General features: G+C 43.6%; 1 protein-coding gene across 3 annotated transcripts; it reads left to right on the top strand.

Annotated features, from left to right (window-relative positions):
- Positions 1 to 14,577: 14,577 nt before the first annotated feature.
- On the top strand, positions 14,578 to 65,044 carry LOC147117074 (ras-related protein Rab-18). Of its 3 annotated transcripts, none has more exons than XM_085987695.1 (8): positions 14,578 to 14,783; positions 20,245 to 20,300; positions 20,551 to 20,623; positions 31,024 to 31,085; positions 53,713 to 53,785; positions 54,663 to 54,781; positions 61,037 to 61,103; positions 61,699 to 65,044. In XM_085987695.1, the coding sequence occupies exons 2-8, from the start codon at positions 20,265 to 20,267 to the stop codon at positions 61,872 to 61,874; spliced, it is 606 nt and encodes a 201-aa protein (XP_085843821.1). In that variant the 5' UTR covers positions 14,578 to 14,783; positions 20,245 to 20,264; the 3' UTR covers positions 61,875 to 65,044. The 3 variants fall into 3 exon arrangements, with proteins under 3 accessions (XP_085843821.1, XP_085843820.1, XP_085843819.1); XM_085987694.1 differs by lacking the exon at positions 20,551 to 20,623 and having other exon boundaries at positions 14,583 to 14,783; positions 61,699 to 61,877; positions 62,493 to 65,044; XM_085987693.1 differs by lacking the exon at positions 20,551 to 20,623 and having other exon boundaries at positions 14,583 to 14,783.
- The last annotated feature ends 7,045 nt before the right edge of the window (positions 65,045 to 72,089 follow it).

Raw genomic sequence — 72,089 nt, 5'->3', positions numbered from 1 at the left:
CATCGTTGCAGAGTCAGATACTTTGAGCACTGCTCAGGAGCAGCTGGTGGCTTCACCACAAACAAGCAGGGACTTTACTGTTAGACGTTCACAAAGGCCTTGCAAGCCACCAGAGAGATTGATACTGACCTGTTAGATTCATCAAGTATGGAACATGGTGAATGGAGACTTCTTATGTGACCCTCAGGAATGGTTGTTTGTTAAGAAATTCATACTGAAATCTTATGGGGGGAGGGATATAGTAATCTGGGATGTTATGATTAAGGTTATCCACCAGGTGGTGCTGTAGCCAATGCTGCTACTAAGGTCAGAGGTTTGCTTCCTGTTAAGGTCAGAGGTTTGCTTCCTGTGTAGGTCAGCACAAGGTGGAATGCCAGAATGCTGATGCAGGCTGTCTGTAAACGTGTTTCCCAGTTGTTAATAAAGTACTCATGTTAATTCTAACATCTAGCCTCTTTGAGTTCCTTGTTCCACTTTCTGGATTTACCACACTCACCCTCATCCTAGTCCAATTATGTCAACTAACAACACACAAGGGTAGGCACTTGGGTGTTTTAGCCAATGTTCATGTGAAGTTTCTGTTAATGTGCTGTCAAACATTGAAATCTTTATTTTCAACACTTTGCGTTCTTGGACAGATTTCTGTGCAGCTTTAGAAGTGGCTTAGTGAGTTGCAGTGAATGGTGAGACATAACAGTACCTCCCGCAGTGGTGATGAGTGTGAAAGGAATGGCTTGGCCATTGTAGGGATGCTTTATGGTGTTGGTGTGGGGTGGTGCCAACCTGGCGCATTATGTGGCAGCCAGGGTGTACAGCATCAAGTGAAGTAAATCACACAGTAATTACACCCTCCCAGTAATGGTGCTGCAGGACTCAAGAGGGAGTTTTGGAGCATTGGGGACTGCTGGGATCTGGCAATATTAAGGGGAGTAGGATTACAACACATTTTTGAGGGAGGGGGCACAACAGAGAATAGGACCCAACTGCTTTTGGCCCCTTTCAAACCATTACTTTCTACATGTTCCAGCATGTCAAGTACCACCACTTCACATTAAAGACTTTAAGCATAGATTTTCTGATTGTTAAACCTAATTAGCTGAAAATCATGGACTGCGGTGTGCAATTTCCTGAAATTAGTGAATTTTTTGATTCACACAGTCTAAAATAAAAATGCACTCGCTGTAAACAATCTCTGTTTCCTTCTCTAACTATCAACAATGAGCCCACAATAACAACTGTTAATGTTTCCACTGCTCTGTGATAACAGTTGTTCAAGTTCCCACATGCTGGCTCTGTTTTTCAGTGGGGAATTTATAACAAAAAAAGCACCATTGTAATATATTTCTGCAAATTCATTAATTGCTGGAAATAAAAGCTTCAGGAATTCATTCTCCAGTTTCTCTCAAAGGGGGTTATTTTAACCTAACGAGAGTAACAGGGAGAATTCAATCAATCACAGAAATCACAGAAACCCCACAGTGCAGGTAGAGGCCATTTTCGGCCCATCGAGCCTGCACCGACACATATCCCACCCGATCCCCGTAACCCCTACACCAACACATATCCCACCCTATCCCCGTAACCCCACGTATTTAATCCCCCCTAACACTAAGGGTCAATTTATCATAGCCAATCAACCTAACCCGCACATCTTTGGACTGTGGGAGGAAACCGGAGCGCCCGGAGAAAACCCACGCAAACACGGGGAGAATGTGCAAACTCCACACAGACAGTCACCCAAGGCCGGATTCGAACCCGGGTCCCTGGCGCTGTGAGGCAACAGTGCTAACCACTATGCCACCGTGCTGCAATTGATGAAGGGAATGCAATGGATGTTGTCTACATGGATTTTAGGAAGGTGTTTGATAAAGTACCACATAGAAGGCTGGTTAACAAAATTGAGGCTCATGGAGTAGGTGGGCCAGTGGCAGCTTGGATAAGGAATTGGCTTAAGGATAGAAAACAGCGAGTTGTAGTAAATGGCTGTTTTTCAGACTGGAGGATGGTAGACAGTGGTGTTCCCAAAGGATCAGTGCTGGGGCCACTGCTTTTTTTGATATATATAAATGACCTGGATATTGGAATAGAGTAGAATTTCTAAATTTGCCGATGACACCAAACTTGGGGGTGTGGCAAACTGTGAGGATGATACCAATCAACTGCAGCAGGACATAGAAAAGCTAGAAGAATAGGCAGACAAGTGGCAGATGGAATTTAATACAGAGAAGTGTGAGGTGATGCATTTTGGCAGAAGGAAAAGGGAGAGGCCATACACACTTAATAGCACAGTTTTAAAGAGTGTGCAGGGACTGAGGGACCTGGGAGTTAATGTGCATAGGTCTGTGAAGGTGGCAGGACACATTAGAGTCATAGAGTTTTACAGCACAGAAAGAGGCCCTTCGGCCCATCGTGTCTGTGCCGTCCATCAATCCCTGTCCAGTCTAATCCCATTTTCCAGCATTTGGTCCATAGCCTTGTATGCAATGGCATTTCAAGTGCTCATCCAAATGCTTCTTGAATGTTGTGAGGGTTCCTGCCTCTACCACCCTTTCAGGCAGTGAGTTCCAGATTCCAACCACCCTCTGGGTGAAAAAGTTCCTCCTCAAATCCCCTCTAAATCTCCTGCCCCTTACCCTGAATCTATGCCCCCTTGTTATTGACCCCCCTACTAAGGGGAAAAGTTCCGCTTTATCTACCCTATCTATGCCCCTCATCATTTTGTACACCTCAATCAGGTCCCCCCTCAGCCTTCTTTGCTCCAAGGAAAACAACCCCAGCCTGTTTAGCCTTTCTTCATAGCTGAGGCGCTCCATCCCAGGTAACATCCTGGTGAATCTTCTCTGCACCCTCTCCAAAGCAATCACATCCTTCCTATAGTGAGGCGACCAGAACTGCACACAGTACTCCAGCTGTGGCCTCACCAGCGTTTTGTACAGCTCCATCATAACCTCCCTGCTCTTATATTCTATGCCTCGGCTAATGAAGGCAAGTATCCCATATGCCTTTTTAACCACCTTATCTACCTGTTCCGCTGCCTTCAGGGATCTATGTACATGTACACCAAGGTCCCTCTGACCCTCTGTACTTCCTAGGGTCCTACCACTCATTGTGTATTCCCTTGCCTTATTTGTTCGTCCAAAATGCATCACCTCGCACTTTTCAGGGTTAAATTCCATTTGCCACTTTTCCGCCCATCTGACCAACCCGTTTATATCGTCCTGTAGCCTGAGGCTTTCCTCCTCGCAATTTACCACCCCACCAATTTTCGTGTTATCTGCGAACTTACTGATCATACCTTTTACCTTCTCATCCAAATCATTTATGTAGATCACAAACAGCAAGGGACCCAGCACCGATCCCTGAGGTACCCCACTGGACACAGGCTTCCAGTCACAAAAGCAACCTTCGACCATCACCCTCTGCCTCCTGCCACTCAGCCAGTTTAGGATCCAATGCGCCAAGGCACCCTGGATCCCATGGGCTCTTACCTTCTTGACCAGTCTCCTATGCGGGACTTTGTCAAAAGCTTTACTGAAGTCCATGTAAACCACATCCACAGCATTTCCCTCATCCACACACCTAGTCACCCCCTCGAAAAATTCAATCAGATTGGTCAGACATGATTTACCCTTGACAAAGCCATGCTGACTATCCCCGATTAATCCTTGCCTCTCCAAGTGGTGACTAATTTTGTCCCTCAGAATTTTTTCCAATAATTTCCCTACCACAGATGTTAGGCTCACTGGCCTGTAATTCCCTGGCTTATCCCTGCTACCCTTCTTGAATAATGGTACTACGTTAGCTGTTCTCCAGTCCTCTGGTACATCCCCTGTGGCCAGAGAGGTTCTGAAAATTTGTGTCAGAGCCCCTGCAATCTCCTCCTTTGCCTCACACAACAGCCTGGGATACATCTCGTCCGGGCCTGGGGATTTATCCACTTTTTGGCCTGCTAAAACCGCTAGTACCTCCTCCCTCTCGATGCTAATATGTTCAAATATGTCACAGTCCCCTTGCCCGATTTCTATGCCTACATCGTCTTTTTCCATAGTGAACACAGATGCAAAAAATTCATTTAAAACCCCGCCTACATCATCTGGCTCTACACACAGATTGCCACTTTGGTCCCTAATGGGCCCTACCCTTTCCCTGGTTATCCTCTTGCCCTTAATATACTTATAAAACATCTTAGGATTTTCCTTTATTTTGCTCGCCAGTGTTATTTCATGGCCCCTCCTCGCCCTCCTAATTTCTCTTTTAATATGCCCCTGCACTTTTTATACTCCTCTAGGGCTTCCTCCGTCTTTAGTCTTTTGTAATTGCCAACAGCCCCCCTTTTTTTCCTAATGCATTTTTGTATATCCCTTGTCATCCAAGGTTCCCTTTGCTTGTTGGTCCCACCCTTGACCTTTACAGGAACATGTTGGCGTTGTACTCTCTCTATTTCCCTTCTGAAAGTCTCCCACTGTTTTGATGTGGATTTTCCTATAAGTAGCTGCTCCCAGTCCACTTTGGCCAGATCCTGCCTTATCATATTAAAATCGGCCTTCCCCCAATTTAGAACCCTTATTTCCGGGCCGTCTTTGTCTTTTTCCATGACCACCTTAAATCTCACCGAATTATGGTCACTGTCGCCAAAATGCTCTCCTACTGACAATTCGACCATTTGCCCGGCTACATTCCCTAGAATTAGGTCCAGTACCGCCCCCTCTCTTGTAGGACTTTCTACATGTTGGCTCAAAAAGCTCTCCTGGATGCACTTTAAGAATTCTGCACCCTCTAAGCCTTTCACACTCTGACTATCCCAATTTATATTGGGGAAGTTGAAATCCCCCACTATTATTACCCTATTATTTTCGCACTTCTCTGAGATTTGCCTACATATCTGTTCCTCTATCTCCCCCTGACTGTTTGGGGGCCTATAGTACACTCCCAGCAAAGTGCTTGCCCCCTTTTTGTTTTTAAGTTCTACCCATATGGCCTCATTAGAGGAACCCGCTAATATATCGTCCCTCCTTACAGCAGTAATTGACTCCTTAATTAATATTGCAACACCCCCTCCCCTTTTACACCCCCCTCTGTCTCGCCTGAAGATTCTATACCCCGGAATATTGAGCTGCCAGTCCTGACCCTCCCTCAACCATGTCTCCGTGATAGCAACAATATCGTACTCCCATGTGTTCAACAACAACTTCAGTTCATCCACCTTATTTGCAAGACTCCTTGCATTAAAATAAATGCCTTCCAGCCCTGCCATATTCCCTTTTGCCTTCACATATTTGCTCTGCCTTCCCAGCTGACTTGTTTTTTCCTCCGTATTTGGCTGTAAATCACCCCCTACTATAGCTCCACTCTGTATCCCATCCCCCTGCCAAGTTAGTTTAAACCCCCCCCCAGCAGTGCTAGCAAACCTCCCCGCAAGGATATTGGTTCCCCTCTGGTTCAGGTGTAAACCGTCCGACTTGTACAAGTCCCACCTTTCCCAGAAGCAGACCCAGTGATCCAGGAAACTAAAGCCCTCCCTCCTGCACCATCCCTTTAGCCACGCATTCATCTGTTCTATCTTCCTATTCCTATACTCACTAGCACGTGGCACCGGGAGTAATCCAGAGATTACAACCTTTGAGGTCCTGCTCCTTAATCTTCCACCTAGCTCCCTAAATTCTTGCTGCAGGACCTCATCCCTCTTTTTACCTATGTCGTTGGTACCAATGTGGACCACGACCTCTGGCTGTTCACCCTCCCCCTCCAGAATGCCCTGCAGCCGCTCAGTGACATCCTTGACCCTGGCACCAGGGAGGCAACAAACCATCCTGGATTCACGTCTACGGCCACAAAAACGCCTATCTGTTCCCCTTACTATAGAATCCCCTACCACTATTGCTCTCCCACTCTTTTTCCTCCCTTCCTGGGCAGCAGGAGCACCCCCAGTGCCAGGAAGTTGGCTGCTGCTGCCTTTCCCTGGTGAGTCATCCCCCTCAACAGTTTCCAAATCGGTATACCTGTTTGAGAGGGGAATGGTCACAGGGGTCTCCTGCACTACCTGCCTGCTTCTATTGCTCCGCCTGGTGGTCACCCATTTCCTATCTTCCTGTGCAGCCCTTACCTGCGGTGTGACCAACTCACTAAACGTGTTATCCACGACCCTCTCAGCATCGTGAATGCTCAACAACCCATCCACCCGCAGCTCCAGCGCCTCAATGCGGTCTGCTAGTAGCTGCAGATGGATGCATCTCCGGCACACGTGGTCATCAGGGGCACCGGCAGTGTCCCTGAATTCCCACATAGAGCAAGAGGAGCATATCACGGGGCTGGGCTCTCCTGGCATTACCTTCCCTTTAAATAATTTAAATTAATTTACTATCACCAATTAAAGATATCTCTAAGGCACTTGTATAGTCTACCAACAGTCCCTGCTATACCAGAAAAGACCCTAGTAACTATAAACTACAGAGTTAAAGTTTAAAAAAGAGAAATACTCACCAACCAATCACTTACCTGCTCCCTGGTGATGTCACACTCTGATTACTTTTTACCTCTCTCCTCGCTGCTGAGTTGGTATGCCTCGCTGGTCGCCGGTTTTTATACCGGGCTCCTCACCTCCCTGCTCCGTGCTCCGACTGGTCTCGGGCCTCGCTGGTCGCCGGTTTTTATACCGGGCTCCTCACCTCCCTGCTCCGTGCTCCGACTGGTCTCGGGCCTCGCTGGTCGCCGGTTTTTATACCGGGCTCCTCACCTCCCTGCTCCGTGCTCCGACTGGTCTCGGGCCTCGCTGGTCGCCGGTTTTTATACCGGGCTCCTCACCTCCCTGCTCCGTGCTCCGACTGGTCTCGGGCCTCGCAGGTCGCCGGTTTTTATACCGGGCTCCTCACCTCCCTGCTCCATGCTCCGACTGGTCTCGGGCCTCGCTGGTCACCGGTTTTTATACCAGGCTCCTCACCTCCCTGCTCCGTGCTCCGACTGGTCTCGGGCCTCGCTGGTCGCCGGTTTTTATACCGGGCTCCTCACCTCCCTGCTCCGTGAGAGAGTGGTTAACAAAGCATATGGGATCTTGGGCTTCATAAATAGAGATATTGAGTACAAAAGTAGAGAAGTTATGCTGAACCTTTATAACGCGCTGGTTAGGCCACAACTGGAGTATTGTGTTCAGTTCTGGTCACCACACTTTAGGAAGGATGTGAAAGCCCTTGAGAGGGTACAGAGGAGATTTACCAGAATGGTTCCGGGGATGGGGAATCTTAGCTACAAGGACAGATTGGAGAATCTGGATTTGCTTTCATTAGAGCAAAGGAAGTTGAGGGGTGATTTGATAGAGGTGTACAAGATTATGATGGGTTTGAATAGGCTAGACGGGGAAAGGCTGTTCCCACTAGTTGATGGTACAAGGGCTAGGGGACACAGATTTAAGGTTTTGGGCAAGAGATACAGAGGGGATGTGAGGAAAAACTTTTTTACGCAGCAAGTGGTGAGGGCCTGGAACTCGCTGCCGACGGAAGTGGTGGAGACGGAGACACTCAATGTCTTCAAGGGGAGACTGGATAGGCACTTGAGAGAAATAAACTTGCAGGGCTACGGGGATAGAGCGGGGGAATGGGACTGACTGGATTGCTCCACAGAGAGCCGGCACAGACTCGATGGGCCGAATGGCCTCCTTCAGTGCCGTAATCACTCTATGACTCTATGACTAACCTGCTGGGTGGAAAATGAGTGGGTTCGGATCGGACATCGGTTTTATACTGGCCACCTAAAACTGGCCACCTAAAACATGCACCTAAAATGCATCAACGCCAGATTCATCAGCCGCACTCACAAGACAGTCCAGAATGTCACCCGAGCACAACGCAACGCCATCCACGCTCTCAAGACCAACCGCAACATCGTCATCAAACCAGCAGACAAAGGAGGTGCCATCGTCATACAGAACAGAACGGACTATTGCAAAGAAGTATACCGACAACTGGACAACCAGGAACACTACAGACAGTTACCCGCAGATCCGACCAAAGAACACACCCGCCAACTCAACAGACTGATCAAAACCTTCGATCCAGACCTTCAAAGCATCCTACATGCTCTCATCCCACGTACTCCCCGCGTGGGAGACTTCTACTGCCTCCCAAAGATACACAAAGCCAACACACCTGGACGTCCTATCGCATCAGGCAGCGGAACCCTGTGTGAGAACCTCTCTGGATATGTCGAGGGCATCCTGAAACCCATCGTACAGGGAACCCCCAGCTTCTGTCGCGACACTACAGACTTCTTACAGAAGCTCAGCACCCACGGACCAGTTGAACCAGGAACACTCCTCGCCACGATGGACGTCTCGGCACTCTACACCAGTATCCCCCACGATGACGGCATCGCTGCGACAGCCTCAGTACTCAACACCAACAACAGCCAATCTCCAGACGCCATCCTACAACTCATCCGCTTCATCCTTGACCACAATGTCTTCACCTTCGACAACCAGTTCTTTACCCAAACACACGGAACAGCCATGGGGACCAAATTCGCACCCCAATACGCAAACATCTTCATGCACAAGTTCGAGCAAGACTTCTTCGCTGCACAGGATCTCCAACCAATGCTATACACCAGATACATCGACGACATTTTCTTCCTATGGACCCACGGTGAAGAATCACTGAAAAGACTACACGATAACATCAACAAGTTCCATCCCACCATCAAACTCACCATGGACTACTCCTCAGAATCGGTCTCATTCCTGGACACACGAATCTCCATCAAAGACGGACACCTCAGCACTTCACTCTACCGCAAGCCCACGGACAACCTCACGATGCTTCACTTCTCCAGCTTCCACCCTAACCACGTTAAAGAAGCCATCCCCTATGGACAAGCCCTGCGAATACACAGGATCTGCTCAGACGAGGAGGAACGCGATGGACACCTACAGACACTGAAAGACGCCCTTGTAAGAATGGGATATGATGCTCGACTCGTCGATCGACAGTTCCGACGGGCCACAGCGAAAAATCGCATAGACCTCCTCAGAAGACAAACACGGGACACAACCAACAGAGTACCCTTCGTCGTCCAGTACTTCCCCGGAGCGGAGAAACTACGCCATGTTCTTCGCAGCCTTCAACATGTCATCGAAGATGACGAACACCTCGCTAAGGCCATCCCCACGCCTCCACTACTCGCTTTCAAACAGCCGCCTAACCTCAAACAGACCATCGTTCGCAGCAAATTACCCAGCTTTCAGGAGAACAGCGACCACGACACCACACAACCCTGCCACAGCAACCTCTGCAAGACATGCCAGATCATCAACACAGATACCATCATCACACGTGAGGACACCATCCACCAGGTACATGGTACATACTCATGTGACTCGGCCAACGTTGTCTACCTCATACGTTGCAGGAAAGGATGCCCCGGAGCATGGTACATCGGCGAGACCATGCAGACACTGCGACAACGGATGAACGGACACCGCGCAACAATCACCAGGCAGGAGTGTTCCCTCCCAGTCGGGGAACACTTCAGCAGTCAAGGACATTCAGCCTCCGATCTTCGGGTAAGCATTCTCCAAGGTGGCCTTCGAGACACACGACAACGCAAAATCGTCGAGCAGAAACTGATAGCCAAGTTCCGCACTCATGAGGACGGCCTCAACCGAGATCTTGGGTTCATGTCACGCTACATGTAAGCCCACCTGATGCAGGGTCATCCAGACTCGAGTCGACATTGGCTTGTTCTCTCTACACAGATGCGGCCGGACCTGCTGTGATTTCCAGCCAAAAAAAATGTTTTTTGTCTGTTTTTTTGTTTTTCACACAGACCCCAGCATCTGCAATATTTGACCCCTTGTGACCCCACCTCATTGTTCTTTGATGTAATGTTTCCCTGACTGACCTGTTTGGACACCATTCACACCTTTGACTGCTGTGATTATCTCTCTGCCGAGGTGTGATAAATGGCAGTTGGAAAGGTTACCTGTAAACATCTGACATGATTCTCTGACTATATAAGCTGTGTCTTTATGCATTTCTCCACTTCACCTGAAGAAGGAGCAGCGCTCCGAAAGCTTGTGATTTCAAATAAAGCTGTTGGACTATAACCTGGTGTTGTGTGACTACTTACATTTGTCCACCCCAGTCCAACTCCGGCATCTCCACACCACACCTAAAACAGGCATTAGACCTTTTACATATGTAAATAAGGGGTGTGAAACAGGTATCCGATCTGAACATGCCCTATTTCCGCTGGATGGATTCGGTTAAAATAGTGGTTAAAGTCCTTTGGAAATACCAAAGTACCTGTCAAATCTACATAGGGTCAGTCAACACATCCTTCTACCCTTCAACTCTTGTTGATACATATGTTGCATGTTGTTAAATTCTACAAACTACATTGAATTACATAGAATGTACAGCATAGAAAAGGACACTTGACCCAAATGGTCCATGCCGGTGTTTATTCTCCACACGAGCCTCCTCCCACATCTCTTCATCTAACCCTATCAGCATAACCTTATATTCCTTTCTCACTCCAGTGTTTATTTAGCTTCCCTTTAAATTCACCTATGTTATTCACCTCAACTACTTGTGGTTGCAATTTCCACATTCCAGTAGCAATGTATTGAAAACTGTCTCTCTGAACTGTTGTGAGGTAAAAAAAAGCCCGAAGTCCAGGCTTTTGGGAGAGGCTGAGGCCTTCAAGTAAAAAAAAATTAACAAAGGCCTTAACTGAGACACAAAAGACAATTCAGTTGACCAATTTAATCATGCCATTGTAAAATATGTAATTTTTCAAAAGCTTTAGTTGTTTAAATCCAGGTATGGGAACAGGTTGATATCTAAAGTAACATTTTCATACGCCCTGTCTCTTTTTTGGCCAAGAATATTCTTTTATTCAGGAAACATGGAGTGAGGGGAGTATAAGATCTGAGCCTGGTTCCAAATGATTCGAGGTTGACCTGTATTGGGGACAGTGATTTAACTTTATTGAACATAAGCAGGACTTAATACATTACAGCATTCGAGCAGCAGTTTACAGAGAATAATTGAGACTTTTATTACCCAGTTATCTTCTGGGTAGAAGCGCAACTGTGAGCGGGCTGCACCCTGTGTCTCTTGTCTCTCTCTATCTCCCGGGTGTCTCCTTGATTTGTCCTGCAATCTTCTAATCCTGAAATCTTCTACAATTTGTGGCTGTTAAGACCCCCTTCTTATACCCTTACTCTCATTCGAAACTTATGGCGTCCTCCTGAAGCAATCACTGGCTGACATCCAAACCCAAAATCCAATCATAAAGATTGTACGTTCGTAGCACCCTGGCCTACGCAGGTTTTTAGTCTTATGACACTCTTACATCATCTATTTTTGACCATCAAGACTCATATCTGGGGTAGTTATGGCAATACAAAAGGAATATGTCTCCATTGAGTTACGGCCCTTGCCGTTGGCCTTTGTTTTTATAACTCACAGCGAATGTTATAACATTCCAAAATAGTGGCAACTGCACCTAAACTTGGTTTCCAGGTGAGCTGTACTCTCTCTCATCCTTGCTGTTGGCTAATATCCAACTTTCACCCACAGCCTCATGATTTGACTCTAGCCATCCTCTTTCTCACCCCAGGTTGCCTGGTTACAGCTTACTCACAGACTTTAAATTATAAGCAAAAGGGTTCCATGTCATATATGTCAAATCCATTACTGATGATTATAATATAGTAAAGCAAGTCTTCTTAAACATAGAAACATAGAAAGGAGCAGGAGTAGGCCATGTAGGAATTAACAGTGGGGTTGGGGTTATTGTCTCTGGCCAGTCAGAAGCCAGAAGCTGCTCCAGGGACCCCCGTGCAGTTTTGAAGCGCTCCCCTATTCCTGGTTCTGACCGCCGGACTTATTCGGTAGCGATGTAGACAGAAAACGTGACTCGTGGTTTGGGTGCAAAACAGACCAGTATTTATTGAAACAAAAAGAAACAACTTAAAAATAAACAATACAACACTCCTATGCTCGATACAGCACTTTTACTCAACGCAGTACACTTAGTGTCCACTAGAGCGCTCTTTGCTCAGTGCAACACTCCTTTATTTAAATACAGCACTTTTAAATATAGAAACACCTTGCTCACTACAGCACCTTTGCTTAGTGGCTTTTACTTAAAAACAGCACTTTAATACAGAACCCTTGGTGTCCACTGAAGCACTTCTCTGCTTAGTGCAACACCCTTTTAAATAGCACTTTTAATATATAAACACCTTGCTCACTACAGCACCTTTGCTTAGTGGCTTTTACTTAAAAACAGCACTTTTAAATATAGAACCCTTAGTGTCCACTGAAGCACTTCTCTGCTTAGTGCAACACCCTTTTTAATAGCATTTTCAATATAGAAATACCTTGCTCACTACAGCACCTTTGCTTAGTGGCTTTTACTTAAAAACAGCACTTTAATTCAGCTACTCTCAGTATTCACTGAAGCACTTCTCTGCTTAGTGCAACACCCTTTTTAATAGCACTTTTTAATATAGAAACACCTTGCTCACTACAGCACCTTTGCTTAGTGGCTTTTACTTAAAAACAGCACTTTAGTACAGCTACTCTCAGTGTTCACTACAGCCTTATCTGCTAGTGCAACACTGTTACACAAATAGGGGAGGAGAGAACGGACACAACGAGGGAAAATCAACTAAAATCACAGTTCTAACAAAATTCCCACTTAATTCCCACCCCATACTTATTCTAAGTTGCCTTGTAATGGGCCAGAAAAATATATGCTCACCAATGAAGAACGCCTGCTCTGTGCCCTGCGATCTTTGATCATCACTGCCCCGAAGTAAAAACACCCCAGTATTTTAAAAGTAAACTGCTGGTGTTCCACTCCTTTAGACAGGCTCCCACGTTGTAGAGAGCACGGAGGCGAGGCCACAGAGAGATGGCTTCTGAGAAGCTATCTTTTATACCCCATTTGGGGCCGAAACCTTCCCGCCCAAATCCAGATGAATCTGGGCTAAACAAAAGTGATCCAAACTGTCCCCATTGTCTTGTAATGGGTTTGGATGAATCACCCATTCGTTTAAACTGTTTTTTTTTCAGTTTAAATGTGTCCTCATTGTCTGTGATGGGCTTTTGAATAAAGCTGCAGTTTAAATGTGTCCTCATTGTCTGTGATGGGCTTTTGAATAAAGCTGCCGTGGTTTGAAAAAAACATGTCTATTTCCTTGATTGCTTGAGTAAAAAAAAGTCATTGTCCTTGTGGTCAGACTGAAACCGCAGTAATTCTTTGTGTAGCAGTTTCTGTAAACAAATCGATTGTCTCTGCAGGGAGGGGAACTCCCCTTTGATTGGCAGATTAACTGCTCCATTGAACCTTTCTCACAGACACAGCAGGCTGCCTTTTCAAGTCCTTTTGTCTTCTGCCATGCGGTCTGACGGCCATTTTGATCCCTGGATTTTTAAAGGTATATTACCCAGGTATTCTTTTAATCAAAATTAATCTTCAGAACTGTAGGAAATCTAAAATTATTGCAAAATCCCTACAGCCATTCGGCCCCTCGAGCCTGCTCCGCCATTCAATGAGATCATGGCTGATCATCCAAACTCAGTACCCTGTCCCTGCCTTCTCCCCATATCCCTTGATCCCTTTAGCCTTAAGAAATATATCTAACTCCTTCTGGAATATATTTAATGAATTGGCCTCAACTGCCTTCTGTGGTAGAGAATTCCACAGGTTCACCACTCTCTGGGTGAAGAAATTCCTCCTCCTCTTTGTCCTAAATGGCTTACCCCTTACCTTTAGACTATGACCCCTGGTTCTGGACTCCCCCGCCATCAGGAACATCCTTCCTGCATCTAGTCTGTCTAGTCCTGTTAGAATTTTATAAGTTTCAATGAGATCCCCTCTCATTCTTCTAAACTAAAGCAAGTATAAGCCCAATCGACCCAATCTCTCTCTGTACGTCATTCCTGCCATCCCAGGTCTGGTGAATCTTCGCTGCACTCCCTCCATGGCAAGAATATCCTTCCTCAGATAAGGCAACCAAAACTGCACACAATACTGTGGTGTGGAGATGCCGGAGTTGGACTGGGGTGGACAAATGTAAGAAATCACACAACACCAGGTTATAGTCCAACAGCTTTATTTGAAATCACAAGCTTTCGGAGCGCTGCTCCTTCTTCACCTGAAGAAGGAGCAGCGCTCCGAAAGCTTGTGATTTCAAATAAAGCTGTTGGACTATAACCTGGTGTTGTGTGATTTCTTACATTTGCACACAATACTCAAAGTGTAGTCTCACCAAGGCCCTGTACAGCTGCAGCAAGACATCCTTGCTTCTGCACTCGAACCCTCAAAAACCAACGAATCCATGATAATGTTACAGGATGAAACCTACAAATTGATGGATGGGTCTTGAAGTGTATATTAGAGCGGCGGGTGAGAACTATATGATTGATACAGATTCTAACCAATCACCGTTGAATACCACCCTCTGACGTCACGCAGAGGGGCGGAGAGCCCATATGATTGACACAGATTCTAACCAATCACCATTCAGCACTTCCCATGTGATGTCATGCAGAGGGGCGGGGCTTTTCTTCCGCCTGTTGGGAAGGAGGAATGAGAAAGAGTCGTAAATTGTGAGGTTTTGTTTGTCAGACGGAGGTGTTGTAAAACAAGCGGCGGGGTCAAGTTGGAGCCGGGTTTCGCGACGCGCTAGTGTGAGCGGCGGAGAGAGCGATGGACGAGGACATCCTGACCACCCTCAAGATCTTAATCATCGGCGAGAGCAGCGTCGGCAAGTCCAGGTGAGGCAGTCCAGGGGCTGGCCGAGCTTCTGGTTCTCGGGAGCAGGTCGTGGACCCGATTCCCGGTGGCTGTGCCCGAGGCCGCGGCCTGTCTGACGCAGCAGAGCAGCGTCCGATCCCCGGGCCGTTCTGGTGTGAAAATGTCACCGCTTTAGATGGGCCTTGAAAATAATAATAATAATAAGACCGCATTTAGTGACAACGATAATGTTTCTGCAGAGGTGACACTGCAGATATCCGCTGAGACTGCGCAGAATGCTGACAGTCCCCATGTATCCAAACCTTACACTTCACTGGACTTCGAACCACCCCATCCTAAACCCCAACCCCCCGATCCTAAACCCCAACCCTAATAATCCCCATCCTAAACCCCAACCCCAATAACCCCCATCCTAAACCCCAACCCCAACCCCAATAACCCCCATCCTAAACCCCAACCCCAATAACCCCCATCCTAAACCCCAACCCCAATAACCCCCATCCTAAACCCCAACCCCAATAACCCCCATCCTAAACCCCAACCCCAATAACCCCCATTCTAAACCCCAACCCCAATAACCCCCATTCTAAACCCCAACCCCAATAACCCCCATTCTAAACCCCAACCCCAATAACCCCCATCCTAAACCCCAATCCCAATAACCCCCACCCCAATAACCCCCATCCTAAACCCCAACAACCCCCATCCTAAACCCCAACCCCAATAACCCCCATCCTAAACCCCAACCCCAATAACCCCCATCCTAAACCCCAACCCCAATAACCCCCATCCTAAACCCCAACCCCAATAACCCCCATCCTAAACCCCAACCCCAATAACCCCCATCCTAAACCCCAACCCCAATAACCCCCATCCTAAACCCCAACCCCAATAACCCCCATCCTAAACCCCAATCCCAATAACCCCCATCCTAACCCCTAGCCCTAATAACCCCAACCCTAATAACCCCCCCAACCCCAATAACCCTAACCCCTAATTCTAATCACCCCATCCTAACCCTAACTCCTAATCTTAACCTACCCCAACCCTGAATTCTAATAACACTAACCCTTAACCATAACACAGTGCTGACAGTTCTCATATATCGAAACCCCTACACTTAACCCTAAACTCCATTTCTAACCACCCCACCCTAAACCCCAACCTTAGTAACCCTAACTCCTAATCTAACCACCCCTTCCCTAAATCCTAATAACACTAACCCCTAACACACTGCTGACAACCCCCATTCTCCAAATCCCTACACTCAACTCTAACCCCCAACCCTAATTACACTAAACCCAGCCTAGCCCTAAGCCCCCCCACCTAACCCCGAACTACAACACCACCAACTTGCACGTACTAAAATGTCCTAAGATGCTTCACAGGAGGGTTAGCCAATAGAATTTGATACCAAGCCACATAATGAGATATTGGGACACTGGAGCAGAGAAGGCGAAGAGTGAATTTAACAGAGGGGCTTTTAACCATGATGGGTTTTGATACAATGAATAGGGAGGGGAGACAGTGACGAGAGATCATCCATTTAAAATTGTCACTAACAGAATGTAGCCCCAGTACAGATCCCTGGGGGACACCTCAAAAAATTCAACTAGGTTAGTTAGACACAACATGCATTTATATAGCGCCTTTAACGTTGTAAAACATCCCAAAGCGCTTCACTGGAACATTATCAAACAAAATTTGAAACCGAGCCACAAAAGGAGATATTAGGGCAGGTGATCAAAAGCTTGGTCAAAGAGGTAGGTTTTAAGGAGCATCTTAAAGGAGGAGAGAGAGGTAGAGGAGGCGGTGAGGTTTAGGGAGGGAATTGCAGATCTTAGAACCTTGGCAGCTGTGCCTTCAGCTGCCTATGGTGGAGCGATGAAAATCGGCGATGCGCAGGAGGTCAGAATTGGAGGAGTGCAGAGATCTCAGAGGGTTGTATGGCTGGAGGAGGTGACAGAGATAGGGAGGGGCAAGGCCATGGAGGGATTTGAAAACAAGGATGAGAATTTTAAAATTGAGGCATTGCCGGACTGGGAGCCAATGCAGATCAGCGAGCACAGGGATGATGGTGAACGGGACTTGGTGCAAATTAGGATGAGCTCAAGTTTATGGAGGGTGGAAGATCAGAGACCGGCCAGGAGAGCATTGGAATAGTCTGGAGGTAACAAAGGCACTAATAACTTTAACCCCTAATCCTAAACCCCCACCCACCCTTACTGTGTCGGGTGCAGTACTCACTGTAAAACAAAAAATAAACACAGCTCCAGGTATGTAAATCCATTTAAGGTCAGGGTGATTGAATACGAATCTTGGTCTTAACTCCCTGATTTCAACAGTTAATGGGAGAGGGTGGTACAGTTACCCACTGACGTTACATGACAGGTTGCAGTTTGCCAGTGATACGGCATTGGGTGAGGAGTTGTTACTAACCAATGACACTGCATGGTGAGGGGGAGTTTCGGTCACTCTGACACTACACCTGGGGAAGAAGTCTGATTACCCTAGTGACATTGCACTGGGGGAGGAGATTTTTAAAAATTCAATCTTAAGATATGGGCGCTGCTGGCAAGGCCAGCATTTATTGCCCATCCCTCATTGCCCTTGAGAAGATGGTGGTGAGCTGCCGTCTTGAACTGCTGCAGTTCGTGTGGTGAAGGTATTCCCATAGTGCTGTTAGGGAGGAAGTGCCAGGATTTTGACCCAGCGGCGCTGAAGGAATAGCGATATATGTCCTAGTCAGGATGGTGTGTCGCTTGGAGATGGAATTTGGTTGATGGGTGTTCCCATGCGCCTGCTGCCCTTGTCCTTCTCGGTGGTAGAGGTCATGGGTTTGGGAGTTGTGATTACCCAGTTACACTGCACTGGGCCGGGAATACTGGTTACCCAGTGACATTACACTGGGGGGAATACTGGTTACCCAGTGACATTACACTGGGGGGAATACTGGTTACCCAGTGACATTGCACTGGGCCGGGAATACTGGTTACCCAGTGACATTACACTGGGCCGGGAATACTGGTTACCCAGTGACATTACACTGGGGGGAATACTGGTTACCCAGTGACATTGCACTGGGGGGAATTTCGGTTACCCAGTGACACTGCACTGGGGGCGGGGGGGGGGTGGGTGAAGTTACGATTACCCAGTGAGACTACACTGCAGAGGGTGGGGTTACCCAGTGATCGGGGAGTAAAGTTTATTGTCTTATTTGGACTGTCCATGTAAACTGCATGGTCTTTTCCAGTCCTTTTTATTCCTGTATTGTGCCTGTGGTGGGAGCACCATGCTTCAAATGTTGACAGTACAATACCAATGTAAAAGCAGCTATAGAGATGCGATGAAGAATTTGGAAGTGAGATTTTTTTTTTGTTTATCCTTTGCCTTTTCAGGTCATTAACTTGTAGTTTAATGGCAAACATTTCCACATCAGCTTTAACCCCACTGATAACCTACAGCCACAGACCATACCACCAATAATTATTTTTTTAAATTTTTGGATGGAGTATGTAAGATCTAATTAGTTCTACAGAGTACAAATAAGAACAGACCTAGTATGTCAATTCTAGGAATCTATTCTCTTTTTGGCTATCAATTGGGATGATTAAATCATCAATCAGAATCACTTAAACCATAAGTGCTCCCTTTTTATAGGGGCACAAACAATAAGTTTCAAATTATAATAAATGGAATCTGTTGTCCTGTGTTGATTACATACTTTTCTGTGTTGAACTGTCCATTATGCAGCCACAATTCACTCTAGTAGGTCAGTAACTTAAGTCTGGAGATACCGCCTCTCTTGCGCAAAAAATAAGTTACTGTGTGCCAAATCTATTTTGAGTTGTTGAACAAGTGTTCTATTGCAAAACATAATTTTGTACATCCCTGTGTTTGGTCTGGTACTGCTTGTTGCTTACACTGGCTGACTCGAAGAATTTGCCAATTACCATTTTGAATTTCATGTAAAATATTAAATCTATTGCTATTTTTAGAGTTGCAGTGACTTGAACAAAGTAACATAGTTGAAGAGGAAAATAAAAGAATACACAAACTAAAAACTGCACTTTGAAAACTGCTTAAAGATCCCATTAATAATCCACAGTGCTAGGGTTGCAAAACTAGGGTCAAGAGAGGTGGTGGTGATGTAGAGCTGGGTGTTTTTTTTAATAGATGTTTTTGTTCCACATATTAAGAGGTTTTATGGAAATAAACCACACGGACCACTTTGAAAATGGTTTAGGAGGGTAAATAATTTGCATGGGTCTGTATGAAAGTGAGACCAAATAATACCCTCCAAAAGTGTCTTAGAGTCTGAAATCTGAAATCTGAAATCTAAAATATTAGTAATTAACCATTGTAAGGACTAACTCCCCTGCTCTTCTTTGAAATAGTGCCATGAGATTTTTTACATCCACCTGACAGAGCAGAGCTAGGTTTAACGTCTCATTTGAAAGATGACACCTCCGACAGTGCAGCGCTCCCTCAGCACTGCACTGGAGTGTCAGCCTCGATTTTTATGCTCAAGTCTCTGGAGTGGGACTTGAACCCACAACCTTCTGACTCAGGCGAGATTGCTACCCACTGAGCCACAGCTGAGAGGGTTCAGCGGAGGGCAACTGGACTACTACCAGGGATTAAGCATGTATGGTATGAGGAGAGACTAAGGAAGTTGGGTATGTTTACACTGAAGAGGGTTCAGGGGTGACCGCAGTCAAGATTTCAATGGTCTATTATGTAGATAAAGTGAATCCTAACGTAACTACAGATTCTGTAATTTGTGGGGTGGTGCAAGACATGGAGTCCAGCACAGGAGAGAGAAGGTAGAAACATCAAATGAAATAGCATCTTTACAAGTTGATCAAATTTGCACTGACCAACATTTTATCTGCAGAATCTTGGAGGTTGAAATCCTGCTGTTTGAAAGGACCTTTGTATCAAATTCATCTGTCCATTATTTTAATGAGGCTTTAGCCTGTTTAATTTAAATAGCTGGGTTAATTACTTTATGTATGCATGTATTAAAAACTTAAATGTTTTAAGTTATAGAATCATAGAAATTTACGGCATAGAAAAGGTGCATGTTCAGAACTCGCAGTATAGGTTAGGCCACCATTCAGGAGGTGGTAGTTTGTAACGCATTGTCAACCCTTTTTTTCAGTACTGCTTATTAATCTAGATGTGCCATCCACACATCATTGTCAGAGAGGAAATAGCTTGTTGAGTACCATGATGTGCTGCTTTATTAAACTATCATGAAAAAAATCTTCCTATTAAGCTATAGTAATTGTATTAGTGAAATTACACATTTTACTGACCAGTTTTGCTCATGAGCTTGCTAATCAATGGTTGACCTTTAATTATTTGCGTATCTTAAACTGGGAAAGTGTTAACTTTTGATAGGTGCTCTTTTGTATCCTTAGTAAAATCTCGGAGCTTTATTTGCCCTGTGACTGACATTTATTTTAATATTTTCAGTTTGCTACTGCGGTTTACAGATGATACCTTTGACCCAGAGCTTGCTGCAACAATCGGTAAGTTTGTCCAGCAGTAGATTTGCAATATTATACTGTCTTGTGAACAACATTATCAAATCACTGTGCACAAAGAATGTATTTGAGCTCGCAGAGAAAGCTGATACTGTTTAATGAATTTGCCTACATCATAAAAGTTTTTAGCAAAACTTGAATGTAACCATCTTATAATTAAGATGGATGCTGCTGGGAATATAATTTTATTGTGTAATTATTTCTCCTTTCTTACTGTTTCTTTGCACTGATCTAGCTGGAGTCAGCATTGGAGAAATGGATCACTTCTCCACTTTTGGCACCCAGTTGTCAGTATTGTGCACTCCCAGGTCAGTTGTTAAATAGGTTGAATAAAGTTCCAACTATTCCCTAGGCTGAATAAATGCCCCCTATTTCATGCATTTCCCGAACCAGCTATCCTTAGAACGCCACTGGCGTCAATGGAAAATGTTATTCAATTTATGGTTAGTTTTGTCATGTGGACAAATGCCCACTGAAAACTGGGTTGAGATCTGTCAAACTTATCATAGAATCATTCAGCGCAGAAGGAGGCCATTCGGCACATCGTGCCTGTGCCAGCTCTTTGAAAGAGCTATCCAGTTTGTCCAAATCCCCTGCTCTTTCCCCATAGCCTTGCAAATGTTTCCTTTTCAAGTATTTATCCAATTCCCTTTTGAAAGTTACTCTTGAATCTGCACTGCATTGCAGATCATTATAACTTGTTGCGTAAAAAGATTTCTCCTTTTGCCAATTACCTTAAACCTGTGTACTCTGGTTACCGACCCTCCTGCCAGTGGAAACAGTTTCTACCTATTTACTTTATCAAAGCCTCTCAAAATTTTTAATGCCCCTATTAAATCTCCCCTTAAGCTTCTTTGCTCTAAAGAAAAATCCCAGTTTCTCCTAATCTCTCAACATAACAGAAGTCCCTCATCCCTGGTAGTATTCTAGTAAATCTCCTCTGCACCCTCTCCAAGACCTTGACATCGTTTCTAGTGGAGCCCAGAATTGGGCATAATACTCTAGCTGAGGCCTAACCAGTGATTTATAAAGATTTAGCATAACTTCCTTACTTTTGTACTTTATGCCTCAAACTTATTTCATGAAGGACCCCTAGACGTAAAAAGGAGATTCTTCTCATTCCTTCAATTTCAGTCTTGGGTAGCAGAGGAGAAATAGTGGTGTGTTATTGCATCACTCAGTTGCTCAACTTCTGCTATACTGAACATGGCTTGAAATCATCATCGATCTGCTAGGCTGCAGTTTGCACAAGGATTGCAATGGTTCAAGGAGAAGACCCACCACCACCTTAGGACAGTTGGCATGAGCAATATAGGGGGCGTTGCCAGCATTGCCTACATCCCAAGAACGAGATAAAAAAATACTATTGCCTCTCTTCTTGATGACCTGCATTGGCTCTCTGGCGCGATTTTGCCGGTGCTCAGATGACAGAACTTTGTGTTTTGAGGTTGTGGAACACATTTTGCAGGTCTATTGAGCTTGTAAGTGTTTAAGCTGAGATCCATATGCACTGTGACCTTGGAAAACCCTCTCCCACATTGACTGTGCGCTTATAATATCTGTTCCTCAACTGAGATATATAGCAGCAGAATGGGAACCATTTATACCCTCTCATCCTGGTCCTCAGGATCGGAGGAAGAGCAACCCCAGCTGCAGCAGAACCAGGCACACTAGCAGCAACAGGAGCGCCAACCTTCTCCTCAGCCACCTGATGCTGCACAGGGCAGAGGGCGTCAGCGCAGGGCTGCACCTCGCCGCAGGAGATACCCCCCACATAGGGTTTACAGGCCGAGGATGAGCTTCCTCAACTTGACTGAGCAGCAGTGCCAAAGGAGGCTGAGACTTCGCGAGAGGTAGCCGCTGACATCTGCACAATGCTGCAGCAACACCTGGAGCTCAGAGGAGCGGGTGGACACTCCTTACCAGTGGCTGTCAAAGCCACCACCGCACTCAACTTGTTTGCTTCAGGATCCTTCCAGAGATCAGCAGCAGACATCAGCGGCACCTCCCAGTAGGCCACACACACCTGCATCGCGCAGGTTACTGATGCCCTCTTTGCAAAGTCGTACAATTACATCCATTTCTCCACAAATTAAGCAAGTGTAACCACATGTATGGTTGGCTTTGCAAATATGGCAGGCTTCCCAAGGGTGCAGGGCACCATAGACTGCACACATGTGGCCATTAGGGCACCCCATCACAACCCAGCTGTATTTGTGAACCGCAAGGGCTTCCACTCCCTTAACGTCCAGCTGGTGTGTAACCACAGGAAGAACATTATGCATGTTTGCGCCAAGTTCCCTGGCAGTTGCCATGACTCGTTCATCCTGCGGCAGTCTACTGTGCCTCAGCCGCCAACCAACTTTCTAGATGGCTACTTGGAGACAAGGGCTATCCCCTGAAGACGTGGCTAATGACACCGATGAGGAGGCCATCAAACAAAGCTGAGGAGCGCTACAATGTGAGCCACATTTCCACCAGAAGCATCATAGAGCAAACCATCGGCTTGCTCAAAATGCGATTCAGATGCCTCGACAGATCTGGTGGAGCCCTACAGTACTCGCCATCCAGGGTCTCCAGAATCATCGTGGTCTGCTGTGTCCTGCACAACATCGCACAGCAGCGTGGCTTACCGCTGCCTGAGGAACAAGTAGCAAAATGCACAGCCTCCTCCTCCTCCTCGGAGGCAGCAGATGAGGAAGACCTTGCAGAGGCGGATGTGCCAGTTCCACCAGCACGCGAGCACATTGCTGGCCGTGAGGCAAGGGATACACTAATCCATGCCAGATTCACTTAAGTTTACGCAGCAAACACATGTGGCTGGCACATGGAAATGAGTGTCTGGCCGACCTTCTTAACACACCATACAGCATCTGTACAATAAACTGAGGTTTTCTATCACTCTCACCACCATCATTACAGATGAAAGGCGCCCTGACCCCTTACTGCAATTTTCATTTCTGAGCACACGTAGGCCAACTCTTCGAATCTTTGCCATCGCATTTCTTTATTACAATTGAAATAACGATGAGAAACTTCACTTTGTATTAGATCAAAACACTCAAGTGACTACCCTTATGACTATTTGTGTGTTAACTTTCTCTTGCGCATGCTTCTACGTGGTGCTTCAACAGATGTTGAGGCACCTTGCTCACTTCCATGCTTTGCCTGCTTCGACGCCTTTGGCGAGCATTCTCTGGGTTTGGGAGCCTGGGAGGGCTTGGCAACAATCTGCTCCTCCTGTGGCTGTGCAGGAGCTGAGATGGCCATCTCATTTGGGTGAGGAATCTGAGGCTCTGACCGAAGGCTCCACGGTGACATGGGAGTGTGAGCGCTTGGAGAGGAGCCCACACTTCCTTGTTGTCGACCATCAACATCCCTCTCATGGGTCACCTGCACTTCACTGCTAGCAAGTAGCTGGAGAGAACCTTGCTGCACATCAGTGGGGCCCTGAGAATCCATCTCTGTACAGACTGTCCTCATAATGGGGACGTCCATGAACCTATGGTTCCTCTCAATAGATGCCCATCTATCCTCCATAGCAGACCATCTATTTAGTAGAGTCACTATGTTCATTTGAGTCTGGCAATTTATGTCCTCCATGGAGATTGCCATCCTTTCCATGGTGGCACCTACATTCGCCATTGCGTGCACCACCACATTGCTCACGTTTGAGATGGACTCCTCCATTCTCTGCACACTCGCAGTTACCGTGGATGCAAACCCTGTCCGAGACTCCTGCACTTGTTCCTGAAGTACCAGCACCGCTCTCTTTCTGAATGATGGCCCCAGAGGCACAGTGTCCACATGCAGCTGAGCAGAGGTTGGAGCGTCCAGCACCCTCCAACGAGGACTCTCCACTGCTGTCCCTGTCTCCACCATCTGCTGGTGCTCACTTGTGAGCTGTGGTACACCAGGTGACAACACTAACCTATCTCACGAATGACCCACCGAGGTGTGCGTCTCTGCGCTGGTGCTGGGTGCGCTCAATTCTGCTGACACTGCTCCCTCGGAGGTTGCAGCTTCCTCTGAGGAGTCTCCTGGCTCTTCCTCCTGGACAGTGGGGAGGGGGGCTCTCGATGGTCCTGTGGGGAAGTAAAGGCATGAGTTAGACATGTGATATTAATGTAGCAGACACATCCCATTGTGCAGATGATCAGAACTCAATCTGTATGAACATCAGATGCCATATCAGTCACTCATGCAATCTAAATGAGAGGGCTGCAAATCTATTCCGTCACCAGCTTGCCCTACTGCGCTGGTCTCTCCGTCCCCCACTTCCAGCTCCTCAGCACCTCCGACGATGTCACTAGCAGCCTCCTCAGTGGTGGTTAAGTGCACCATGGAAAGTGGCCCTCCTCCTGTCCTCCCCCTCTCCCTCTTATTGTGGGCTCTCTTTTCCTGCAGTATGGGGGACAGTGGAGTTTGAGCGAGAATGTTGGAATGAGTGTAGAGAATTCAAAGCATAGATGCTTAGCGGGAGACAAATATGGAGTGAGGTGCCAATACCAAGGGCCCTCCCTGTGCGTTGTTGGTTGTTGCCATTGCATAACAATGATGGCGAGTGTGAGGGGTGCATAATAGAATGATGGAGTGATTCTATACATAGAGAGGGATGGTTAAGGGTAAGTTGGGATGTGCAGGAGTAGGCTGACAATGCAGAGTGCTGGTGATAAAAAGAGTTGAGGAGCAGATTGAAGGTAAGTGTGATGTTATACTCACGTTTGCTGAGCGTAACAGGTCATTGAACCTTTTCCGGCACTGAACACAAGTGGCGCTCACCTCCTCAGCAATTTGCAGCCAGGCTGCCTTGGTTTGCTGAGGAGGCTTCCTCTGTCCATTTGAGGGGAACAGAACCTCCTTGCGTCCTCTCACTCCCTCCACAAGAGTATGGAGGGAGTCCTCATCGAATCTTGGAGAAGCCTTGGCTCTTGAAGCAGTTATATTGCTATCAGTAACACTGAGAAGCAGCAGAATGTGAATGAAACACCACAAGACTGCATGGGCCCCTTAAATGCAGCTGAATGGAAGATGTCAGCAGAGGCGAGCAACTGACCTGAGCCCACTGATTGGGCCGGGTAATGCGGATGGCGAGCTTAATAAGCCCAGTTAAGGCAAAATAGTTATTTCAGAGCGGCTGAAACTGGCAGCGGGACAGGAACCAGCCAACCCGACTCCAACCCGCCACCTATGGTAAAATCGCGGCCTCTGGTTTTTAAAATCTTAGCCATCGCTTAAAATGATCTCCATAGCCTTGCTTCACCATACCTCCGCAACTTCGTCTAAGTCCTATGTTTCAGCTTGCACCCTGTGCTCTTTTGAATCTGATCTTGTGTGTGTTATCCTACCTCCAGGCTGCTTTTGCTCTACCATTAGTGGCATAGCCTACATCTATCACATTCCTGCACTCTAATTCAGTTCCCAAATACTTCTGCCATGCTACATCTCTCGCCACTGTCAAAACCTACAATTATACCTTCACTCACCTCCCCCTTCCCAACTCCCACTTGGTGTCTCTTTTCCTCCCTCCCCCTCTGCTCTGAAGCTTCTTATGCGAAACGCTCCAAATGCATGTAATTGTAGTAGTAGTAGTAGAGTCAGACCACTCGATGTTTTGAAAATGAGTTGTTGGAGTGTCTTGAAACTAACAGTACAGCCGCAGACTAAAACTGGTAAATGAAGCAACAAACCTCTAAGCACAACTGGTCCAGTGCCAACCCCATCCTTTCACATCTGGATTCAGATCTTGACCAGACTGAAGGAATTAATTTCTCTCTGACTGCAGGAGTCATAAGTGAAAAGAGTCTGGAGTCTCATCCCACTTCCGAGTATACGTGAGTCCATAGTATTTTTTTTATTTTTTTTTAACTGGCAGTAAAAGACAAACTGTCAGTCTCATTCAGACCATAAAGATTGCTGATATAGGAAGGAGAAAATTTACAGTAGTACAGTTTGGATGCTCTTCTAAGTTGTGGTTCAAGTGCTTTGTTAAGCATAATAGAAGTTTTTTTTACATTACTTTATCTAACCTAGGAACATTTAACTAACCTAGGAACATTTAATGTGCCAGTAGTTGAAAAGCATCCATGAAGTGTTCCATTTCCTGGTACTGACTTCCCGGGTGTCTGAGCACAGAAAATCACAAAAGCAGCAGTATATATCCATGCCTTTTTAAATTAGAAAAAACCGTCTGCATGCCCTTCATGTCCAGAGCAATATTTTTTAAATATTTATTCTTGGGATGTGGGTGACACTAGCTAGGCAGTACAGGAAACTTTGTTATATCCGGCACCGATGGGACCGAGCTGTTGCCGCTCTAGCAAAACTGCCGGACATACCAGCGTTAATGTTGAAGCGTACGGAGATTTGCAGCTCCGTATCTGGCAACAAACACTGTTCCTTAGCAACAGCTTCTAAACAGTCAGCTGTACCTTGGAAGCGTCTCTGAAGCTGTTGCTAAGCTACAGAGAGACTTTGCAGAGCCTGACTGTTGAAAAAAAAAGCCATGAGAAGAAAAAAAAGCCACGAGAAGAAAAAAAAAACTAACAAAACGGCTCCTGATTTCTGCCAGTAGATCGAGGTTTCTGGACATACAACCTCCGGATAAACCAAAGTCTCCTGGTATTTATATTTCCCATTCCTAGTTACCCTGAGGGCATTGAGTTAGCCACACAGTATGGATCTGTCGTCACAGTAGGCCAAAGCAGGTAGGGATAGTAGGTTTCCTTGCCCGAATGAACCTGTTGGGTTCTTGTGACAATCTGGCAGTTTTCATAAGCATTTTTTGCTGGTACTATCCCTCAAATTACCAGATTTATTGAATTTAATTTCACAACTTATCATGATGGTATTTGAACTCCAGACCTCTGGGTTGCTAGTCCAGTACCATAAATACCAGGCTACTGCACCCAAGCAATTTAACTATTCAAAGATTATTCTTTCACTGGTTGTATTAATAAAGTGTCTTCATGCATTGTCATTATTCTTCCTGAGTGCTTTGTGGTGTCAGTAAAATGTGTTTTACTACCAGCTTTGTATTCTAAGCATTTATACCACTTTTCATAGTTCATGGAGATGTCTCAATTGAGAATAGACAGCATTGAGAAGGAAACATAATTCATTGTGAAGTAAAATCTGAGAACTCATTTCTGGTGACTTTAGTTTTTGTTTGAAAGTTTAATCTAAATGTTGTCATTATATTACTTGGTTGAAGTGTGATTATAATTGGAATATGTAATGAGCTGTGGGGTGCTGATTGCAACTTTGTCACTTGTGCTGTATTATTTTAGCCCACATGTGAGATGCAAATTGTATTTCATGATAGGGGAACCTGTAAATAGAGAATGTGGGAAGGCTTCACTTGGTCAGCCCTGCATTGTGTAGATGTGCACCAGTTTCTTATGTTCTCAGGCTTTACCCTGAATCCCCAAAAGCTTTGAGTTTACATAGAATATACAGCACAGAAACAGGCCATTCGGCCCAATTAGTCTGTGCGGGTATTTATACTCCACATGAGTCTCCTCCCGTTGCATCTGCCTCATCTCAGCCTTTCATCATATCTTTCTATTCCCTTTTCTCTCATGCACTTGTTTAGTTTCCTTTGGAAAGTATCTAAGCTATTTGCTGCAATCACTTCTTGCAGTAGTGAGTTCCACATCCTAACTACACTCTCATTAAAGAAATTGCTCCTTATTTCTCCATTCGATTTATTAGTAACTATTTTGTATTTATGGCCCCTAGTTTTGGATTCTTCCACAAGTGGAAACATTCTGTCTATTCTGTCCAACTCATTCATAATTTTAAAGCCCTCCATCAGGTCACCTCCTAAGTCTTCTCTTTTACGAAAGGGAAAAAAAAAACAACCTGTTCAATCTTTCCCGATAACTCTAATCTCTCAGTTCTGGTACCATCCTTGTAAATCTTGTTTGCACTTTCTCCAGTTCTTCTATGTCCTTTTTTATAGTATGAAGTCCAGAACTGTGCCCAGTACCCTGACCAGGATCCTATAGAAGTTTAACATAACTTCACTACTTTTGAATTCTATACCCTTAGAAATAAATCCCAATGCTTTGTTAGTGTTTTTAATTGCTTTGCTGACCTGCAATGTTGTTTTTAATGATTTGTTCACCTGTATCCATAGATCCCTTTGCTCTTCTACCCCATTCAGTTTCGTATTTTCTAAGGTGTAGGTGATGTTTCTATTTTTCCTACCAAAGTGCATTACCTCACATTTATCTGTTGAAGATGATTTGCCACTTAACTGCCCAATCTGCAAGTTTTCTAATGTCGTCTTGTATTATGTTGCATTCTTCCTCCGTGTTAGCTATACCCCCCCCCCAAAAGTTTGGTATCATCTGCAAATTTTGATATCGAGTTACTTGTTCCTAAGTCCAAATCATTAATGTAAGTTATGAGTAACTGTGGTCCCAGTTTAATAGCCTTATATGTAGAACTTTATTTAAAAAGCCTTTTGAAAGTTGGGGGTAAACCAGGTTGTAGGGCTTCCCACAGTCCACTTGGGTTGTTGCTTAAAGAAGTTGAGGTGATTGTCAGGCAGGATCTTCCAACTCCGAATCCATGCCGACTGCTGTTAACTAGGTTATTGTTGTACAGATGATCTCAAGTTTATTCCTGACAATTAATTCCATTATCTTGCATGGAATGGATGTCAGACTGATGCAGTAATGGTGCCCTGAAGTTCTGTGGACATGCATGTCTTCAGTATTGAGTATTCAGATTATCGAGTGTGCAATAGAAGATTGACTCTGTTCCAAGTTTCCTGTTGCTAGTCATGTCATCTTGAAGCTAACTCAACCCCAGGGATTTTTTTCCCTTTCTCCTCTCTCTCTCCCCCCCCCCCCCCCCCCCCCACCACCCTGCTCACCAAGGATTATAATCACTAGTTGATAACATTTATTTTTTAATTACTTTGCTCATCATGGAAACTAAATGTTAATTATTTTAAACATTATTATGGGCATATAATCTGGTGTTTTAAAGAGCAAAATTTCTTAAGAAAAAGACATCTCTAAAATTGCACAGATAGACAGACTTTAGATGCACATGTTCCTACCAGCATTAAACATTTTTTTAAAATTTAATGAACAGCTTTGATGACCTCTAATTACCACTAGTGAATGGTTCTGTTGTAGCTTAATGCCACAATAACAGAAACTGACATTTTAATCTAAAGGCTGTTAGACGCACATTCATTCTGTCTGGGGTCAAATCCACATACTTATCTGTCAAAAGTCCAGGTGTAGGCAAAATTTTTCCCGTCTCAATTGGGCGCATGCAGTTATATATATAAGCATATAATTTAGGACTGATGTCAAGAAATTATTCTTCATAGAAGTCTATTCCATATGAATCACTATGGAATAGTGGACGTGAAAATTCTAATATCTTTTAAGCATCTGCTGCTGAAACCCTTATCCATGCCTTTTTTACTTCTAGATTGACTATTCCAGCAAACTCCTGGCCAGCCTCCCATCTTCCTCCCTCCATAAACTTGAGGTCATCCAAAACTCTGCTGCCCGTACCCAAACTCTCACCAAGTCCTGTTCACCCATCACCCCTGTGCTCGCTGACCTACATTGGTTCCCCGTTAAGCAACTCCTCGATTTCAAAATTCTCATCCTTGTTTTCAAATCCCTCCATGGCCTCGCCCCTCCCTATCTTTCTCTAATCTCCTTCAGCTCCACCCCCCCCCCCCCCCCCCCCGAGATATCTGCGCTCCTCTAATTCTGCCCTCTTGAGCATCCCTGATTATAATCGCTCAACCATTGGTGGCCGTGCCTTCTGTTGCCTAGGCTCTAAGCTCTGGAATTCCCTGCCTAAACCTCTCCGCCTCGCTACCTCTCTTTCCTCCTTTTAAGATGCTCCTTAAAAGCTACCTCTTTGACCAAGCTTTCAGTCACCTGCCCTAATTTCTCCTTATGTGGCTCGGTGTCAACAGTTTTTGTTGTTTAATACTCCTGTGAAGCGCCTTGGGATGTTTTACTATGTTAAAGGTGCTACATAAATACAAGTTCTTTTCAAATCCCTCCATGGCCTGTCTTTGTAATCTCCTCCAGCCTTGCAACCCTCCGAGATCTCTGCGCTCCTCCAATTCTGGCCTCTTGTGCATACCCGATTTTAATTGCTCTACCATTGGTGGCCGTGCTGGAATTCCCTCCCTAAACCTCTCCGCTTCTCTATCTCTTTTTCCTCCTTTAGACGCTCCTTAAAACCTACCTCATCTGCCTAATATCCTGTGTGACTCGGTGTCAAATTTTGTTTGATAAGTTCCTGAGAAGGGCCTTGGGATGTTTCACTACGTCAAAGACGCTATATAAAGACAAGTTATGATCTGGATGCATTGCCTGAATGGGTGGCGGAAGCAGATTCAATAGTAACTTTCAAAAGGGAATTGGCTCTCTACTTAAAAAGGAAAAATTTAAAGGGCTTTAGGGAAAGAGCAGGGGAGTGGGAATAATTGGTAGCTCTTTCAGAGAGCTGGCACAGGCGTGATGGGTCAAATGGCCTCCTCCTGTGCTATATGATTCTATAAGATATCAGGATTCTTTTCAGTTCAGTCTCTTCAGCACCTTTAAATGCTAAAGGTGGGAAAAAGATTCAACACAGATTGGGATTGGTCAAGGATCCTGTGGATGTATAAATTGGGAAATTGTTTCAGATTAAGAATTTCACGTGTGTTTTTTTGCAGGTGTTGACTTCAAAGTGAAAACTATTGCGGTTGATGGAAATAAAGCAAAACTTGCAATATGGGTGAGTAAGGGATTTGAATGAGAGAGGTCTTTAGATTGCACTTCCACGTTATGTTCTGTGTTTGGAAAAGAGATTGACATCTTAAGTTCCAAAGGAGAAATCTGTTAGGGCAGGATAAAAAAGATGATGCCCTAGAATTATTGTGTAGACTTGTGCATAAAGGCAGTATCGTGACTGCGTAATAGTCGTTAATACCAACAGTGCTGCCCTAAAAATGCCATTACATCTGTTATTAGTTTATTTGTTAACTCAGTAAATGAACTTTTCTTGATTCATCCAGGCTGCTTGAGCCTTTAACAAACCTTTGTGGTATTCAATCATGTGACTCCTGTGATCTCTTTAAGCTGGCCCTACTTTGTTCATTTTTCTCTTCAGTTGTTAGAAAGAGCTGCTTTGGAATGTCGCTTACTGTTGCGTCCCTATTTCGAAAAGGTTTTCTAGCAATATTAACTTTTGACTCTTCCCTGTTGCTTATCTTTCAGATTTGATTTTAGAATTTGCTTAGATTTAACATGGTGAGAGATTTATGTGTACAAAGACTAATCACAGCAACATCATAACTTAAGTTTATTGCAGGTAAAATCAAGGCAACTTGAGAAAATACAGGTAAAAAGATCTCCTGCCCTTCATTACTGAGCCAGCCGGTCTGAATATAATGACACCTGTTATATAAAAAAAAATTGTTCATGAGATATGGGTGACGCTGGCAAGGCTAGCATTTATTGCCTATCTTTAATTGCCCTTGAGAAGGTGGTGGTGAACTGCCTTCGTGAATCGCTGCAGTCTGTGTGGTGAAGGTACTCCCACACTGCTGTTCGGGAGAGAGTTCCGGAGAGAGTTCCAGGAATTTGATCCAGCGACGATGAAGGAACGACAATATATTTCTAAGTCAGGATGGTGTGTGATTTGGAGGGGAACTTGGAGGTGGTGGTGCTCCCATGCGTCTGCTGCCCTTGTCCTTCTAGGTGGAAGAGGGCGTGGGTTTGGGAGGTGCTGCGACGAAGCCTTGGTGAGTTGCTGCAGTGCATCTTGTAGCAGTGCATCACTGCAGCCATGGTACGCTGGTGGTGGAGGGAGTGAATGTTTAAGGTAGTGGATGGGGTGCCAATCAAGTGGGCTGCTTTGTCCTGGATGGTGCCGAGCTTCTTGAGTGTTGTTGGAGCTGCACTCCTCCAGGCAAGTGGAAAGTATTCCATCACACTCCTGACTTGTGCCATAGATGGTGGAAAGGCTTTAGAGTCGGGGCACTCGCCACAAAATACCCAGCCTCTGACCTGCTCTTGTAGCCACAGTATTTTTGTGGCTGGTCCACTTAAGTTTCTGGTCAATGGTGACCCCCCCCAAGGATGTTGATGGTGGGGGATTCAGCGATGGTAATGTCGTTAAATGTCAAGGGGCGGTGGGTAGACTCTTGTTGGAGATATTCATTGCCTGGCATTTGTATGACGCAAATGTTGCTTGCCACTTACCAGCCCAAGCCCAAATGTCATCCAGGGCTTGCTGCATGCGGGCACGGACTGCTTCATTTTCTGAGGAGTTGTGAATGGAACTGAACACTGCGATCATCAGCAATTTATATAGTGCCTTTGATATTCAATAACGTCTCAAGGTGCTTCACAGGAACTAACAAAAAAATTACAAGACTGATCAAAACAAAGAGGGCAAAAAGAGCAGTTGGTAAAGGCTACTTGCCAGATAGGTTAACTTTTTTTATTCGTTTATGGGATGTGGGTGTCGCTGGTAAGTCAGCATTTATTGCCCATCTGTAATTGCCTTTGAGAAGGTGGTGGTAAGCCACCTTCTTGAACCGCTGCAGTCCTTGTAGTGAAGGTACTCCCACAGTGCTGTTAGGTACGGAGTTCCAGGATTTTGACCCAGTGACGATGAAGGATCGGCAATATACTTCTAAGTCAGGATGGTGTATGGCTTCGAGGTGGTGGTGCTCCCATGCACCTGCTGCTGTTGTCCTTCTAGGTGGAAGAGGTCGCGGGTTTGGAAGGTGCTGCCGAAGAAGCCTTGGTGAATTGCTGCAGTGCATCTTGTAGATGGTACACATTGCAGCCACAGTACGCCGGTGGAGGGAGTGAATGTTTAAGGTGGTGGGTGGGGTGCCAATCAAGCAGGCTGCTTTGTCCTGGATGGTGTCGAGTTTCTTGAGTGTTGTTGGAGAGGCACTCATCCAGGCAAGTGGAGAGTATTCCATCACACTCCTTACTTGTGCCTTGTAGATGGTGGAACGGCTTTGGGGAGTCAGGAGGTGAGACACTCGCCGCAGAATACCTAGCCTCTGACCTGCTCTTGTTACCACAGTATTTATGTGGCTGGTCCAGATAAGTTTCTGATCAATGGTGACCCCCAGGATGTTGATGGTGAGGGATTTGGCGATGGTAATGCCATTGAAAGTCAAGGGACAGTGGTTAGACTCTCGCTTGTTAGAGATAGTCATTGCCTGGCACTTCTGTGGTGCGAATGTTACCTGTCCCTTATCAGTCTAAGCATGAACATCGTCCAGGTCTTGTTGCAAGCGGGCATGGACTGCTTCATTATCTGAGGAGTTGTGAATGGTGCTGAACACTATGCAGTCATCATCAACGAACATCCCCATTTCTGACCTTATGTTGAAGTGAAGGTCATTGATGAAACAGCTAAAGATGGTTGGGCCTAGGACACTGCCCTGAGGAACTCCTGCAGTGATGTCCTGGGGCTGTGATGATTGACCTCCAACCACCACAACCATCTTCCTTTGTGCTAAGTATGACTCCAGCCAGTGGAGAGTTTTCCCCCCGATTCCCATTGACTTCAGCTTTACTAGGGCTCCTTGATGCCACACTCGGTCAAATGCTGCCTTGATGTCAAGGACAGTCTCACCTCACCTCTGGAATTCAGCTCCTTTGTCCATGTTTGGATCAAGGCTGTAATGAGGTTGGGAGCCAAGTGGTCCTGGCGGATCTCAAACTGGGCATCAGTGAGCAGGTTATTGGTGAGTAAGTGCCGCTTGATAGCACTGTTGATGACACCTTCTATCACTTTGCTGATGATTGAGTGTAGACTGATGGGGCGGTAATTGGCCGGATTGGATTTGTCCTGCTTTTTGTGGACTAATTGCAAAAAAACAAAGCCATTGTCTGAGAGGGGGATTTGGGAATGGTATGGGAGAGCCAAAGCAAAGTTGAAAGATGGGGTAAAAATGGAAAGTAGTTCATGAATGTTTCCATGTTGGAGTGAGGGCAGAAAACAATACCAGCACAGTTACAATGTGATAGAGGAAGAAATCAAGGAACATGCCTGAGTAATATTCTACCAAGGAAGACTAATGTAGCTAGGACCTCTGTTGTTAGGTTAGATTATGGAATAAATGTGTGAAATTAATTTTGAAAACTGAGTATGGCCTCAGACAGGAACTGTTTGAGGTTGTGCTATTGGCAGAAATTAAGAACTTGTGGACCACCTTGGTGAGAAGGATGAGGGATGGAGTTCGAGAGAAACTGGGTATCCATGCTGACGAGGAACGGTTGGAGTCCGAGATCCTGCACTTGTTAAAGCAGTGGGAAGCACCAGAAGAGTAACTGATGTAAGTGGGTACAAAATATTGCTTCTTATACACTGTGCATTAATACGCATACATTTTGGTTTGATCTCTTTTTTGGTTTGACCATTTCTCTCTCTTGCCTTCTCCCATCTGATTCTTTTACTATCTTGTTCTACTTAACATTTATAAACTTCCTTATTCCCTTTACACCTAAAGCTTGCATTCTCTTCCAAGCTGACTACTGTATTCTCTTGCTTTCCACCGTCACTCCCGCCATATTAGTTTAGACACTGACCTGCAGCTCTAGTTACTGCAGCTCTAGTTAACTCCCTATGAGGATATTGATCCCAGCTCTGTTCAGTTGCAGGTCGTCTGTCGGTACGGCTGACTCCCTTCCTAGAACTTGTAGCAATAACCTGAATCCTTCCCTCCTACATCATGTCTCTCGACACCTCCCATTTACTTCACTAATCTGGCTGTTCCTGTATTAACTATTGTGCGGCACTGTTAGTCATCCTGAGATTACTAACTTTGAGATGCTGTTTTTTAATCTATGACCTAACTCCCTGGAACTGCTTTTGCAGGAACTGAATTCTGTTCTTCCCTACGTCATTGGCTCTGACATGGCTACCAGCTGGTTTCCTCTCCCTCTTCATGTGCACCTGCAATTTCACTGTTTCATCCCTTATCTTAGTACCTCTGACCCAACATGCCCTTCCGAACGCGTATTGACAGTTACAGAACTACGCCTCTCGCTATCAAATGTGTCACTTCCACTACGTTCCTGCACTTCGTATTCCTCTATCCCTTTTCACTGGCCAGTCACTTTTTCCATGAAGCCAGGACCTTGCTTGGATCTAAATTTGGAACAATTATTTTCTACTGTCCGCTTATTTGCCAAAGTAGTTGTTTAGTATTACATAGTACTTACAGCACAGAAATAGGCCATTTGGCCCAACAGGTCCACGCCGGTGTTTATGCTGCACATGAGCCTCCTCCCACCCTTCTTCAAAGAAACATAGAAGATAGGAGCAGGAGTAGGCCATTCGGCCCTTCGAGCCTGCTCCGCCATTCAATGAGATAATGGCTGATCATCCAAATTCAGTACCCTGTCCCTGCCTTCTCCCCATATCCCTTGATCCCTTTAGCCTCAAGAAATATATCCAACACTTTCTTGAATATATTTAATGAACTGGCCTCCACCGCCCTCTGTGGCAGAGAATTCCACAGATTCACCACTCTCTGGGTGAAGAAGTTCCCCCTCATTTCAGTCCTAAATGGCTTACCCCTTATCCTTAGACTATGACCCCTGGTTCTGGACTCCCCGGCCATCCGAAACATCCTTCCTGCATCTAGTCTGTCCAGACCTGACAGAATTTTATAGGTTTCGATGAGATCCCCTCTCAATCTTCTAAACTCCAGTGAGTATAAGCCCAATCGACACAATCTCTCCTCATATGTCATTCCTGCCATCCCAGGTATCAGCCTGGTGAATCTTCGCTGCACTCCCTCCATGGCAAGAACGTCCTTCCTCAGCTAAGGTGACCAAAGCTGCACACAATACTCAAGGTGCGGTCTCACCAAGGCCCTGTACAACTGTAGCAAGACATCCTTGTTCCTGTACTTGAACCCTCTTGCTACGAAGGCCAACATACCATTTGCCTTCTTAACCGCCTGCTGCACCTGCATGCTTACCTTCAGCGACTGGTGCACAATAACACCCAGGTCTCTTTGCACTTCCCTTTCTCCCAATCTATTGCCATTCAAATAATCTGCCTTCCTGTTTTTGCCACCAAAGTGGATAACCTCACATTTATCCACATTATAGTGCATTTGCCATGTTTCTGCCCAATCACCCAACCTGTCCAAATCGTACTGGAGTTTCACGACATCCACCTCACAGCTTACCCTCCCACCCAGCTTTGTGTCGTCTGCAAATTTGGAGATATTACATCCAATTCCCTCGTCCAGATCATTTTCCCCACTACCGATGTCAGGCTTACCGGTCTATAATTCCCCGCTTTTTCTCTACCACCTTTTTTGAATAGCGGGGTAACATTAGCTACCCTCCAATCCATGGGTACCGTTCCAGAGTCCATCGAGTTCTGGAAGATGACCAGCAATGCATCTACTATCTCTTGGGCCACTTCCTTAAGTACCCTGGGATGTAGACCATCAGGCCCTGGGGATTTATCGGCCTTCAGTCCCATCAATTTTCCTAACACCATTTCCCTACAAATACTGATTTCTTTCAGTTCCCCCCTTTCACCAGACCCTATGTTCCCCGACATCTCTGGGAGGTTATTTGTGTCCTCCTTTGTGAAGACAGAACCAAAGTATGTATTTAGTTGGTCTGCCATTTCCTTGTTTCCCATTATAAATTCTCCTGATTCTGACTGTAAGGGACCTACGCTTGACTTCACCAATCTTTTTCTCTTCACACATATCTATAAAAGCTTTTACAGTCAGTTTTTATGTTCCCTGCTAGCTTACTCTCATTCTATTTTCCCTTTCTTAATTAATCCCTTTGTCCTCCTTTGTTGACTCCTAAACTGCTCCCAATCCTCAGGATTATTGCTTTTTCTAGCCAATTTATATGTCCTCTCCTTGGATCTTATGCTATCCCTAATTTCCCTTGTTAGCCACGGTTGAGTCACCTTTTTTGTTTTATTTTTATGCCAAACTGGGATGAACAAATTCTGTAGCTCATCCATTCGGTCTTTGAATGTTTGCCATTGCCTATCCACTGTCAACCCTTTGAGTGCCATTCCCCAATCAATCCTACCCAACTCGCGCCTCAGACCATCGTAGTTTCCTTTATTTAAATTGAGGACCCTTGTCTCTGAGTCAACTGCTTCATTCTCCATCTTAATGAAGAATTCAATCATATTATGATCGCACCGACCCAAGGGGCCTCGTACAACAAGATTGCTAATTAATACTTTCTCGTTACATAATACCCAGTCTAAGATGGCCTGATCTCTGGTTGGTTCCTTGACATATTGGTCCAGGAAACCATCCCGTAAACACTCCAGGAATTCCTCCTCCACAGTATTGTTACTAATTTGGTTGGCCCAATCTATATGTAGATTAAAGTCACCCATGATGACTGCTGTGCCCTTATTGCACACTTCTTTAATTTCCCTTTTAATGCCATCCCCAACCTCCGCCTTACTGTTTGGAGGTCTATATACCATTCCCACTAATGTTTTTTTCCCCTTAGTATTTCTCAATTCTACCCATACAGATTCCACGTCATCAGAGCTAATATCCTTCATTACAATTGTATTAATTCCCTCTTTAACCAGTAATGCTACCCCACCTCCCTTTCCTTTTTGCCTATCTTTCCTGAATATCGAATACCCCTGGATGTTGAGTTCCCAGTCTTGGCCATCCTTGAGCCACGTTTCCGTAATCCCAACCAAATCATATCCGTTTACCTCTATTTGCGCAACCAATTCATCCACCTTATTACAAATGCTCCTCGCATTAAGACACAAAACCTTCAGGCTTGTTTTTTTAACGCTCTTAGACCTATTAGAATTATTATTTACTGTGGCCACGTTTGATTTAAACCGTTGATTTCTCTGACTGCCACTTTTGTTTTTCTCCTTCCTATCTTTTGCTTTTATCCCTGTTTTCCTTTCCTTTGTCTCCATGCTCAGGTTCCCAACCACCTGCCATTTTAGTTTAAACCCCCCCGAACAGCACTAGCAAACACTCCCCCCTAGGACATCGGTCCCGGCCCTGCCCAGGTGCAAACCGTCCCGTTTGTACTGGTCCCACCTCTCCCAGAACCGGTTCGAATGTCCAAGGAATTTGAATCCCTTCTCCTTGCACCATTCCTCTAGCCACGTATTCATTTGAAATATCCTCCTATTTCTACTCTGACTACCACGTGGCACTGGTTCATCTAACCCCATCAACATATTCTATTCTTTACTCCCTTGTGTTTATCTAGCCTCCCCTTAAATGCATCTCTGCTATTCGCCTCAACTACTCCTTGTGGTAGTGCGTTCCACATTCTAACCACTCTCAGGGTTAAGATGTTTCTCCTGAATTCCCTATTGGATTTATTAGTGACTGTCTTATATTTATGGCCCCTAGTTCTGGTCTCCTCCGCAAGTGGAAACATCTTCCCTACACCTACCCTATCAAACCCTTTCATAATCTAAAAGACTTCTATCAGGTCACCCCTCAGTCCTCTCTTTTTCAAGAGAAAAGAGCCCCAGACTGTTGAATCTTCCCTAATGGGTATAACCTCTCAGTTGTGGTATCACTCTAGTAAATCTTTTTTACGCCTTCTCCAGTGCCTCTATCATTTTTATAATATGGAGACCAGAACTGTTCACAGTCCTCCAAGTGTGGTCTAACCAAGGATCTACGCAAGTTTAACATAACTTCTTGGCTTTTCAGTTCTATTGCTCTAGAAATGAACTTTGTGCTTTGTTTGCTTTTTTATGGCCTTATTAACCTGCGTCACTACTTTTTAGTTATTGGTGTATCTGTACCCCCAGATCCCTCTGCTCCTCTACCCCATTTAGACACTTGGAGAATTAGGCCATTACGGGATTCTACACTTCTTTCCTACTGCTCTTCTCATCCTGATGGATGGTCTTCTGTTTCTAATCTCTACCCCCCCCCCCCCCCCTCAGTTTGCGTACCTTTTGGGTGACCACCTCTTGGAACATATGTTTCAGAATCTCCTCCCCCTCTTGTATGTGAGACAGTGTCTTCTGACATTCCTCAAACTCAGTAACTTGCCCTGCCACTTTAACCCTTTTTAAACTTTAATGTATAGCAACCTAAACAATGAATCTAACTATTTACAACGCACTCTTAAGGGCTCTGCTGAACTTTACACGAAAAAAATCCAGTCTCTGCTCCAGCTGTATACAGTGGTACTGAAGCCACTCGCACAATATTTGAAATTTAAATTTAAATAAATAACATTTTTAAATCAATAAAATGTGGTTGGTCTCCTTACCCTTTACTTTAGGTGCCTTGTACCAATGCTATCTACTCGTGTTAGTTCAGTCCTTTTTTTTTTTGCCCAGTAATTTGAATTAAACAATTTAAAACTGCACAGGAAGCATTTTTGCATGTTTTCAATTCAAATTAATTCCAGTTATTTATTACTTTGCTAGACACTGATGGAAGACCAGTGTAAGAATTTGAAAATCTCTTTGTAAGAGAGTGGGAGAGACATACCATTGGTGGTGGATAAACGATAGAAGGATTGGAGATACAGAAGAGACACAATGAACAACCAGAAATAACTTCAAATTAAGAATAGACTGCATACAAAAATTGCTATGCTCCATACCTTAAATGTTACAATGTTTGATTAACCATCTATCACTTTTTTGCTATTGGTAAACTGCAATGGTTTAATATTTCCATCAAACGTCAATCCTCTGCATTTCACTAAACAAGACCGTTCCCAATTCAACAGAATTCTATTTTTCTTTTAAGTGATTATTTGTGCCTCTAATCCTTTGGTGTTCCTTCTGTTGCTTATTCTTTAGTGTGTCTCTCACACTGTCTCTTACAACGTGCTTTTCAAATTCTTACCCTAAGTAATAAATAATTCAAATTAATCATTAGGAATGAACTTTGGGATTGCCTACATGAAAATAGCATTTAGTACTAGTTCAGAGGAGGGGATCGTGCCTGACGAACCTCCTGTGAATTTGATGGGTGCCTCTATTGCCACCCCAGTCAAGATCAAATATTACTAGTGCTGCTATTTTGGATCACTACTTACAAGTAACTGAGCCAGTTCAGGAGCAAATATTTATCATAAACCATGGGGAATATTTCTGGATTTGGGGCTTTCCCTGCCTGCATTAAGTCTATTGGACGTTGTCCAGTGAGAGAAGAGTATTCAACAAGTATCTATTGGCGTCTTTCAATTTAACGAAAAATAATAATTTATGACCATTGTAACACCTGATACAGATTAGCCTAGATTAAAATTGAATTACTAAAATTCCAGAGAGATTGCCTTGGATCCAGTAGTAGTTTGATCATCCCAACAGTGCATCAGTGAAGTAGCCCAACTAGATTTATTTTGCACATTGTGTGCCAAAAAGTATTTTGCCTTTTCTATGTGCTTGTAATTAATATTTGTGAACTGTGTGGTATACCCTGTATGGTCAAGAGAACACCACTCTATCTGAGCCTGTAAATGAGTAATATGAACTCTTGATGACTCCAGCTGTTTTAGTCCTTTCCTCCAAGGCATTCAGTTTCTTTCTGGAGATGTAATATAGCCTCTAATAACTACCTTGGCCACTTCTCATAGGAGAATTGGCAAAATTCCCTTCTTGTGGTTATTCTCCAAGAACAATTTGATTTGTAATGTGAAACAAGAACCTGGTCACCCAAGAGGGAGCTGTTGAAGCATGACTTAAGCTCTCTGGCAGAACACCCATGGAAAGAGTAAAGGGCACCATGATCTGATCATACAGTTGACCCAATTTCTCATCTTGGATTACAACAAACTGGGGAAAGTGGGTGGACTGGGGGTGGGGAACGATTGATTCAGAAGTATGAGTAAGAACTGGCTCAAAAATCAAGATTCAGATTGTACCTATAATGTATACACACAAAGCCTGTATATGGCCAGCTGTGTTAAAGGTCTTGAGCAAAGGGGGCATTATACTGGTTGGTAAATTAGCTACTGGAGGATTGAGGATGCAATTAAAATCTTATAGATACAGGGGCTGATGCCAGAAAAAAGATCTGTGCTATAAGTTTAACGTTTGAGCATAAATACTAGCAGCTTGATTGATTGTTTAGTTAACTGGGCAGCTAGCATAGGCTTTTACCAGCCAATACCCTTCCCAGAGGAAAAAAGGGTTATCCACTCTTCAGAGTTTCTGATCTACATCACCGAGATGGGTCTCTTGTGAGAAGACTATGCCTGCCTTTTTCTAAAGGAACATGACTTATTTTCGCACATGGGGAAGTAAATTCTCTTTATATTAGGGAAAGCAGTTTGATTTGTTGCTTAAAGGCAATTAAACAGGACTGATCGAGAAACATAAGTCAAGCACACTACCATAGCTAAGCATTATTTGTAGTTCATAAGACCATTTCTTTAGGGACTAACTTGTGAATCAAAGGTAGTATTACATGTTACATTTTCATAATGACATCCAGTTGTACCAGAGACCATGCCCTCCATTCCTTGAACTAAAGCTGTGTGCTGGAAGGCATTATCTCTTCTAGCATCTCAGCATGAGTCAGAATTGCAATAATAAAACATAGGAACCATCGGGCCATTCAGCCCCTTGAGCCTGTCCTTCCATTCAATTAGATTATGGCAGATCTGTACCTCAACTCCATTTACCCACCTTTGCTCCATATCCCTTGATACCCTTACCAACAAAAATCTATTGCTCTCCGTCTTGAAAATTTCAACTGACCCAGCATCTTTTGAGGGAGGAAAGTTCTAGATTACCGCTATCCTTTGTGTGAAGAGATGTTTCCTGATTTCACTCCTACATGGTCTAGCTCTAAATTTAAGATTATGAAATTTGTTCTGAGATCCCCCACCAGATTAATTAGTTTCACTATCTGCCCTATCAATTCTCTTTATCGTTTTAAACATCTCAATTAGATCACCCCCTCAACCTTCTAAACTCAAGGGAATACAGGCCAAGTTTATGCAACCTGACCTCATAATCTGAGCAAGTGGACAGGGAGTCCGTCATGAGAGCGCAATTTATGGCAGATTCTGAAAATTATAGCTTTGATCTTCCCGATGTTTAGTTGGATGAATTTGTGACTTATCTATGCCATAGATGTTGGGCAGGCAATCTGAAAGCAGGGAGGATGTCATGGGGTGGAGAGAAGTGGTGGAGAGGTAGAGCTTGGGTGTTGTCAGTATACAAATGGAAGCTACCCTTTGGCTGAGAGTGATATCACAGAGAGCAGAATATAAGGGAGGGAGCCACAGGTAGATCCTTTGGGGCCACCGGAGGTATGAGGAAGGAAGAGAAGCCATTATTGGAGATGCACTGACTGCATTCAGACAGGTAGAAGTGGAACCATTGCAAGGGCAGCCCCATGGAGCTGGACAACAGATGAGAGGCAATGTAGCAGAATGGTGTGGTCAACCATATCAAATACCACAGAGAGATCGAAAAAGAACAAGCTAAAGAAGGAGGAGGGCACCGTCATCGAGGATGTTATTCGTGACTTTCCAGGGTAGTTGTGCTGTAAGAAGGACGGAAGAGAGACTAGGGTAGAGTTGAACAGTAAGTTTGGAGTGAGATGGACATGGAGCTGGGGAACAAATCATGTTTAAAGAAAGGGAGGTTATAGCTAGGAGGACTGATGGATTAAGGGTCTGAAAAACAGCCATTTACCACAACTTGCTGTTTTCTATCCTTAAGCCAATTCCTTATCTAAGCTGCCACTGACCCACATGAGCCTCAATTTTGTTAACCAGTCTTCTATGTGGTACTTTGTCAAACGCTTTTCTAAAATCCATGTAGACAACATCCATTGCATTCTCTTCATCAATCCTCTGTTACTTCATCAAAAAATTCAATTAGATTATCTATTCTCATTTTAGATTGGTTTATTCATCTTTTTAAAAACTATGGTGGCTGTAGTCGGAAAGGTGTCGTGGAAAAGCTCAACAGTTTTTGCCCTTTTATAGGTGTTTAATTTGAAACATCTCTGAGCAAAGTCTCTACCACATACAGTACTTCGTTCATGAGTGGGAACCCTTAATAATCTTTAACTCTTCTGGCAAGGAATGTTTCTATATCTGCCCCACCCCTGTCAAAATCAGCAAAGATAACAGTATTCTTGGTGGAAATTTTACCTGATGAAAGCCTTCCCCCAGGAGCTAATTGCAACTGGGCAACCTGGAAGTGCCTTAACAGACTTAGGACCGGTGTAGGTTGCTCAATGGTGTCACTAAGCAAATGGGGATATTCAACCAGCCCGACAACTTGTGAATGTGGAACTGAGGCACAGACTATGCAACATCTCCTGCAATGCCCATCGTTAGAGGAACCCTGCACTGTTGCAGATCTTGCCGAATTCAACAACAAGGCGCAAAAATGTGTCCAGTTCTGGCTGGGCTATGTATAGACTGTCCGTGGACACGATAAGAACTACTAGATGGAGAAAACTTGGTTTTCTGTATGTAGATGCCTTGAGCCTGAATTTGCTGAAAACAAGCCTCATAGTTGTTACGGCATTATTATCATAGAATCAGAAATTTATGGCATTTTTCCTGTAATGTGACCAGAACTGTATGTAGTACTCTAGTTGTGGCCTAACTAGTGTTTTATACAATTCAAGGATAACCTCCTTGCACTCCTATTCTTTGCCTCGACTAATAAAGGAAAGTATCCTGTATGCAATCTTAACCACCTTATCTACCTGTCGTGCTACCTTCAGGGATCGGTGGACATACACTCCAAAGTCCCTCTGTTCCTTTACACTTCTCAGTATCCTACCATTTATTGTGTATTCCCTTGCCTTGTTAGTCCTCCCCAAATGCATTACCTCACACTTCTCCGGATTTTCTGCCCACCTGACCAGCCTATCGATATCTTCCTGCAGTCTACAGCTTTCTTCCTCACTATCAACCACATGGCCAATTTTTGTATCATCTGCAAACTTCCTAATCATGCCCCCTACATTGAAGTCTAAATCTTTGAGAGATATATATACCACAAAAAGCAAGAGACCTAGTACTGAGCCCTGCGGAACCCCACTGGAAACAGCCTTTCAGTCACAAAAACACTCGTCGACCATTGCTCTTTGCTTCCTGCCACTGAGCTAATTTTGGATCCAACTTGCCACTATCCCTTGGATCCCATGGGCTTTTACTTTTGTGACCAGTCTGCTATGTGGGACCTGATCAAAAGCCTTGTTAAAATCCATGTAGACTACGTCAAATGCGCGTCCCTCATCGACCCTCCTTGTTCCCTCTATGGTGTAGAAATTTCAGGAAATTATGGCATGGGTGACTTATGCCATTACTTACACTTTTCCATAATTTACTGGACTTTTGTGCTGCTCCACAGATCCCCTCACAGAACAAGTTGAACTGTTAATTATCATAGCTCCGCCCCATTAAAATGAATGGTGATTGCAAATTTACTGCATTTAAGCCAGTGTACACACCTCTGTCACTAAGACTGGAAAATATTAGCGCTGGAGACCTAGCAGCAGTGTGATTTATGTGTATATTCAAGACAAAAGTTGCTTTTGGTGCTTCATTATTCACACACAGTCCACATAAAATCAAATCTGAAGATAATCCTCAGACCCATTCTCATAAATCAAATTCCATGCACAGATGTTTCTGAGACTCCATAAGCTGCTAAATAGATGTAAGTCTTTGATGTAGTTATAAATTTTATGATCGACAACCCTACATGTATTTAAAATTGATAAGTAATAACGTCGGTAAGAGTTAAAATAATACATCAAGTGCAATTAGAAACTGAAGTGAGCTGCACTCATTTTATGGATTTGTCCAGTTTGATTATATACATGGAGAACTGAATGAGTTTTTATCACTAGTAGGAACGTCAACAACCACAACCAACTGGTCACATTTCACAGACACTGCCAGTTTTGCTAAATGACTATTTACAAAAGCGGAGACAATCCCCGGCACCATGAATCTGTCTCGGTGTTGGCTGCACTTCTTCTGACTTGCTCACTGTCTTATTAGTTCAGCAGAAAATTGTGGTGCAAATTCGCCACTGGAGGATCAGGGAGCACAACGGTCTAACTTACAGTGCTCGTCGCCAATATCGCTGATGCAGTGAATTCTGGGTCCTTGTTTTTTACACTTGAATAGATACGCCTAAAGCTATTCTGAGATGTTTGCCAAAAAGAGGTTTTTCAATTTCATTGATCTGCAGACGTTAAGGTGCCAAGGATTTACCTGACACTGCATTAATTTTTCCTCTCCGAAGAAATAATTTGTTTGTACATAGAACACAGAAAAATAATAATTGTGAAGTTTTATTTTGTTGGGTTTAACTATGGCTAAATATGAATGTGTAGCAGAATGCATGATTGAATTTCCTCTTTTTCTGCCAATTTTCCCCTTCCCCTGTGTTCTCTGAAGGTATTGACTACTTAAGATATGGTTCCACGGACGCTAATACCTCACCTTTAGGCCAGGATCAACTTACTTGAGGAGTGAACTTTACATGCTAAATTGTAAAGAATTTTAATGCTCAATGTGGTCTTATGTGAAGCCTGAAATCACTTCGTATGTAAACATGAAATTCTAAGCTTAATCTACTGAAACAGCTATTTTCTATATTTCATGCTGTTTTAGTCTTTTTGGCAAGAGATGTAACTTTTTCTTGAGTCGAGCTTTCGCTGATGTCTTTCAGTTTGACTAGTCCGTATAAAATCATTTGTGTGATTCCAAAGAGCAGCTGCTGAGAGGTCACAGTCAGCAATAATAATTCACATCTGTAAACACTGAACGTGTGCCATAAGTGTAAAAAAAAAGTTTGTTGATCTGTCTGCTGCAAAATGAATTTTTGGAACAGCAATAAGTGGCAATCTTTTAAATTACACCATTACAGTTCAGGTTCAGTGTTGATAGATATACAATATTTCTATTCATGTTAACCTCTCAATAACTGTTCACCTGAGTATTGAAATTAAAAACTTAACTTGTCACGCACAATTTTATATTTGGAATCTTTAATGGCATCTAAAGAGCTGCCTCAATTATAGTAGGAGCTAATGACCCCAAAAACTAGCCATTTCAGTGTTTTATAAAAGCAAAATACTACGGATGCTAGAAATCTGAAATAAAAACAAAATGCTTAATACTCAGCAGGTCAGACAGCACCTCTGGAGGGAGAACCGAGTTAATGTTTCAGGTCGATGGCCTTTTGTCCGAACTGGAAAAAGTTAGCGATGTAACAGATTTTAAGCAAATGCAGGGGCAGGAAAAGGGTGGCGGGGAAGAAAGAACAAAAGGGAAGGTCTGTGATAGGGTGGAAGGCAGGAGAGATTAAATGACAAAAGGGATGATTGTACAAAGCAAAAGGAGATGGTAATGGGACAAGTAAAGAAACAAAAGATGGGTCGAGAAGAGGTGTAAATGGGAATGGCAGAATCCTCATCAGCTGCCATCTGGAAAAAATAAGGGCAGAGTTTATGGTCTGAAACTTGATGTTTTCTTTCTTAACCTGAAATGTTGGAGGTGATTTTGCCAATGGGGGTGCATTGGAGGCGGGACTGCTGCTTGTCGGGTTTTAGTCCTGCCTCCATCGACTTGTGGCCAATCCACGCTATTTTCCCTTGATTGACCTTGTTGAGCCTGCCCAGCGGGCTTAGCAGGCCAATTAAGGGGAAGCTGGTTACAGAGAATGTCAGCGTATGACGTTTCATCTGTCAAGTTTTTGTTTCAGCAGTTAAGTGGCTGTAATCCCCTTCCCGCCTCCAGGCGACTGGACCGAGCGCGGGTCAGGTACCCGCCTCCTGGGAAGATGGCACGGAGGCCGGTTCGGGACGGGATGGGTACCCGCCCCCAGATTCTGCCATTTTCCCGGCAGACTCGCCTTCCCAGGGCTGGCAGAATCGCCACCGATAACGCTGTTTCTCGCTCCACAGATGCTGCCTGACCTGCTGAGTGTTTCCAGCATTTTCTGTTTTTATTTTGGTGCTTTACAATATTGTTTGAATTATTATTGTGGCTTCACAATACAGCATCTGAAATACATAAAAAAAAGTTGAGGCTAAAAAGCGATATAAAAGCCATTAAACAAAAAAACCCTGCAACTGAAAGTATTTTTGGTAGTTTAAGGTAGAAATTAATGTATCCTGACTGAGTTTAAAAAAAAATTATAATACAGTTATAAAGATTAAACATATAAATGCGATGTATCATATTGAGCAAGCTCCGTATCAGGCTGATATTAGAAATTCACATGAACAAGAAAAAAATGAATTCACTGAAGTGAGATTCTATTTGTTTGTGTTTGACTGCTTGATTGGAATTTGCCTTTATTACGTGACAATCGTAAATTAATCTTCAGGTAGAGAAATTACTCCTAAGTTAGGTTTCAACTTTGCTTTTGAGTGCTGTCGCTTATATCTTCTGAATCTTCATTTTCCTCATCCAGCTTGTTGTTTTTGTTCATGGCTTTAAAACTTGGATCATGTTCCTGTCACACAAGAATCCCACACACAATCTAAACTTTGTGTTCTAAGGCCTGGTGCTTTCCTTGTATGCCTTTTTTTTGACCATTACAAAGATGATACCAGCTCCTCGGTGCAGGTATTTGAGTGAGCGTGTTTGATTGATCTTGTGCTACACTTTGATATTCGATCTTGGTAGATATTGGCCTGGAATTTACCGTCAGCGGTGAAGCAAAGGTGTTTGCCGCTGGTCCTGAAGAAAGCTGCCCACAAAGATCTTGCGATCTCTGTGGTGAGAAGTTTGCCTTTCTCAACGCCTAAGTCAGATCAGTTAGTGTGAGCTGCTGTGACGCCAACAAGCTGTCTAAGCAGCCAATGCAGAATTTTCACAGGGAACCAGGAAGTGAAGAAGTTGCTTTTATTTAGACTTTTAAAAAATGTTAGAGAGCAAAACAAAGATTGGAGCTCTCACATGGGGGAAAAGGTAAACCTGAAATAAATATGAACAAACTTTAAAAAATATATATATAATTTTTTTTAAGTTTCTTAAATTGTAATTTTTATCATTATGGAGAAATTTGACATTCCACAAAATTTAAATTAGTTTTTCAGGGCCATAACGTTTGTTTAGCAGTCAATAAGCTGTTAAAATCCGGTTACACCTAATCCAACAAGGCCTAACTTTTAATGTGGTATTTAACAGCGATATTACCACAGAAAAGCCCAAGTTTTCGGCAGTTTCACTGATTTCACTGATTTATACTGATTGCCAGCTGTAGGGGTGGTGGGGTGTGCCTCAGCGCAACCAGTGTCGGAGCAGTGAGTGACTGACCACAACGTCAGGATTTCCGCGTTAGGTTGCAGATGCGCATGCACTACATCCTGAGGTTGCGGTCAGTTTCAAAGGGGTATTAACAGCGAACGCTGTTATTACCCACTGCAAATTCTGGGCCATTGATGCAACTCTGGTACCTGCTTTATCTGTTCTTGGCCTTTCACATGCCTCTCGCTTGGGGGATACCACTTCCATCTTTCCCAGTTTATGAAGAGTAGTTCTCCTCAAGTTAGTTGTGCCTACATGGAAGATTACCATAGTCATTCATAAACTTCTTCTGTTCTCTGTGCTTCCAGTACTGGTACCTTGTTGGCACTAGTATCTTTCTGTGAAGATCTTTGAATTAAATGCCTGGTGGTGATTGCAAGCTTCTTTGCCAGCTTCTTTGCCAATGAGAAGGGTGGTGCCAGGAGCTTACAGGGCATCAGATGGCACTAGAACTTCAGTACTGAAAACAAATTAATTTGTGCCATTTCTGCTCGGCTTTTATTTACAGAAGGTTAGGTATAGTGACAGCGCTTTGGGTTAAATGTCTCTGATGATTGCTTGATCAAGTGTCTGATAGATTGTGTAATCTGCTCCTAATAACAGTATCTATTAGCAAGATTATAAGCAGTTGGCAAAATCAGTAGCAAGGTAGTAATGCAGAACAGAATATACAGAAAATCTTATTACAAAACATTACTTGGAATTGGCTACTGTTTGTGAAAACTGAGGATCTCTGCAGTGATTTCTGGTCCTTCTCTTGCTCTAAAAATAATACTTTGGAAGAAATATGCAGCCAATTAAGTATTTCTTTGAAGCGAATCATTATTGCAATGTAGGGAAACTCACCAGCGAATTTGCACACAAGGTCCTTCAAACAGCAGCGTGACAAATGACCAAATAATCTGATTTTTTTTTTAGCGACGTTAATTGAGGGATAAATGTTGGCCAGGACACTGGGAGAACTCCCCTGCTCCTCTTCGAATAGTGCAATTGAATCTTTTATGTCCATCTGAAAGGGCAGAGGGGGCTTTGGTTTAACATCTCATCCGAATAGTGCAGCGCACTCAGTACTACACTGGGGTGTCAGACGAGTTCATGCAAGCAAGTAGATTGGGCTACAGGCCCAAAGGATATTCACTGTAGAGTACTAAAAATAAATTGGGGACTGGGTTATGCTCAATTTATCAGATCATTGAGTTTTGGGATTGTTCCTATAGACTTGGATTTAAATCCATCGGGACCTGATGATTTGTTTACCTTGAGTTTGGGTAGCTTCATTTCTACAAATTTTCTATGCATAATTCTACAGGCTGTAAAAATGTTTTTGAAATTGTGATATTCACTACATCTGAGACTGAGGCAAAGTACTTATTTCTCTACCATTCCATCACTATACACTGTAGCTAGTTTCTTTATTTCTTAGCGGCCCGACTTGTCCTAACCATCTCTTTACCATTAATGTGCCTATAAAATTAATTTTTATTGCCCTTTTACATTTTTTGTTAATTTCTCTCATTCCCAGAAAACCTTTCTAATCTTTTCTTATTCAGTGCTCGCCGTCATTTACTGTGTAAAACTGACAAACTTCTGGCATCCGCACATGCGTAGTTAAATGCGGAAATCCGGAAGTTGCTGTCAGTGATATCCCGCTCCTCCACAGGGTGCGCTGTTGCAATTGATGATGCAATCAACACAATCAGTGATTTGACATGAACTTCAACTTTTTACGCACTATTCTCGCTGTAAAAAAAGTTGAAAATGTTAAGCCTTGTTGAATGAGGTGCAACTGAGTTTAACGGTGTACTGCTGAACAACCTCTCTGGCCCTGAAAAACTAAAGTGTGGAGAGTCATTCCCTCCATTGCATGATAAAAATTCCATAGATTTTAAGAATAATAAAAATATTTTTTTTTATTGTTTTAAAGTTTGTACCTTAATCCCATGTGTATTTCCCAATCTTTATTTTTCACTTTCTGTAAAATGATTAAAAAGTGAATGCTAAGCCATGCTTTTTATTCTAGTTTGTTGTCTGAGAATTTTTCAATCTTATTGGCTGCTCAACCTGCTTGATTACTTCATTGTTCCTGGACGCCATAGATCCCCTATAGATGGTGCCAGATTGAAAGTCACTTTGGAATAGGGGAAATCGATGCCACAGAGCCCACTAAATCTTCGTGGGCAGCTTTCTTTGAGGTCAGCGGCGAACACTGTCCCTTTGCTGCTGATCGCAAAATCCGGGCCAATATGTAGATGTAACTGAAAAGCATGTATTCAACAATCTGTACTACCACTGCATTCAAATATATGAAAAGGGCAGGAAAGGGCCAACTGGTTCATCAATCATAAAATAGTATAGTACAGCACAGAAGGAGACCATTCAGCCCATCGAGTCTGTGCCGGCTCTTTCATTAGTCCAGTTAGTCCCACTCCCCTGCTTTTTCCCCACATCCCTGTAATTTTTTCTCCAAGTATTTATCCAATACCCTTTTTGAAGGCTACTATTGAATCTGTATCCACCACCCTTTCAGGCAGTGCATTCCAGATCTTAACCACTCATTGCGTAAAAAAAGTTTTCCCTCATGTCGCCTCTGGTTCTTTTGCCAATCACCTTAAATCTGTGCCTTCTGTGCTGGGGTACCTCCTGATTAGGATCCAGAACAGACCTGGATGCCGATCTGCAGAACTTTGTGGAGCCGCTCACTGACATCAACAGGGCTTTCAGCTGTGTGTGAAACCCAAAATGGAAGGTCTCTGCAAGTATGAGAAAAACAAATTATAATACAAAAAATTCCTTGCCAGGTAAGAGGTTTACATGACCTGGAATTAGGGTACTATATATTAAAAATTTCCTCAACTTTTGAATCATCCAAATTAACACCTAGATTGATTTGTTTCAGCTAAGAAATGTATCTAAGACAATATACAGAAGTACAGTGACATGATTGAAGCAGTTACCTTGTGTCAAAATCCATCCTTGTTAAATCTTTGGTTAACAGAATTCTGTTGACTTTTGAACTGAGTGTGTTGACGGGTTAAATAACATTATACACTTGGATAGATTTGAAAGCCGCAGCCATCAAGCAAGCCACAAATATGTCATAAAAGAAATGATGGCCTTTCACAGACATGGAGTTACGATGTAATTAAATTGGGTTTTGTTCGCCCCTCTGCTTGCACAAATATTCACGTCTTCTATGAATATTGCTAAATCTGGATAGAGTTGCTGAATTCCACTTGAAGATTGAAGACTGGTTAGAATTAAGGGCATATGTATTAGCTTAGCTGTAATGATTTCCCTGCTACTAAGAATGTCATATTGTTTATAAATCTTCTTTCACACTCTGGAACCAGTTATGTTACATATAGATCACTATCCGGGCTCTTCTGCTGTCAGGATTGTAGGAGTCCAGAAATACCTGTCCCACCCATCCTCTTAGTTTAATTGCTCCTGTTTCCTTCAAGTAAAATTCTTGGATAAGCTCAACTTCACATTTCATTCTAGACATTTTGGATAAACTTTTGGATCATTTCACTGCAATTAATCTCCTTAGCATTCCATGAGATCATTTTTTTTAACTGTCTTTTTACCAATGTAGCTTATTTTATAATATCATTCTGGCACTACAATCGGGCATGTTTAGAATTATGCTACTGGCTGCTTGGGTGAGTTTTTAATCTTCAGGAATGGTTTAAGAATTCTTGACTTTTTTGCAAAGGTTGTTATCCAAAAATTCCAAAGACTTTGGCTACTGCTGCTTTTAGCCACAGGGGGGCGCTTACAGCCAAATTATGGGATTTGTTGCTCCTGTGGCTCTTGAGCTGAAATCCTCATGCTGTCATAGGCATGAGAAGTGGAATCTACTGGGCTTTACGATGCTGGATTTTTATCTATGATAAATGAGAAGGTCTTCACAGTTGGTGAAGCATACACAATTAGTTTAGTATAAGGCACACTTAAGTACTTAATCTAATCCTACTTGCCAGAACTTTCCACATTGTGTCTGTTGGTGTCATTCTTCTCCACTTTAGACTATGCTCCTGAAAGCAGAACCATTTCCTATTTCAACATTATACAAAATTAACTGCCTTTTGTTTCTTTTATAAACCGTCTTGCAGGACTAATGCATTAACATTCTAGTCCTTTTTAGGCACGATTATCAGTGGTTTCCTTAAAAAAAAAAGCATCTGTTTGGCATGGCAGCATTTAAAATTGGCATTCCTTACTAGAAAATGTTAAAATTTACTAGGGTGAAACTGGCTTGCTAGTAATTACTAGGGAGCAGCTGTTCAAACATGACAAATAATGCATTCAAGTAACAATAATGAGATCATAAAACAAATTTTAAATAAAAACAGTAAATCAAAAATATAAATGAAGTGAGCAGGAGTGATTTTCAGTCTTAGAATTTAACTTGTAAATTTGTCGAGCTGCCAGAAATGGTCTTGATTTGGATCTACCATTTTAAAAATATATATGATTTCAAACATAAAATATTTATATTTTTACAGTGCAGAAATGGCTTAATTTTTAGCTTACTGGAGGCAATTGTGATTTCATACAAACTGAATTTAGTGGGTGAAATATGTAGATCTTTTCCCTTTTACATAAAAAAAAAGTTAAACCCCTAAAATCGGTTTCGTTTCACCCTTTCCCAACACGGAAGAAGGCCATTTGGCCCGTCGAGCCTATGCCGGTTCGCTGCAAGAACACTTCAGCTAGTCTCACTCCCCTGCCCTTTTCCCGTAGCCCTGCAATTTTTTTTCCTTCAGGTACTTATCCAACTCCCTCTTGAGCCTGCCTCCACTACTCTTTCAGGCATTGCATTCCAGATCCTAACCACTCAGAGTAAAAACGTTTTTCCTCATGTCACCTTTGGTTCTTCTGCCAATCACCTTCAATCTGTGTCCTCGGGTTCTCGACCCTTCTGCCAATGGGAACAGTTTCTATCTACTCTGTCCACATTAAATTTTACGCAGCTTTACCCAAATGCAAATACAGTAAGCCAACCATGAAAAATGACCAGAAGACAACTAGACACTCGGTTTTCTCTTCTCTCACCGCCCCCATCCTCCCCAATCTCCAATTGCCTCTCAATAAATGTCATTGTTCTTTGATTTCAGGATACTGCTGGACAGGAACGGTTCAGGACCTTGACTCCCAGTTACTATCGAGGGGCACAAGGGGTTATCCTAGGTAAAATTATCTTAAAATTTCTAAAGTCTGATTTCATGCACAGCATGCAGTCCTGGTTTACAAATTCTTAGGCCTAGAAATTCGGTTTTGGCGCAGCGAGGGCTTTAGCGCCGGAAGTTAGTGCCGGCGCTAAGTCCCCCTGCGCGCGCCAAAAATTCAGTAGCGCCGCGCCCAAACGGCTGCCGGCGCTACTGAGGGGTCTCAGCGCCTCAAAACTGGCGCCACGCGGCGCTATTCCGGCGCTGCGGCGCCCGCTGCGGTGCGGCAGGCTCGGGAAGTGCAGGCCTCCTCCTTCCGTTAAGGAGGAGCTGCCTGCACCCGGCCGCGGCCCGCGATAATCTTTTTAAAAATGAGCCCGGCACCTCGGACAAGTGCCGGGCTTGCTTCTGTTCCGGGGGGGGGAAGTCCGGGGAGGGAGCTGCGGCCGGCGGGAAAGCGGCCGGCTGCCGCGGGGCCTTTAATGCGCCGGCGCAAAGTTCTGTAAGGCACCTCTGCCAGAACGTTGCTTGCGGCTGCCACGGGCGAGGCGGCCGCAACTCAATTTCCGAGTTCGGGCGGGTTACCATGGCAACCGGGACGCTGCGCACACCGATGACGTCATCGGTGCCGGCGCAGCGCTACCGGCCTAACGCCGATTTAGGGCCCCTGTCAATTTCTAAACTGGCCATAACTTCGGCGCTAGGCCCTCTAGCGCCTCAAAAGCGGCGCTAAGGCCAGTGAATTTCTAGGCCTCAGTAACATAACCTTTCTACCATATAGTAACTTTAGCATCAGGCACCCAAAGGTGTTTTCCTGTTCACAGCTCCTTTAATGCTGCTTTGTCTCCAAAGTTTAATTAGCTGCATTTATAAATTTGGAAATGTTTTTTTTTCTCCAGTGTATGATGTAACCAGAAGAGACACCTTTGTAAAACTAGAAAATTGGCTGAATGAGCTGGAGACATATTGCACAAGGAATGATATTGTGAAAATGTTAGTTGGAAACAAAATTGATAAAGTAAGTGATACAATTTAGATGTATGTCTGTTGTATTTATCTTTGTTTTTAATCTATTATACCACTTACGTTGTGCCTCTCAAAGATTATTTATAAGTAAATCGCTTGTTTTCTAAATACCCTTTCCAGTGGTAGAGTTGGGATTTGTTTCTTGTTACTGCTTGTCCCTCAACCTTCCATATCTTTAGGCAAGTTGGTAGCTGTAACAGTCGAGTACTTGTATTTAAATTGGGTCAGAAGTAGAATTTTAATGTAATTCTCCATTGTTTGAGGCACGTACCCACATTATGATTTTACCAGTACACTGCAAGACTACGCCAGTAGATGGAGTACTGTACAGTATAAAGTGTACTCTATGTAGGGAAGAAAAAGTAAGACATTTTGCCTGTGAAGTTGCTGTCAGTGCCCAGAATAACCTGGTAGTTGGAAGGTGCATTGCAGCTCAGGACTTTTCTTCAATTTATTTGTGTACATACAACATTTTAAAGTCTCCTTCCATTGACGTTCTATCAGATTTTATGTAATAGCTTCTTTTTGTCTTGAGGTAAATGAACCTCTGAAAACCAGAATGGCAGTACCTTGCAATTGTATTTAGTTTCTGAATTCTCCTTTTTCCCCCCAATTAAAAACATATTTTTAGTGTTGCCTCAATAGTTTTGAAAATATATTGATGCTTTTAAGTATTCTACTATTGGTTCATATAAACTATGTAAATTGTGTTGCTCCCATAAAATTCTAGATGGCTGCTTGCTTAGTGTTGTCTCTGGAAAACCTAATAGTACTGATAGATGCTTCTCTAATTTTGAAAGAAGTACCAAATTTAATTTATCAAAACTGGGCAGCAAAATTCTCTAATTTTAACAAAGCCAAATATTCACATGTATATGTGAGGTGTTATATTTACAAAACTATTAAAGAATACACTGATGTAAATTTTAAGCTGCACACTGCTTAGTAGGAATTTTGCTAGTTTATCTCTTCACATGAAAAACAAACTTTTAACAAAATTAAATGAAACTTTTTTATTATCTACATAAATACACTTCAACACAGGATAGTCAGAGCAGAGGGGTTTGGGCCAGAGAAGGAAGAATTGGAGGTGGATGAATTGAATGTTGTGTTGTTTGTGGCTCGGTGTCGAATTTTGTTTGATAATCACTCCTGTGAAGCACCTTAGTTAAAGGCGCTATATAAATGCAAATTGTTGCTGTTTGAGTTGCTTGCTTCTGTTTCAGCTTGCCTTAACTGGAAAGTAACTCCTTTCTGGCTTGTTGAATTCTTCAGCCTTGATGGGACTGTTCATGCATACTGTTTTGAACAGCTTAATTAGTAGAGGTGTTGCAATAGTAGTCCTATTTATTAAAAAAATTTAAAAATCCAAACACTCCTGAGATTATCACTTTATACATCTGCAGTAAGCTAGTCGCAAACTGGCCAGCCCAATAGATTTAAAATACTGGAACTACACAGCAGCATCTGACAGAACAGATAGGCCAGCATGTTGAATAGCAACCCCTTTATTTCCACCCCCTCTTTCCGTCGCCACTTTCTCCGTGCCCACTTCTTTGGCCAGGAGTCTTCTCTCTTTCCACCCCCACCCCCCCCCCCCCGGGCACAACTGACCCTTTCCCCTGTTTTCAGAATTCTCGTTCTACCTGGACTGCTCTCTCTGGCCTCTTAACCTCTCTAGATCTTTTCATTGCAAACTGCTGGTGTGACATCAGCTGTCTCAATTTCTCTGCTCCCCTTACTCACACCAACCTACCTCCCTCTGAACTTGCAGCACTCCGTCCTCTCAGATCCAACCCCGTCATTAAACCTGCTGACAAGGGTGGCGCTGTTGTTTGCCAAACTGAACTCTACCAAGCAGAGACTGAACGCCAACTCTGACACCTCCTCCTATCTCCCCTTGGACCATGACCCCACTACCGAACATCAAGCCATCGTTTCCAAGACTGTCACTGACCTCATCTCCTCTGGAGATGTTCCCTCCACGGTCGCCAGCCTCATAGTTCCCCAACCCCGCACAGCCCACTTCTACCTCCTTCCCAAGATCCACAAACAGGACTGCCCTGGTAGACCCATCGTTTCAGCCTGTTCTTGCCCCACGGAACTTATCTCTTCCTATCTCAACTCTTTTTTTTTCTCCCCTTGTCCAGTCTCTTCCCACCTACACCCACGACTCTTCCGATGCCCTCCACCACTTTAACGGTTTCCATTTTCCTGGCCCCAACCGCCTCCTTTTCACTGGACGTCCAATCCCTCTACGCCTCCATTCCCCACCAGGATGGTCTGAGGGCGCTCCATTCTTCCTTGATCAGAGGCCCAACCAGTCCCCATCCACCACCACCCTCCTCCACCTGGCTGAACTTGTTCTCACATTGAACAACTTCTCCTTTGACTCCACTCACTTCCTCCAAATTAAAGGTGTTGCTATGGGAACTCGCATGGGCCCTAGCTATGCCTGCCTTTTCGTGGGATATGTGGAACATTCTTTGTTCCAGTCCTACTCTGGTCCCCTCCCTCACCTCTTTTTCTGGTACATTGACGACTGTATCGGTGCCGTTTCCTGCTCTCTGAACTAGAAAATTTCATTGACTTCCCTTCCTCCACTTCTCTGTCTCCATTTCTGGGGGGAGGCTATTGACAAACATTCACTAAAGCCCACTGACTCCCACAGTTACCTGGACTACTCTTCCTCCCACCCTGCTTCCTGTAAGGACTCTATTCCATTCTCCCAGTTTCTCCGTCTCTGCTGCATCTGCTCTGACAATGCCACCTTCCATACTAGTGCTTCCGACATGTCTTCCTTTTTCATCAACCGAGGATTCCCCTCTACCGTGGTTGACACGGCCCTTGACCATGTCCGTTCTGTCTCCCGCACTTCTGCTCCCACACCTTCCCCCTCCCTCCCAGAACCACGACAGGGTTCCCCTTGTGCTCACCTTTCATACCACCAGCCTCCACATTCAGTGGATCATCCTCCGCCATTTCTGCCACCTCCAGCGTGATCCCAGCACCAAACAGCTCTTGCCCCTCCCTTTCAGCATTCCAATGGGACCGCTCCCTCCGCGACACCCTGGTCCACTTCTGTATCACCTCCAACACCCCTTTCCCCTTCCCACATCACCTTCCCATGCAAGCTCAGGAGATGCAACACCTCTTTTACCTCCTCCCCACTGTCCAGGTCCCCAAACACTCCTTCCAGGTGAAACAGCGATTTACTTGTTGTACTTGTAATTTAGTATACTGTATTTGCTGCTCACGATGCGGTCCCCTCTACATTGGGGAGACCAAACGCAGATTGGGTGAACGCTTTGCAGAACACCTCCGTTCAGTCCGTAAGCGTGACCCCGAGCTTCCGGTCGCCTGTCACTTTAATTCTCCGCTCCACTCCCACTCTGATCTCTCCGTCCTCGGTCTCTTACACTGTTCCAACGACGCTCAATGTAATCTCGAGGAACAGCACCTCATCTTTCGATTAGGCACTTTACAGCCTTCTGGACTCAACATCGAGTTCGACAATTTACCTTGGCCGCTATTTATTTATTTTTTCCTCATGGCAACTGTTGATGATTCTGCCATTGCTGTTTACACCTCATCTAGAGTCATCTTTTGTTTCTTAACTTGTCCCATTACCATCTCCTTTTGCCTTGCACCATCATTCCTTTTTGTCTTTTTAATCTCTCCTGCCTTCCATCCTATCACAGACCTTCCCTTTTGTTCTTTCCTCCCCTCCTCCCTTTCGCTGCCTCTGCACTTGCTTAAAAATCTGTCACATCTCTAACTTTTTCCAGTTCTGACGAAGGTTATCGACCTGACACGTCAACTCTGTTTTTCTCTCCACAGATGCTGCCCGACCTGCTGAGTATTTCCAGCATTTTCTGTTTTAATTTGATTTCCAGCATCCGCAGTATTTTGCTTTTGTCCTTTATTTCCAGTGTTTTCTGCACTTATTTCAGATTTTCTGCATTCCACTTTTATTTAATTCAGTAGATCTGCTGTGTAATATTTTTACAGACTGCTACAACAGGCACACCGGTTGATAAAAGCACCTTCTGCATGGTGACAAAGGCTTCCATCTGACTACCGTACTTGGAATGAAATTGTCCCTGCTTTATATCTGAAAGGCTGATCCATTGAGTATGTTGTTGTGGTGAATGTTTCAACACAAATTCAAGCAGCAGTGATGTCAGAAATATTTACAATAATATATATATTTTTTTTTTTCAAGTGTTATTGCTACCATAGGGTTATGAAAATAAATGCTTCTGCTTGAGATCTTCCACATGCAAACTCTTGTGATTATTTTTCACACACATGCCCATTGGAAGGTTTTGAAAAGTGCAACTTGTCTCACATGCAATAGGATATTGCTCCACATTATATGAACCTCGCATGGTGATCATTGACACTTCCATTTCTTCCACTGGAAATCATCTGGATCATTTAGCACTTTGTTTTTTTGCCTTTTTCCAAGTTTCTCCTAGACACCAGCATATTGAATTAGGCGCACACCTTGAAATTACGCTTTTTGAATATCGGCTTAATATGTTTTGTGAAATTCCTTTGTGCAATATTTTAGAGATGTTAACCCGTTTACTCTTCAAAATAGCAAAGGTGTTTTGTATGACTACATTACGTGTTTGTATGCTAATATTCAAAGAGGCTCATTTTTAGGTCCTATCTTTAAACCAGTAACCCCACTACATTTCCTGAAAGTGTTCATTCTCTCTGGGGAAGTGAGGATCACCTGAGGACAACATCTCAAGCAATTTGTACCCACTGTGATCAAGTGATCCTTTCCTCCTGCAGTTTATGTATGGAAGGCCTCTCTCTGGGCTATGTTCTTGGTTCTCCTGCAAAAATTGGTAATCAGTATGAAAAATAGTCCATATTTCTGATCATTGTTTTGCTCAGAAGAACCTTTTTATGGTACAGCTATGGTCCAGACTTGCAATTTAAAAAAAAACAGTCCTCACTGTCCCAACACCAGTTTTTGTGTAGTACAGTTGAGTCTTCATATTGGACTTCAGTGTATAGAGTATCTCCATATGTTGAGTAATTTTGGCTTGGCATTGCTCTTCTGAACAAACAAGCACCAGCTCCAATGTTCACAGCATGCTTGTGTTTGCTCTAGGTATGGTCTCGCATCTGCATCCTTAAACTTGGCCTGATAATCAATATTGTGGTAGCTTCTTACAGTATTCTGACTTCATTTAAAATCTAACAGAACTGTGAACAGACCATTGGGTTGTCAAATTCTGTCACACATGTCCAGTAGAGAAAAAATAGTGCTGTCAGCTCCAAATCTCAGTCTTGCACTGTTTTGCACATTGACCTAGAGTCAGAGAGAGAAGAATGGGCAATCAGCCGACCAGATCCTTGAGTCAGGAGGATAACACACTGTTGCTGTCAGAGCCAGATTTAGGAATAACATAATGAAAGAAGGCACTCAAGTGCAGGTGGCAGATACTGGAAAGCAGAACCACACTAAGAGCAAAATTCCCAAGTATCAAAGTCTTGATATGTGAATGTTTTTGACTGTTCTTTTGAACTTTGATATATCAAGGCAACTGGACTTCTGGCCTCCTGGTAGTATGTTGAGGTTGAACAAATGAGGAAGAGTGTTCAATTAGGAGAAAGACTTGGAAAAATTGGGGCATTTTTCATTAGAACAGCCCAGATTGTGGGGCAATAGGATAGAAGTATTTAAAGTTATGAAAGGATGGGATAGGGTAGGTAGAAGCTGTCTAGTTCCAGTAGTTGAGGGGTCTACAACAAGGGGCCACTGATGCAAGATTAAGTGTAAGATTTAGAACTGGGGGTAGGACTACACAGAGTTGTGAGGTTGTGGAAGACACTTCCAGGTTAGTGGATGAGGTGGAAAACTATGACGACATGCAAGATTAGATTGCAGCTCCCTCTCCTGCTTTAAGACCCTCCTTAAAGCCCATTTCTTTGACCAAGCTGTTAAGTACCCTTCCTAATATCTCCTCCTTTGGCTCAGCCTCCTTTTTGAGATGTTTTTCTATGTTAAGGGAGCTACATGAATACAAACTGCTGTTAGTTACAAGCTTTTAATTAGCTTTGCAACTCTGATGTGAATTTGGAAATTATATTGCAGTGCAACAGAAAATTTAAAGTTACAAACTCCTCTTCCCCCACCCCATTGACAGAAAATGGTTGTTTTAGCTACTTAAAAATTTATGAAGCTGATGATTTTGGTTATTAATACCAAGTTATTTTATTGAAGGAAAACCGTGAAGTCGACCGGAATGAAGGGCTGAAGTTTGCGAGAAAACATTCTATGTTATTTATTGGTAGGTTGACAAAAGTAACTGCTGAATTTTTTTGAATTGAGGGGAAAAAAGGAAAATAAATAATTTGATGAGCATGGTAGTACTTTCATCAATTTATATTGAAATATGCTTATTGATTTTACATAAATGTTCTGCATCTGCTAGAAAAAGAAAATGGCAAATGCTGAAAATCAAATAAAAACAAAAATGCTCAAAGTGTGCAGCAGGCCAGTTGGCATTTGATGCGGAAGGTTCAGTTGACTTATCCTTCTTTGGACCTGCTGTATATTTCCACCTATTTTCTAATCTTGGTTTGGTATCTACAGTATTTACTTGGTTAAGACACATAGCAACTGTTGAATGTGATTAGTTTTTTTTTAATTGCAATTTTTCAGTTACAGCACATTATTGTGCATCTGTAAACTGTTATAGTTTTCTTCACATTAAAAAAAAGTTAGTTACTGAAACAAATTTGGATTAAATGTGATGCATGGTGAATCGATTGGATATGATTGAATTCAGCATTCTCAGATTCACTCCAGTCTACTTGCTGTTTGTACTCACTTTAAAGCACACCAAATGTGTTCTAAACCTTTTTAAAATATTTATTTTGCAGAGTCAAGTGCAAAAACGCGTGATGGTGTGCAGTGTGCATTTGAAGAACTCGTTGAAAAAATTATTCAGACACCTGGCTTATGGGAAAGTGAGAGTCCGAATAGTAGACTTAGGTTATCGGACTCACCTGATGCTAACAGTGGAGGTTCTTGTGCTGGATATTGCTCCGTGCTGTAAACTGTAAGACTTTTGATGGAGTAATTTCTTGCCGATTTTAAACAATTGGTGAACTATTTGTATAAATTCTAGAATTGACATTGCAGTTTGCACACTTTGTTCACATCATGTAAAACCATCCCCAGAACTCGCCCAAGGCCAACTTAGTTGTAGGCATGCAGAACCATGCAATCCGGAGTCAATGTTCATGAAACATTTTGCTTGTAATGTCAAATCTCCTTGTAATTTGCAACAGTTACATATCAAAACTCTGTCCAACCGTTTTAATCAGTGAGGGCCAGGGTTCATGTGGTCTTTTCATCTAGAAACAATCTGCCCATTGTAGTCTCGATGTTGTATTTTCACACTTCGGTGCTGAACCACTGTCTTTCCCGGACCCCCAGCCTCAGAAATGTTTCATATGATTTGCAAATTTTGGAGTATATGTGGTGTGTTGGGAACACTTCAGTGTAAAATGCTGAATGTAACTGAATTTTCACTGCTGTTAGTCTAGCTGAATAAACATCTTCTAAATGCAAGAGAACAGTAAACTTGTATCAGATGTTAAAATAACATTCTTTCATTCATAAACTAGTGTTTCGCACTGTTCTAGTAAAATCTTGCTGTGTTTTTTTACAGCAGCTGAAATTTTTTAAACCATCATTTCCCTAGTTGTGCTGAACAGATGTGCCCGATACAGAGCCGCATGACATGTAACTCGTTAAGTTGATGAAAATACATGACTTTTAAAGCCTGCACACTACGACGATGAAAATTAGAACTATTATAAGGCCCCTTCTGTGATAACCAAAGGATTGGAAACATTTGGAAAGATTTCTTGGAAACATTTATGAATCTAACCTTTTCAGTTAACTAAATACTGAACAATACTTACTAGCATTTTTAACCTTAAACTTCATTGCATGTGACTCTGTTTGTTCAGTCTTGTACATTTAAGACTGCATTATTATAGTTACATTATTGAAGATACTATTTGTAAGTATTGTACAGATAAACTAATTTTTTTTCTTTTTAAGTGGTGATTCTGAAATCAATAATTAAAATTTTTTAAGAAATGCAGATTTAAGGTTGGTTAGTAATTGCAGTGTGTTTCAGTTGTTAAAGTTGAATCAAAATAACTGAAGTGTACATTCAAGTCTTTGTCATTGCAGCTCATTTCCAGTGTTTGTTTATTGCATTGTACTAGTTCACATTTGCTGAAATTGAAAAAAATCTGAATTTGAAGTGGGTTATCATAAATATGAAATTTAAGTAAGTAATCCCTGTGCTGTTCAATGTTGCTCTATTATATCTTGAACTGTACAACTGTCTGTAGGTGTCTTTTTGTTACAATTCTTAGAACAATAATCACAACATTTGTCATTCTGAAGGATAAGAAAAGGCTTAACACTTTGGATTGGGCAGGTTGAAAAACCATACGTAGAAATATAGTTTAGGAGTTTGTTATGTAGAACTGTTGATTATTCACTAACTCCGTACCATCCTCATACATTTGCAACAATGTTCTTCTTTAAGCCTCCACTATTGAGATTTTATTTCTGTAAAAAAAAAAATCCGTTTTCATGTTTTTCATCCAGCAAGATTACGGTGCACACAATTTTAGAGAAGATAATGTTGGAATCATGTGCCTTTTTTTAAGTTGCATTTAGAAAATACCAAATGTTAGATGCTTCAGTATTATTTTATTTGAACTCTGGTGTTTTAAATTATCAATAATTCATACACAGAAAACATTTTGCAATATTTACTGTAGTCTGTTTTGTAGAATGCGATTCAAGTATGAAATAAAATTAGGTTTGATTTAATTGCAAAAAATAAGCATATGGCACGCTGTAGTAAATGTACATCTCTTTGAATGTTTCTTGACTTTATTTGGTACAAAGGGACAAAGCAACAAATTTACCTAAGTAGAACGGAGCAGATTTTTCTTTAATTTGGGCCTTATAAATATAACTCTCTTCTGAGCAGTCACAAATTTAGATAGTGTTCCAGCTTGAGAATAGTTGAAAGTTTATGTAGGTAATCAATAATTACATATTTGTAAAAGATTTATTTCCTTTTTTAATGAGTCCATATATCCGGTATGCCCAGTGAAGGACAACCATGTTTATTACAGCATGCTGTCTATACAGTCAGTGTATACCTTGTCCTTTGTTTCATTTTGAGTTTGTTTTATTAATAACTGCTAAATGGTTCCAAACCTTGGGCAGTTTTGTAATTTAATGCTTTTTCATTAGAATTAATGCTTTCTGCCACCTACTCTGATTGTGAGGTAACCTGTTAAGTTTATGTTCATAGCAACAGCATAAGCATGATTTATGTATATATAGTATCAATTGTAGCAGTCTAATTTTATTTCTTAGTTTACTGAACGTTTTCTTATCCCAATATGCATTTACTTCTTTGTTTTTTGAGGGGTCTGTAGCAAAATTTAAAAAGTAAAGTACCAAATCTCTTTTTAATGATCAGGCTCATCAGCTTTAAGTGGTGAGCTGTATTAACCTAGAAGGTCCCAGGTTCAATCTTTGATAGTGTTGGGTGAGCTGACCAGGGTGGCAGTACGCGTGTTATAATCCCAACACCCCTATGTTAAGAGAAAGGAAAATCAGCCAGGGTTCTTGCACTTGATCACAATCTGGTAGCTCTTGCCGAACGTGTGCATGTCGATTCAATGCACAACGAGACTTCACTGATGCTCCCATGTTTGAACAGTCCTCTGACACTCACTGTCTTGGCTCCCATATGAACAGTGGCCACCTGATTGAGATAGTGGGGCCAACCGATACGGTACTGTCCTCAACAAGGAGTCTGCACCTTCAGGAGAAAATTGCTGAAAAAGGAGCGGAAAATAATGTAATATCCTGTAACAATGTCGGACACTGCCTACCAGTTCAGTCAAGGGTAAAAAAAGTTAAATTATCTGTCTAATTATAACTGCAATTAATTATTAGTGGTATGATCACAGTAATGTAAAGATTAGGGCTTGAGAATGAGAAAAGTCATTAACTGTAAATAAATCTGTTTGGTATTGTATTGCTGAAAGTAAAAATAGTCTGAGGATTTGGCAAAATAATCTTTTACTATTTCAACAATTATGACAGTTATTGCAATAGAACATATAAATATATATACACTGAATAAAAATTCCACGTGATTCAACTCCCAAGAAATTTGTCTTTTAATATTTTTTAAATGTTGCTTCTCTTTGAACGTATTGGATAAACTAATGCATCACATCAAGTTGTCATTTTTCACGGATAGCGTTGATTTATTTTAAAACACAGGCGTTACTATGCAGTTACACTGGTTGAACTGATTTAAGAGTCACCAGTTTCCCCCCACCTTACAATCTTTTCACAGGGCATATAATTTCTTGAATTCTAAGAATAATTAGGTTTACCTTGTGACTGCATGGTAAGCAAAACACAAGAAATGCTGCAAGATACACAAGGGCAGGTATTTCAATAGATGATCGATTGTGGCCTTGCATTCTGAGCCAGAGTGACTCACTGCAGTGCTCAAGATGTAAAAAGGTGTCCCAGTTGGTTACCGTGACTTCAGGTTTCACAATAAAAGTCAGGAATTTGTTAATTCTGTACACTGGACGTTAAAATGTCTGATTGAACAGATTTGGGAGGAGGTTCAATGACCAAAGCAAAATGTGAAAGAAACTGAGGATGTACAACTGATTTCTGCCTTCAACAGAAGTGGCCTATTTCCTTCATTCTCAAAAAAGATGCAAGGATTGCTGCATTGAGAACAAATTACAGAAGTGAATAGTTTGATGCAAGCATAGAGCAACTGTTAATAAACTTGGTCTGCAATCAAAGAAATTCAGCTTAAAAATTTAAACAGATGTAGTTAGGCATCTTCTACAATGGCCGCAAATTTAATTGACCTCCAAGGGCAAGTTTGGAGGCGGGTCTGTTGTGAAAATCGGAAAAATTGTCGGCGGGCTACGAACCTGCCTTCGCGCAACTTTGGCAAGTGTCAGGTCAGCTGCTCCCGAACTGCCCCGACACTAACCGGCCGGAGAGGCAGTTAAGACAGTTAACGGCTTGTTTGGATTTTGCAGGTTTTTCAGCATGCTGCCCAACTTCAGAAAAACGCGCCAGCTGAACCGAGCCGGGTTGAGCGAGGACCTGAATTGTTGCTGGCTGCTCAAACAGCTTAAAAGTGGCCCTGCAATCTCTCATTCTTTCACATGCCACAACTTAGTGCTTTGAGGACTGGGAGACATTTTTAAGCTCGACTAATCTTGAGTGTTGAGGCTGGAATCCATCTGCAGTGTGAACTCCTTGGAATAATGCCCTCTGGCCCCTTTGAGGGCAATCAACCTCCATTCCTCGACTGAGAATTATACCAGCGGTATTGCAACCATTTATATCCTCTCATCTTGGTTGTCAGATTCAGAGGAAGAGCAGCCGAGGCAGCAGCGCAACCAGGCAAAGCAGCAGCACCAACAGCAAGAGTGCCAACCTTCTCAACCACCTGATGATGCACAGGGCAGAGGGCGTCAGCGCAGGCCTGCACCACCTCATGAGTGAGCAGCAGTGCCAAAGGAGGCTGAGACTGTCGCGAGATGTAGTCAGACATCTGCGCAATGCTGCACCAGCACCTAGAGCCCAGAGAAGCGTGTGGACACCCCTTACCAGTGGCTGTCAAAGTCACCAACACACTCAACTTCTTTGCTTCAGGCTTCTGGGGATCAGCTGCAGACATCAGCAGCATCACCCAGCCGGCTGCACACGCCTGCATCATGCAGGCTACTGATGCCCTCCTTGCAAAGGCACACAATTACATCATCTCCACGGATGAAGCAAGTGTAACTGCGCGTGCAGTTGGTTTTGCAAAGATGGCAGGCTTCCCAAGGGTGCAGGGCATCATAGACTGCACACATGGCCATCCACAACCCAGCTGTTTTAGTCAACCGCAAGGGATTCCACTTTCTTAACGTCCAGCTGGTGTGTAACCACAGGAAGATCATGTTTGTGCAAAGTACCTTAGCCTGCAGGATAGTCATGGCAACTGCCATCTTGGATCTGGTACTATGTAATGAGACAGAATTAATAAATGACCTCAGTAAAGGATCCTCTAGGAAAGAGTGATCATGGCATAGTTGAATTTCAAATTCAGTTGGAGGGTGAGAAAGTTGTATCTCAAACCAGTGTCCTGATTTTAAAGACAATTACAATGGCATGAGGGCAGAACTGGCTAAAGTGGACTGGAAAAATAAATTAAAGGGTAAGACAGTTGAAATGCAGTGGTGGACATTTAAGGAGATATTTCATAACTCAACAAAAGTATATTCCAGTGAGAAAGATTTTAAGAGAAGGGAGCACCATCCGTGGCTAACTAAGGAAGTAAAGGATGGTATCACATTGAAAACTAAGGCATACAATGTTGCCAAGATTGGTGGGAGACCAGAGGTGAATAAAAAAATAATAGAGAAGATGAATTGAGAGACTAAACTGGCAAGAAACATTAAAATAGATAGTAAGAATTTCTACAGGTATATAAAGAGGAAGAGGGTAGCTAAAGTAAACATTGGTACCTTAGAGGATGAGACTGGGGACTTAATAATGGGGAAATGGCAGAGACTCTGAACAAATATTTTGTATCTGTCTTCATGGTAGAAGACACTAACAACATCCCAATAATGGATAATCAAGGGGCCACAGGGAGGGGGGAACTAAAGACAATCACTGTCACTAAGGAAATAGTACTTGGTAAAATAATGGGACTAAAAGATGACAAGTCCCTTAGACCAGATGGCCTGCAGCCTAGGGTCTTAAAAGAAGTGGCTGCACAGATAGTGGATGCATTGGTTGCAATATACCAAAATTCCCTAGACTCTGGAGAGGTCCCAGCAGATTGGAAAACCGCAAATGTAACACCCCTATTTAAGAAAGGAGGGAGACAGAAAGCAGGAAACTATAGACCAGTTAGCCTAACATCTGTCGTTGGGAAAATGCTGGAGTCTTTCATAGCTACCTAGCAGTAGCAGGGCATTTGGAAAATCATAATGCAGTCAAGCAGAGTCAGCATAGTTTTATGAAAGGGAAATCATGTTTAACAAACTTGCTGGAGTTCTTTGAGGAGGTAACGAGCAGGCTGGACAAAGGTGAACCAGTGGATGTGGTATATTTAGATTTCCAGAAGGCATTCGATAAAGTGCCACATAAAAGGGTACTGCATAAGATAAGAGCTCATGGAATTGGGGATAATATATTAGCATGGATAGAGAATTGGCTAACTAACAGAAAGCAGAGAGTCTGGATAAATGGGTCATTTTCCGGTTGGCAAACGGTAACTAATGGCGTGCCACAGGGATCGGTGCTGGGGCCTCAACTATTTACAATCTACATTAATGACTTGGATGAAGTGACCGAGTGTAATGTAGCCAAGTTTGCGGATGATACAAAGATGGGTGGGAAAGCAAGTTGTGCAGAGGACTGAACCTGCAAAGGGATGTAGACCGGTTAAGTGAGTTTGGCAGATGGAGTATAATGTGGGAAAGTGTGAGGTTATACACTTTGGCAGGAAAAATAAAAAAGCAAATTATTATTTAAATGGAGAGAGATTACATAATGCTACAGTTCAGAGGGATGTGGGGGCCCTTGTGCATGAAACACAAAAAGTTAGCATGCAAGTAATCAAAAAGGCAAATGGAATATTGGCCTTTATTTCAAAGGGGTTGGAGTATAAAAGCAGGGAAGTGAGCTGTGGAGGCTGGGTCATTAAATACATTTAAGGTGGAGATAGACAAATTTTTGCAAGATAAGGGAGTGAAGGGTTATGGGGAACGGGCAGGGAAGTGGCTTTGAGCCCAAGATCAGCCATGATCTTGTTGAATGGTGGAGCAGGCTCGAGGGGCCAAGTGGCCTATTCCTGCTCCTATTTCTTATGTTCTTATGACTCTTTCATCCTGCGCCAGTCTACTGTGCTTCAGCTCTTCCATCCGCCAAACCAACTTTCCGGATGGCTACTTGGCGACAAGGGCTATCCCCTGAAAAAGTGGCTCATGACACCGATGAGGAGGCCATCAAACTAGGCTGAGGAGTGCTACAATGTGAGCCACTTTTCCACCAGAAGCATCATAGAGCAATCTATCAGTTTGCTCAAAATGTGATTCCGATGGCTTGACAGATCTGATGGAGCCCTGCAGTATGCACCAGCCAGGGTGTCCAGAATCATCGCTGTCTGCTGTGCCCTGCACAATATTGCACAGCAGCGTGGCTTAGCGCAGAGTATCCTCGGAAGAAGCGGATGAGGAGGAGGAGGCACGCCTTGCGGGGCCGGATATGGCCAATGCAGCAGCACTCGAGCACATTGCTGGTCGTCACACATGTGATGCACATCCATGCCAGATTCGCATAAGCTTACATTTCAACCACAGGTGGCTGGCATATGGCTATGAATGTGTGAGCGACCTTCTTAACATGCCATACATCATCTCTCCAATAAATGGTGCTTTCCTATCTCTCAGCACCATCATTACAAATGCAAGTCGCCCTGAGCCCTCAATGTGCAACTTCCATTTCCCAGAACACATAGGCCAGAACTTCAACTGTTTGCCATCACTTTTGTTTAATCTCATCATAAAAGGATGACAATCAGAAATACACAACAGAACAAAACACCCAAGTGACTACCCTTGTGAGTATTTGTGTGTTAGCTTCCTCTTACGCGTGCTTCTATGTGGTGCTTCCCCTGTGGCTTCAGCAGATGTAGAGGCACCTTGCTCACTTTGATGCTGCACCTGCTTAGATGCCTTTGGCAGGCATCCTCTGGGTTTGGGAGCCTGGGAGGGCTTCTCCACAGTCTACTCTTCCTACGGCTTTGCAGGGGCTGAGACAGCCATTTCAGTTGGGTGAGGGCTCTGACCAAGGGCTCCGCAGTGGCATGGTCATGTGAGCACTTGGAGAGGAGCCCACACTTCCTTGATATCTGCCACCAACATCCCTCTCATGGGTCACCCGCAGCTCACTGCTAGCAAGTGGCAGGAGAGCACCTTGCTGCACATCAGTGGGGCCATGAGGACCCATCTCAATACTGATAATCCTCATAACGGGGACATCCATGTACCTCTGGTGTCTCTCCTCAATAGATGCCCATCTATCTTCCGTAGCAGACCATCTATTTATAAGAGTCACCATGTTTTCGTGTGTCTGGCGGCTTATGTCCTCCATACGGTTGCCACCCTTTCCATGGCAGAACGTTCATGCGCCATTGCCTCCACAAAGGCAGTGCTCATGTTTGAGATGGACTCCTCCATTCACTCCACACTTGCAGTTACCCTGGAGGCAAACCCTGTCAGAGACTCCTGCACTAGTTCCTGGAGTTCCAGCACCGCTCTCTTTCTGGATGGCCCCAGAGGCACAGCATCTACATGCAGCTGAGCAGAGCTAGGAGCGTCCTGCAACCTCTGATGAGGATTCTCCACTGCTGTCGCTGTCTCCACCATCCGCTGATGCTCACCTGTGAGCTGTGATACACCCGGTAACAACACTACTCTATCTCGCGAAGGCCCCACCGAGGTGTGTGTATCTGCGCTGGTGCTGGGTGCTCTGAGTCCTGGTGACGCTGCTCCCTCAGAGGTTGCAGCTTCCTCTGAGGAGTCGTCCAACTCTTCCTCCTGGACAGTGGGGAGGGGAACTCTTGATGGTCCTGTGGGAGAGTAAAGGCATAAGTTAGACATCTGATTTTTAGGTAGCAGACACATCCTATTGTGCAGATGATCCAAAGTCAATCTCTATGAACATCATATGTCATTGCAGTCAATCATGAAATCTAAATGCGAGGGTTGAAAATCTATTCTGTCACCAGCTTCGTCTAGTACGATCATCTCTCCGTCCCCCACTTCCAGCTCCTCGCCACCTCCCACGATCTCATGTGCAGCCTCCTCAGCACTTGTCAATGTCACCAGGGATGGTGGGCCTCCTCCTGTCATCACTCTCTCCCTCTTATTGTGGGCTATATTTTCTTGCAAGGAGGGACACAAGTGGAGTTTCAGCAAGAGTGATGGAGTGACTGTGAAGAACCCATAACATTGAAGCTTATGGGAGACCAAGATGGAGTGAGGTGCCAAGAGGAAGCTGCCTCTCTGAGTTGTTAGTTGTCATTGCATAACAGTGAGAGCATGTGTGAGGGGTGCATAGTAGGATGGTGGTGATTCAGGACAGAGAGAGAGATGGATAGGTAAGGGTGCAAGGAAAGTAAGGGTATGGTGGGATGTGCAGGAGCAGGCTTACAAAGCAGAGTGCTAGTGATGAGAAGAGAAGGGAAACAGATTAAAGGTAAGTGTGAGTTTTGATGATCGCAGAAGATCATTAAACCTTTTCTGGCACTGGACCCAGGTGCGTGAATATATGAACCTGGCACTGACCTCCTCAGCAATGTGCAGCCAGGCTGCCTTTGTTTGCTGAGGAGACTTCCTCCGGCCATCGGGAGGGAACAGAATCTCCCTACGCCCTCTTACTCCATCCACAAGAGCTTGGAGGGAGTCCTCATTAAACCGTGGAGCAGCCTTGGCTTTTGCAGCGCTCGTTGTAGCCTGGGCCCATTCAAACACAAGCAGAAAATAGAAAGGAAAGGCTGAAGCTGCATAGGCCCCTTAAAAACAACTGCAGCAATGATGTCATTAGACATGACTAACAAACCCGATCCCATTCATTGGACCGGGCAGCGCTCACGGCGGACTTAATAGGCCACTTAAATTAAAATCTCAATTCGGGAGCAGCTGAAACCGGCAGCGGGACCGGAACCCGACTCCAACCCACCGCTTCTATTAAATTCACAGCCAATGAGTCAGTCTACCCAGCAATCAAGACATTATACTTGGTGTACATGCAGTTCGTACTTGGTTGTGTCTGAGGGTATGCTCCAAGGTTATTGTATGACCACAATTTAAAAAAAATTGTTTATGGGATGTGGGCATCGCTGGCAAGGCCAGCATTTATTGGCCATCCCTAATTGCCCTTGAGAAGGTGGTGGTGAGCCGCCTTCTTGAACCGCTGCAGTCCGTGTGGTGAAGATACTCCCACAGTGCTGTTAGGGAGTTTCAGGATTTTGACCCAGCGATGATGAAGGATCGACGATATACTTCCAAGTCAGGATGGTGTGCGACTTGGAGGGGAATTGCCAATAACAACTTGCACTTACATAATGCCTATAATGTAGAAAAACATTCCAAAGCGCTTGAGAGGAACATAA

This window comes from Somniosus microcephalus, chromosome 5 (genome assembly GCF_052327205.1).
Source record: "Somniosus microcephalus isolate GS21.2 chromosome 5, FLI_Smic_1.0, whole genome shotgun sequence".
NCBI lineage: Eukaryota > Metazoa > Chordata > Chondrichthyes > Squaliformes > Somniosidae > Somniosus > Somniosus microcephalus.
This window is presented reverse-complemented; position numbering and strand designations above follow the sequence as displayed.

What these genes read in the sequence shown, in the direction of transcription:
- LOC147117074 (XM_085987694.1), top strand. Translation starts at nt 14,716, where the DNA reads ATGGACGAGGACATCCTGACCACCCTCAAGATCTTAATCATCGGCGAG. An exon ending in AGAGCTTGCTGCAACAATCG is followed by an intron (nt 20,301 to 31,023) that starts GTAAGTTTGTCC and finishes GTTTTTTTGCAG; the next exon opens with GTGTTGACTTCAAAGTGAAA. An exon ending in TTGGAAACAAAATTGATAAA is followed by an intron (nt 54,782 to 61,036) that starts GTAAGTGATACA and finishes ATTTTATTGAAG; the next exon opens with GAAAACCGTGAAGTCGACCG.